The following is a 69949-nucleotide window of genomic DNA, read 5'->3' as shown; positions in this document are numbered from 1 at the left end:
CAGTGCCCCCTGGGCTCCCCCAGCCCCTTTCCTCACCCCCTCCCTGCATAACCCCGGGCAGTGCTCAGCAAGGCTCTTGTCCCAGTTATTAAGTTTACCTCGCTCATAACCCCCACAAGATTATAAAGATGCAAAAAAGGCCCTTTCTGTTCACCTCCCTCATCCCCTGCTTTGCACTTCCGATCAGATTCCAGCACAGCTGACTAATTTCCCTGTTTCCAGCCTTTTTTGCTGGGAGGAATTCTGTGGGATCAGCCAGCCCTGAATTCCACAGAGGTGGAGCCCCCCTAAACCCCACTTTTCTCCCCTATTTTGGAGCAGATCTCTGGGTTTAGGCTCTTTCCCAGCCTCTAACAACCTCCTCAAAGCAACAGGCTGATATAAATGAATCATAGCCAGACTTTCTTCTTTTTATGTCTCTACAGTTTGGCCTTGTTGTGGAAAAATCTATATTTTAACCCTAATTGTCTCCCGGTGGTAATGATTAAGGCATGGCTGGGTGATTTGCATTCCAAATGCCACAGGGCTCTTGGTCCAGCCTGGATGAATCCCAGGCTCAGTGTCCAAGCCCCATTAAAAAAAAAGGAAAAAAGCCCATTAATGTGCACTTGCTTTTGATTTATGGTCTGTGGGAGCTTCTTGCTCCTCCAGCAGCCACCAGTTCCTGCTCCCCACTTGAGCATCAAAGAGGAGAAAGGCAAAGATTCCCAGAGATTTTTTCCTACCATTGGGGCAAAATAAAACATCCTGGAGCTGCTTTTCCATCTCCTCCTCACAGATTTGCCCTGCACGAGGAGTTTGGGATAATTCCCCCATCCATACACACACACCTATGGTTAATAAAACTTCCCCCAAGAGGGGAAAAGCTAAAATAGAGTCAGCCTTTGGGGAATTGCAAAGTTATATTTGGAATTAAGCACAATAGACCTGGGATAATTACATAGGCAAAGTATCTATATATAAAAATATTTCCTATGAAATCTGCATATTAAAAGAATTCCCACGAGAAATCACACAAAGCAGCAGAAATTGGAGAGTGGAAACAAGTTTGTAAATAATGAATATGTATTAAAAAAAAGAAATATATTCAAGTTAGGAAGTAGAGGGGTTGCTAGGCTGGTAAATATCAGCCTATAAAGAGCAAATTGCAATGGAGCCAGAGTTTATTTAGTCTTATGTGAGGTTTTGTAAAGGCTCAGTCCAACCCACTCTGCAGCTCCATAAATGGAGTTTTCCATTATTGTTTTGCAGATTAAAACACACAGGCTGCAAGTTGAGGAAGGACATTAACCTTCTTTTTTATTACTTTTTATAAAGTGATATAACCGGCTTTATTATATTTTCAAATTTCAATGGAATGAGCACTTTTACTGGGATTTACACATCCCCCTGCAGCAGGGGGAGCTTGGCAGGGTTGTTAGAGGGGATGAGACCCCAGAACCCAAAAATAAAAGAGTTAGAGCAATTGCAGATCACATCTTTATTCATATTTGTCAAAAAAAAATCAGGAAAACAGCCCCACAAAATGTTGGAAAACCAGAGTGCACATACAGGAAAGCATGGCTGGAATAAATTAAAGAGCAATGCAAATCCTGCTAGGGATCAGCATTTGGAAAAGGAAACTAAAAATGATGTCTCTTGACATTAAGAGCTGAAAAAACATCTCCACTTCAAATTAATTTTGGATCCACTGCTTTCCCAAGAGGAATCTCAGAGTCCTGCTGGATCCCTGGCCAGGCTGCCACCTCCCACGGGGGAGCAAACCCAGCTTGCACCAAAACCATCCAGTCCCACCCCATTCCCAGGAAGAAATATCTCCATTACACAACTCCTCAAGCCTCGAGGGTTGCTGAAAACAAGGAGGGACAGAGAATGCACTCCCCTATTTTAAATTACATGAGTTTGGGGCTGGGTTATCCCCTCCTGCCTCCCCAACAACCCCACCTGAGCCAAAAAAACACTTCCCAAAAGCTTTTTCCTCGCCAAACGTGAGCCCAAGCCCCACAGATCTGAGCAGAATCACGGCAGCAGCAAGATCAGGGTCCCCTCAGGCCCAGCTGTACCTGGAGCATCCAGCCAAGCGTGCCTAATAAAGCCGAGGAGGAATTTCCTTCCCTGTTCCCATCAAAGCTGATTAGTGGGAGCCACTAACGAACTCTGCCAGCAGCTGGATGGCACCTCTGCTTTTTGCTGCAGTGGGAATGTTCGTGATTCAGGCCCCCACAGATCCTAGCTGGGGATAGGACAGTAAAAAAGCTGAGTTTCACCCCAAAAGCTGGAGGAGAGCGGGGTGCAGGATTTGGGGATTTGCCCCTCGCTGTTGGCTCACCACACCTCCCACGTTCCAAAATCTGCCCAAGCCCCCATCCATTTTGGTTCACCCCAAAACACAGAGCCCTAGAGGCCACAAAAAGGGGTTTTACAAAGGGACAGAGAAGCAGGAGGTGAAGAATACAAGTGTCAGTAACTGTGAGCAGACAGAGTCCTGAAACAGGCAGGGATGAGGGGGGAAGAAGGTTTTGTTGGGCCAGCAAATATTTGTTGATTGCATTTTAAATAAAATATTACAATTAACATAGAAATGAACTTCAGTTCTGTATACAAACTAATCATAGAATCAGACAATGGCCTGGATTGGAAGGCAATTTAAAGATCATTCTGTTCCACCCCCTGCCATGGGCAGGGACACCTTCTACCATCCCAGGCTGCTCCAAGCCCTGTACAACCAAGCTGGGCACTTCCAGGGATCCAGGGGCAGCCACAGCTTCCCTGGGCACCCTGTGCCACGGCCTCACCACCCTCACAGGGAAGAATTTCCTCCCAGTATCTGATCTAATCCTGCTCTCCGTCAGGATGAAGCCATTCCCCCTTTTCCTGTTGCTCCATGCTCTTGTAAATCATCTCTCCCCATCTTTCTCACTGGCTCCTTCAGCTACTGGGAGGCTGAAATTCGGTTACCCCTCAGCTCCCCTTCTCCAGGCTGAACGGTCCAAATCCTCTCAGCTTTTCCTCCCAGCAGAGCTGCTCCATCTCTGATGATGCTGGTGCCTGTCTCCAGCAGCTCCATGTCCCTCCTGAGCTGGCTGAACCTCTCTGCTCTCCCATGGAGAGGGGCCAGTTCTTCCTGCCTCACCAACAACAGGATCTGGGGGTTTTCCTCCTCCGTAGGAGCAGCGACACAAACGTGGGCACATCTGGAAGTGAACCATCCCTGGGAGAAGCAGGAGGCCGGGCCAAGGCGTGGGGAGCAGCCCGTCCTGCGGGCGCTGCCGTCGGCCAGCGCCAGGGCAGACCTGATATCCATAAATCAACATACTCCTCATTTCCAGGCACTGCAGCATGACAGCTGTTACATGAGCACATTGTTAGGAGCTGTCAGGCGCTGATACATAGTGCCTTTTACAACATATGTTGACTTTTATCTAATGTTGTTCCATAATTAGCCCCAGGGAGCGGGAATCTGGGCAGCCGGCTGGCTCTGTGATCTCGGCTAACCTTTGCTGCTGGGGGGAAAAGGGCACAGCTGGGAGGGCTGAGAGCTTCCTTGGAGGCAGGAGAAGGCAGGTGGAGTGTGGATGTGAGTGGTACCCGCAGTGCAGCACCTGGGGATGCTTCCATGCATGCAGGAGAAGGCAGGTGGAGTGTGGATGTGAGTGGTACCCACATTCCAGCACCTGGGGATGCTTCCAAGGATGCAGGAGAAGGCAGGTGGAGTGTGGATGTGAGTGGTGCCCACATTCCAGCACCTGGGGATGGAGTAGGTCTGGTTCCTTTCTGCAGTCCCTGAGTGCTTTGGAGCCATCTAAGAGATAAAATAAAGCCCCAAGGGATTTGGGAGCTTCCCTTCTGGATGGAGCCTTGAATTCCAAGCTCAAAGCAGGGTCATGGCCCTGGGGGTTCGGGATGAGGAGGGGACCAAGAGGTTCTTCTCTCATGCGTGGTTGGAGAGGGAAGACAGGGATGATTTACTGGCCAGGATGGGAGATAAATGAAGGAGCAGATGGTGGAGTTAATGAGTGGAAAGGGTAGATGGATGGACAAAGAGACAATGGAGACAATGTGATAATGGATGGTTGCATTTCTACCCAGATGAGGACGAATGTTCTGATGTGTCCTCACAGCCTGGCTCCTGTCTAGGAGCTGTGATGGTGCCCACAGAGGACAGTTTTTGGTCACTGTCCCTCTCACCACCCCATGGTCTGTGTCACCCATCAGGAGCACCTTTGTTGTCACCAAAAATGATTCCACTCACTCTGAAATATTCCCAGGCTCCTGCTCCACCAAAACAAGCACCAGAGTGCTCAGAACATGTTGGTGTCTATGGAACAGCTCCCAGCTTTGAGGAGAAGCCCCATGGGACCGATGGCTGGGGAGGGGACACTGTCCCACTGCAGCCCCCGGCTGCTACCTGGGCTGTTCTCCCTTCCTCGCTGCAGCTGCTGGAGCTTGAAAAAACAGGAGAGGAAAAATAAATCAATAAGACACCAAGATAAATATGCTTTCCATGTTGCAGCCGATTCCTCTGGACGTGCCTGCATAATTCATAAACTCACCCCTAATATGCAAATGGGGCAGCTCCTGCCAGGCTGGCCCAGAGGGACACGAATTTTCCCCCACTGGCAGACAAGCCCCCGTTGTGTGTGGTTTTGGGGTGCAGAGTTGTGTGTTCATGTTCAGCACCAGTGTGATCCATCCCTTCCTGCAGCTCACATCATTCTGGGCTGTGGGGTGGGAAAACATTCCCTTCCTTCTGTTTGCATTCAGCCTGTCCCTGATGGTGTCACCCCACGGGGTTCCTTGGGGGTTTGGGGCTTTCAAAGGTGCTTCACTCCCTGGCACAGTGCAGGGATAACACCCAGCACAGGGTTCATTCCCCCACAGGCTGCCCTGGCTGCAGAAATCTTCCTTTTGGGGTTTGGAACACTCACACACCCCAGCACAGAGTGATCCTGGGGCAGCCCCAGGTCTGGAAAAGGCTGGAGAATGAGGCACAGCTCAGCTGCAAGTGCCCATGAGAATTCTCTTGGGGAATAAATTCCTGCCCAGCCCTGGCCAAGCACAGACCCCTCCAGCTCTGCATCCACCCATTTCCAAACTTCCAAGGCAGCATTTCATCTCTCCTCACAAAAGCCTGAGAATGAACCCCAGACAGAACCCAAGAAACTTCTCCACAGTAAATGATAAAACCCCCTGCATGTGTCTAATGCTGAATCAGCCAGCTCACCCGTGGCTGGGCTTTCCTTGTAGGGGCAGAGCTGCACAGCCCCTCTCACTGCAGGGTTACTGTTGTTTTGCTGGATAAATCCTTTTTTTTTTTTCCATATTTTTATGCCCCCCTCACTCTGGATCACTGGGGGGATGATCCAGCTAAAGATTTCCCCAGGTACTGCATGTTCATGGAACCAAAAGGATTTGTGCCACCACACCAGGGATGAGATGTCCCCCTGTCCCCTGGAACCCATCTCCTGCCCACAGCCCCCCTGGATGGGTTTGATCTGAGGATCCAGGTCTTTAAAAAGGAAAATTTCACAGGCATTTCCTTCCCATCCCTCAGACAAACACAACACTGAAGGAAAGCACCCGGCTAAGACCTTGATACAGCAGAAGGGCAAGAAAACCTGCGTGCTTTTATGAGGGATTAGGGCAAACTTAGTTGTGTCTTAAGCTACTAAAGGCTTATAAAAGCCCTGAAGAATAGGCTGCACTCCTCAGAAAAACCTCCCAGGGCTCCACTAAAAAAGTCAATTTAAAGTTAGAGTGCAGCCTGCTTCAGTGCAGAGCCATGCTTTGCAAACAGGAAGCCTGGAGAGGGGAGTTTGGGGGAAAAAAATTGAATTTTTGGTCCCCTGCATGGATAGCACAGAGCTGAGGGGCAGCTGGGAATAAACACTGTTTGTCAGTATGGGTGAGAATGATGGGTGTTTCAGAACTCAGCACCAGCTTCTCAGCTAGAAAAGCAGTTTATTGGTGGTTTTAGCACTGCAGCAGCCTCAGGGACTTGTTTCAGGCAGCACCTGCAAGACCAGGGTCTGCCCTAGGGATGGGCAGTGTCCTGGCAGGGAATGCTGGGGGTGGAACCCACCTTGCTCAGCTCCCCGCTGAGCTTCTCCCTTTGCAGGGGCTGCCCACAGCCTTCTCCTGCTTTCCCCAGCTCTGTGCTCCTGCCTGCTCCATCCCGCCTGCTCAGCTCACCAGGAGTGGCTGCTTTTCCCAGATAAATGACTTAATTAGCTTCCTATTGACTCAAGGAGCACATTCCTCTGGCAGGGCTGGGAAAGGAGAGGCAGGGGAGCAGATCCTGCATCCCAGCAGCGCCACAGGCTGCCAGGGTGGAAAGCTCTTTGCCCCATGGAACCACAGCTGAGAAAGGCAGATCCAGCCCCGGGAGGGGTTTCTGGTCCCTGCATGAGCATCCGTGTGAGCATCCCTGGAGCAAATTCCATCCTGTATTCCCTGGGAGGAGAGGAACACACAAAGGGTGAGACTGTGGCAGGAGGAGAAATCCAATAAATAAATAATTTATTTATTTTTGGGGAGGGAGGAAATAAAATAAAATAAAATAAAATAAAATAAAATAAAATAAAATAAAATAAAATAAAATAAAATAAAATAAAATAAAATAATATTATTAATAATAATATTAATGCTAATGCTCATGCTCATGCTAATGCTAATAATAATAATAATAAAAATAATAATAATAATAGTAATAATGCTGGACAATAAGTCTGGAAATCCAAGCACGAACACCAAATGTGTCTGCAAGACACAGGGAAAAATTTTAATTTTGGAAACTGGCAAAAGATTTGAGATAGCTGGAGAACAATCAGCGCTTCCCTTCGTGCCTGGAGGGACTGACAAACTTTGCATAAACAATTTTCTTTCCCTCTGATGTGGAAAAGCTGCCATGGAGCAGTGGGAGAGGCTGATGCTGGTCCCCACTGACTTGGGGAAAGCCAAGCCCAGAAGGATTCCTTGAAAAATGACATTAATGGCCCAGAGCAGCAGGATGGGGGAATGCAGTGGGAGAGGAGGAAGCAGCAGCTCTGATTTCTGACCCAGGGATCCTGTGCTTCTCCCTAATCATGAACCTCAACCTGGCCACCCTGACCTAGCAGGAAAAGATATTTCCCTGCCAAGTTAATTGCCATCCACGGAAAACAGGGTGGGGGGATGGAAATAATCCCTTTTCCAGGCAACCCCCAGCCTGCACCATCCCGAGACATGCACCAGCACCAGAATATTAATGTGGTGAGGATGCTGCCCACCTCAGCCAGGCACCAGCTCCAGCACAGCACAGAGATACCAGGAGCTCAATTTGTGTTTGCCTGAGCCAAGGAGAAAATCTAATTAAACATGGCATGGGGGCTTGGAGGAGCTGGGGATGGGGCAGGAATATAAAGCACGGCCGCTTCCCGCAGATCAGAGGGCAATATTAATAAACCCACGGAGGGGGACTGCGGGATCAGCTGGTAATATTGATAAATGCAAAGCAAAGACAAAGCAGCCTGGGAATATTGGATGGTAAAGCTGATAAAAAGACAAGCAGGGATGCAGGCAGCCCTGTCGTCCTGCTGGAATGAGCAGTGCAGCTTGGCACCGAGCATCCCAACAGCCCCACAGCTGGGCATGGGGGAATTTGGGCCTCATGGGCCTCTACATCCATTCCTGTGACCCAAAATCTGCAGCCCCAGAGCAGCACAGCTGCCCTGCACACCCCAGAGCCAGGTCAGGGTGGGAAGAAGCTGCGGAGACACAGGCACAGCGTCTGGGATTCAGCCTGGGAGCACTGGGGATGGGGAGCAGGGACAGCAGTGGGACAGCACAGCGGGGTGAGCTGGGGGCACAGAGCCCTGCAGGAGCTCCCTGCTTGCTCCACCAGCCGCAGGATTGGTGTGGATGCAGCAGGGATGGGGCTGAAGAGGGGCAGAGGGCATGGCACAGCTCCCTGCAGCTCCCTGTTACCTGCAGCCTTCATCTGGAGCACGAGGTGAGAGTTTTTTTCCTTCCACCCTCGGCAGAGTGACCTTGAGTGTCCCCAAAGCCCCTGGTGTGGGACTGTGCTGAGCACCCAGCATTCCCCACCCCTGCCAGCAGCACATCGAGCCAGGGCATCAAAAAGAGCCACTGAGTGAGTTTTAAATAAAAGATCGCATCTTTCAGAGCTATTGGAGTGATGATTTAAACATGAAGTCAAAGGCAGTAATGGTGTTGTCAGAGCCGTGGTGGTAAATCCAATCAATAATTCACTGATAGCAGAAACTGTGCCTCCAGCCAGACCTACCTGTGGAGGGCACGGAGCCTCCCCCTGGAGCACCCCTGCCACCCCTGCCACCCCATGCCAGTGCCACCCGTCCTGGCAGCAGAGGTTTGGCCCCCAGTGGGGCTGGGAGAGAGCCAGCAGCCAGATTTAGGGTTCCATGGGAGGGGAATGCTGCCTAGCTCTGGGAGATGAAATAAATTTGTTACCTGGGGACAGGTGTTCAAAGTGCTGGGAGCTCGGGTCTGAGAAAAAGCTCAAGGCTTTTTCTCACCCCCTGCACCCTTGGAGAGAGTCCAAACTGCCCTCAGGAAATGTCAACTGTCCTTGAGAGGCTTAAAGGCACTGCCAGGGGTCTGTGCCCCAGGCCATCAGCACGGCTGAGCTGCCCACCTGCACTGGGGGGACTGGGGACACTGGGAGCCCACACCAGTGCCATCCTCCCCCAGCCCAGGAGCATCCCTGTGACCCACACAGCCTGGATGAGCTCCAGAATCATCATTAGGATTTTAGCTTTTATATTTTTCACATATTTGTAACACTGCAGTTCTTTAGTGCAGAACTCCAAACTCCACACACAGTGGGAGCTGCTGCTTCCCCATTTGGGGCAGACACAACAATTCCTCTCCAGGCCTGGCAATCAAGGACACCTCACTGCCTCAGGCCTGAGAGATGGAAACAAAAGGGAGTTGGGGGAGCAGACTTGGGGTCAATGACTTCATTGGCTGAAGCTGGAATTGGAAGTTTAACCCCCAAAATGCAAATGGTCCAAACTTATAAAAGTGTGAAAACCCCTGAGTCCATTTTTGGGTGTAGGCCCTGGGGGAGGATTTGTCTGCCCTAAATGTACCTGAAGGCCCTTCAATAAATAGAACTGATTTTTATTCTCTTCATTTTGCCTGGCCTCTGTTTTTAGGTAGCCCAAAAGGCATCAGTTCAACTGCACAATCCTCAGTCACAGCCCAGCCACCCTGAGTTTGCCCCTCACTCCCTCTGAAGCAGCATGGATCAGTTCTCCTGTAGATCCAGCTGGGAGGATTCCTCCTCCTTCCCCCAGGGTTTCACCAAGCCTGGAAGAGAGCTGGAGGGCAGCACCTGAACAGCTCCCCAGCATCTTCCCACCCATGCTGGGACCAGGGCAGGACGGTCCCTGATCCTGCACCAACAGAGCAGAGGTGTGCAGGGTCCAGGGCTGCCTCAGCCCCCAGTTTTGGGGAGCAGCTGGTGAGGGAACAGCCTTCCTCTGCATCCCTGCTCCCCCCTGGAGTGGGGTTTACCTGGGAAGCCCCAGAGCTGGCACCCCAAAGATGCTGCAGTGCCCTGAGCTGCATCCCTGCTCACCGGGGGGGTTCAGCTGGGTTTAACCCTGGAACCGACCCTAAGGATGCTGCACGGGCTGAGCCCTGTCCCCAGCGTGCTGAGGGGTGTGAGCAGCACGTGTTCCAGCCCCTAAAATCCGTGCCGGGAGGCTGGGAGTGCAGACCCAGCGCTGGGGGTAGCTCAAGGGCGAGCAGGAGGATGGACAGACAGACAGATAGACAGACAGACAGAAGCATCCCCTCCATCCCGGCCCTGTGGGGGACGCACGGAGCACAGCGATGCTGGAGGTGGTCCAGGCAGCCTCTTCTCCCTCCGAGCGCATCTCCAGCGCCGGGAGCTGCCGAGCCGGCACTGCCACCTCGTGGCACTGCCACCAGCCAGCCTGGGGACAGTGTGGCACTGCACAGTCCATCTCATGGCACTGCCACCAGCCAGCCTGGGGACAGCGTGGCACTGCAAATCCCATCTCATGGCACTGCCAGCCAGCCTGGGGACAGCGTGGCACTGCAAATCCCATCTCATGACACTGCCAGCCAGTCTGGGGACAGCGTGGCACTGCACAGTCCATCTCCTGGCACTGCCACCAGCCAGCCTGGGACAGCGTGGCACTGCACAGTCCATCTCCTGGCACTGCCACCAGTCAGCCTGGGGACAGTGTGGCACTGCACAGTCCATCTCATGGCACGGCCACCAGCCAGCCTGGGGACAGCGTGGCACTGCAAATCCCATCTCATGACCCTGCCAGCCAGTCTGGGGACAGCGTGGCACTGCAAATCCCATCTCATGACCCTGCCAGCCAGTCTGGGGACAGCGTGGCACTGCACAGTCCATCTCATGGCACGGCCCCCAGCCAGCCTGGGACAGCGTGGCACTGCACAGCCCTGGGCACACTCCATGGCTGCACATTTATTTCATTACCTTGGGGCCCCTGCGGGATGAATCAGTGCAAAAAGAGGGCAAAAACCTCCAAAGGCAGCAGGAAAGGGGAGGGGATGAGAAAAGGAATTGTTGGAGGGGACAGCGAGGGACAGGGCTCGCTGTCCATCATCACCCTGCCAGATGGGGTTGGGACTGTCCCCCCTGCTACTCCTTGCCCAAAATCAGGATCTGAGCATCAGTGTCCATCCCAGAATCCACCTCAGCCTGGACATACTGCAAATCCCAGGGGGACACAGCTTGGGATGCTTAGGGCAAAGGACAGCCCAGCATCCCCCCCAAACACCTCTGGGGCAGCCCACCCCCTCCCCACAGCCCCTCTGACCAAATCAATGGCAGCAACCGAGCCTTTTTATAGATATATTTTTTTTTAGCAAATGTTTATTTATATCAAAATACAAAACATTTCTGAAGCAGGGTAATGTTACATGAGGAGCAAGTTAATCGATTCCAAAACCCATCATTCTCCTACAGCATGGCTAGTTGTACGTAACATTGCAACACTGCCAGAATTTCTTATAGTGGGTACATTAAAATAAGAAAAATCAACTCAAGAAGTCAATCTATGAACATGCAATGTTACCGGCGATAAATTAAGTACTCAGCAGGCCTTAAAATTCCAACAGGCAGAGACCGAGGGGCCAGCTACTCCCAGTAAGGCAGGGCTTCAAACTCTCATTTCTTCCACTTTTTTGTTGGCTTTATGAGCATTTACTCATTAACTGACAACAGTCCAAGAGCCAAAAGGACCCAACTTTCTTGGCAGAGTGGGATTATTGCTTCGAGCTGTCAAAGCAGCCCCAGCTCCCAGGGGAAGGGCTGGGAGAGGGCTCGCAGGGCAGAGCCAGGGGTCTGCCTTGGCTGAGCTGGAAGATGTAGCATCCCCCGGAGGAGAGGGCTCGGGGGGTAAATCCCCTCGGAGCCGCCGCGGGGATGCCGGGAGCAGCGGGCAGCGCTCCCGGCGAGGTCTCGGATCCCTGCCCAGGGCAGGATAGCACCCAGTCGGAAGGAGAGTTTGGGGTGAGGGACCCCCACTTGTGCCCCTCATCGCACGCCTGGGGAGTGATGCTGAAATTTGGCTTTCCCTCCCCGCGGGCCGGGAATTCCGGGGAATGACCAATCCCATCCCGGGGAATTCCAGGGATGCCGATGCCGAGCGTGGCCATCGGTCCCTCCTGCTGGCATTTCCTGGCCTTGGCGGAGGCCGAGAGCAACAATACAGATACAGAGAGATTATAGAGAGAGCGGAATAAGTTTCGTATAAGGCTTTGGTACAGCACCATCATGTCAGATTTATTTGTAAATCGTTTACAGAAAAAAAAAGCTTACTGAAAAAATAGTGTTTTGTTTCTCTTCTCTTTTTTTTTTTATTTTTTTTAATTATTATTATTTTCTTCTGAGGAACATACCTGAAAGTTCAAAAATTAACCCTCTAGTTGCCGTCTGGGCTCCCATCAAATGCTCGTTTTGCTGTGTGCAGTTCCAAAATGATGCAACTTGATCCCAAATCCCACTAAATTGTGACGCAGCCCGCCCAGCTCACAGCAGCCACCAGTCACTAAAATCAACACCACAGAAACCCGGCAGCTGATCGCTACTCACTGTTTAGTAAAAACTAAAAAAGAATTAAAAAAAAAACCTAACAGAACTTCCAAAGAAAGAGAAAAAAAAAAAAAAAGTCACGACAACGAACGTTATGGAACCAGCGGCACTAAAGTTTCTTTTATTGTTATTGTTATTTAAAAAAGTCAGTTCCACTGGTTACCATTGAAACAGCACCAAAGAGCACCCTAACGTGTGTTATACATCGTAATACTCGACATTCAAGAGATGGAAACGAGGTTGGATGGTCTAGTCTTTATATCCAGAGGCAAGAAATTCTTCTTACAAAGAGGAAAAAATTGTTTTACGCAACCAGGGATGCGTTGGGTCCAGAAGAAAATCCTGCCTTAGGGGAAAACACTATGGGGTTAGGAGAGGATTAAATCAAGAGCTACCTATGGAGGTCTACGAGGGTTCAGAGAGTCTACAAACCTATTAAAAGGGGATTAAAAAGTCTGGGCTCCCCCGGAGAGCCAGGGATGCTCCCACTGGAGAGCTGAAGATGCTCCTGGAGGGATCCAGGGCTGCTCCCCGAGGAGCTGGAGTACAGGTGTGATCCCCTAATGCCCAAAGGATGAACCTTATGGCAACGTGGGCACTCCCAGGATTTCCAAAGGGCTTCCCCACACGGGGAATGCCAAGGGACCGGAGCCTGCACAGATGTGTGGAAGGTCCTGCACCCCCTGGGGCCACGGGAGCATCCCCTGCCTGCTCTGTGTCAGCCCCAGAGAGGAAAAAAAGGAAAGTTTGGCCTTAAAGTGCATCTGGGAGGGCAAGGAGTGAGTGCCAGCATCTCAGAGCCAGAACCTCCCGAGCAGAGACAGGCGCTTCCCAGAGCTCCCAGCCGAGCAGGGAGAGCCTGGGAGGGGGCAGAAGCAAAGCCCCCCTGGACAGCAAGCTCCGGGCAGGTGCACGCGGATGGAGGCAGCGGGGATGGTGTCCAAAAAAAACCAAACCAAAGAAACCACGGGAAGCAGGACGATGCTGTGGGAGCCACCGCCCCTGAGCGCAGGGAGGGGCAGCTCCTGATGTGTCTGTTTGGCATCCAGAGGGTTAACGGTACTGTGGGAAGTGTGCTTTGTAAACATTTCTAGCTTTCCTTTGCCTGTTTTTTTTCTGTAAGTGATTCCAGGGGAGATGGGGAAAGGAGAAAGCTGCCTGCCCCCCTGCCCACCCCCAGCAATACCCAAAGCCCCACCGGTGGGGGGAAAGGCAGCCCCCCAGCCCGGACACCGAGTGGTGAGAAATCTCATCCCTTCTCTTTCTCCTGACATCCTTTTTTTTTTTTTTTTTTTTTTTTTTCCCTTTTTTTTTTTTTTTTTTAACATATAAAAGACTCACTTATGTATTTACCGCTAATAAATGCAAGTTAGTCCCACCAAACATGCTTTGCTTCGATATCAAGAATTGGTGCTGAACAAATCTCGGCTGGATATTAGAAACATCCCCCACCCCAGCCCCCCCGACCCGACGAAGAAGAGAGAGAAATATCATGGAAAATACAGGTGACACCTACAGAGGACACGGGGCCGCTGCGAGGGGCCAGCTCCGGGGAGTGCTCAGCCATGGGGACATGGCATGACACGCTGAGGGACCTCTCCCTGCCTCTGGAGGGGTGTAAGCACTCCAGGGCTGTGCCACCATCCCCTCAGGGACATCTGAGCCCAAACAACAGCACCTGGGCCCCCCCAGAGCCCAGGATTGTGGGACACAGACGGAAGGGAGCGAAGCCCTGATCGCCACTGCCCAAAGACAATCCCCAAATCGTGCCCCAGCAAAGGCAGAGGGGTGGTTTGCAGCTCCCTGGCATTGCTCAGTCCCAAACTGGCTCGTCCCCCCACAGCCCAGGGGGAAGGGGGCAGGAATCCGGCGGGTCCATACTGCCCTGCAGGAAAAACCCCAAATATCCCCAGCACATCCCTCACCATGCCAGGGCTCGATGCCACTCACCCATTGGGACAGGGAGAGCCCCACATCCCATCCAGAGGGACAGGGAGAGCACCACATCCCAACCAGGGGGACAGGGAGAGCCCCTCATCCCATCCATAGGACAGGGAGAGCCCCTCATCCCATCCATAGGACAGGGAGAGCCCCTCATCCCATCCATAGGACAGGGAGAGCCCCTCATCCCATCCATAGGACAGGGAGAGCCCCTCATCCCAACCAGAGGGAGAGCCCCACATCCCATCCAGAGGGACAGGGAGAGCACCACATCCCAACCAGGGGGACAGGGAGAGCCCCTCATCCCATGCAGAGGGACAGGGAGAGCCCCTCATCCCATCCAGGGGGACAGGGAGAGCCCCAGATCCCATCCAGGGGGACAGGGAGAGCCCCTCATCCCATGCAGAGGGACAGGGAGAGTCCCTCATCCCATCCATAGGACAGGGAGAGCCCCTCATCCCAACCAGAGGGAGAGCCCCACATCCCATCCAGAGGGACAGGGAGAGCCCCACATCCCATCCAGAGGGACAGGAAGAGCCCCTCATCCCATGCAGAGGGACAGGGAGAGCCCCTCATCCCATCCAGGGGGACAGGGAGAGCCCCACATCCCATCCATCCAGGCAGAGAGAGCTTCACATCCCACCCACCCAGGCAGGCAGAGCCCCACATCCTGCCCCAGTGGCCCCAGCAGCCCCACAGCAGCAGCAAGCCCTGGGACTCTCCTGGAGAGGTCCTGACATTCCCTGTGGAGAAGGTTCCCCGCTCCAGCCGGGTGCAGGGACCTGGAGAGCGCCACTGTGGCCACCTGGGTGGCTCTGAGGGGCTCCACCAGCTGCAGGAGGGTTCCAGAAACCCTCGAGGTTTATGAGGGCAGAGAGGACAGGTGACCAGGGAGGCAGCAGCATGGGGACCTTGTCCCCAGAGCGTGTCCCCATCCTGTGCCACCCCCAGGCTGCAGCTGCCCAATGCTCCCCGAGCGCCCTCAGAGCTGAAATTTGTCTTTTTTCTCTGAGAAAAAAAAAGCCCAAGACAGCCCTCAGTGGAAACACCACCTCGCCACGGCCCTGGGCAAGCTGGCAGCGAGCCCAGGCTTCCCCATCCCAGGATTTTTTCCATTTTTAGTGTTTTTTCCCTATTGAAACAGCAAACAGTGGTGATGCTGGGGCCAGAGCGGGTGGATCCCCCGGAGCACTGCAAGCCCCCCAGCCTGGCCCAGCCCTCCTCTCCCTCGCCACCGTATTGCTCAAACAGCACTAGGCATGGATACAAAAATAAAACAGCTATGTGACTTAGATATATATAATTTTATATATATATATATATATTTGTATATATATTTTTTGTCTATTTATAGGTGGATGGAGAAGCAGAGAAGCTGAAGCGCAATATAATGTAAAAATACTCGCTCTGCTCCTGCTGTTGAGACTCTCCCCACCTCTGACAGCCTCTCTCATGCTGCACAGAAGTTTCTGACACCTATTACTAACGAATTATTTTAAATATTTATTCTCCCCCCCTTCTAAAATAGAGAGTAAATATATATTTGTTTAATTTTATATACAATGCGGTTTCGATACACCAATATCGTTTCTTTAGATAGAGATACTGGGGTTCATTGCTCAAGTCTCTTTTTTTTTGTGTGTTTTATTTTAATCTAAGTGCTGGGGGGGGAGTGGGTGGAAATCTGAGGAGCTTTCAGACCCAGGAAGATGGGCACCCTCTTTTGCAGCCCTGCAATCTCAGGAGAACAAGAATAAAAGCCCTCCTGGGAGAGAAAGTGTCACTTTGATGGTAAATATAAAATCTGGGCAAACTGTCCTCCATGAGGGATGCCAGCCCCTCCATCCTGCATTTCCCACCCCACTGCAACCAGAACAAAAATCCTTAGCTACTTCTACAGTGCATGCGTGCCTCAGCCAACACCCCCGAGCCTGGACCAGCCCCTCTGCCCCTCCTTTCTCTGCCCACCCCCTCCCCAGGTCCTTCCTCCATCCATGCACGTATCAAAAGTCGGCCAGACCCCCAGGACTGGGGATGCTCATCCTGCTGCCGAGGAAAAGAGCTCAGCCAGCTGTGCCAAAAACACCAAAAATTGGAGAAAACGGGCAAACACGGCTCCCTCTCATCCCAGTCACCCAGGCAGGGCAACAGGCTCCCATCTCCAGTCCCCTCCCACAACCACACTGGTCCTCCCTGCTTGGGGATGTGCCAACTGATGGAAATTGGGTGCAATATTAAGTTTCTTCTCTTGCTGGCACCAGTGTTGCCAAATCTGGTCGCTGCTTCCCAGCCCTCAGTTCCTGGATCAAGCGTTCCCTGACAGATCTCTAACAGGAACAACTGCACTTCCCACCTCTCCTTCCCACAAACACAGGCAGAGAGGAGTCAAGATACTCAGAAACAGAAAGAAAAACCCAACAAAATTAAGCTGAAGGGGCGAAATGGGAGTAAATACCCTGCTTTCTGCAAGGGCTACCCCGTGCCCAGACAGCACAGGGATGGCTCTGGGAGAGGAGTGAGAATCCAGCCTGAATCCAGCTGCCCCTGGGGTCAGTACCAGCTCTGGCATCACTGGTGACCAAATCCCCTCTCTGCCTCAGATCCTCAAAGTCCTGCTAATGAGGTTTGAAATAAAAAGACACTGTCAAGAACATCTTGTCCCTCCCAGGAGGCACTGCTAGGGCTGGCTGGCACAGCCAGTGCTGCATTCCTCAGCTCAGGGGACAAATTTAGCTGTATCCCTCTTTCATCCCTTCTGACTCACTCTTCTCTGGGAAGAACAGACGCAAAGCAAAATGCTTTCACACGAGTAACCAGAGAGCAGCATCTAGAGGGACTTGAGGGAAGGGTTTTTGAGTGGTGCAGCTTTTGCTTTAAGCGATGGCACCAGAGATGAGGCAACGTGACATCCCCCTCCCATGTCACGTCCCGTGTCACACCCCACGTGCCTCGGACACGCAGAGCACAGGACCTGTCCCCTCCTGCTCCTCCATCTCACGGCCCAGGGGTGAGTCACAGACAATGAACAAAGCAAAGCTAAAAACTGGGGATGAAATAATGAAACAGAGCGATCTGTTGTGTGCAGCAGGGCCACAGCGCAGCTCACGCCTCTCCATCCCCAAATTCCCCTCAGGCTGCAGCTGCTCCCAGCCCCTTCCCCGCTTAGCCCATCCTCATCCCCCGCTCCAGCACGGCTCTAAACTCTCCCCTAGACACACACATACCCCGACATGCAAATCTACTGAATTCTGCAAACCTATCTAGCTTTGTCCTATGCTTCTCTACCTATTTATATCTCATATGTACAGTGGGTTTTACTCCATTTCCTTGTGAAGATTTCCTTTCAAAAAAGCCCTGACTTCAGTCTGGGGCTGCAGCGAGCCCATGTGGGACGTGTGGAAATCCCTGAAGGTCCAGCCTCGTGGAAAAATACCTCCAGACAAGAGCTACAGCTGAAACCAACCCAAAACTCCGAGAACTCCCAAATCTACGTCACTGCCTAAAGCAGGAAGAGAAACCAAAATGCCAGGCGTATTTTGTCCTAATACAGACAGCAAGGTGGGAGCAGCAATGAGTCTGGAATGTGTGTCATGTCCGGATGCCACCAGACATGACTAAGCCCTTCCAGGACCGTGCCTGGGCTGCTGAGCCCAAATCCAGTGTCCTCAACACTCCCAGAGGCAGGTACAGCAAGCTGTTATTCCCTTTATATTCCTGTTACATTTATATCTCCAAACAGCATCACCTCCAGCCTCCCTCCAAAGCGGGTGGCACTGAGCCAGCTGACAAGGTGACAAACACCAGATGAACAGCCTGGAGTCCCCCAGTGCCCCAAAGCAGCCTCCAGGTCACAGGTGACCGACACAGGGGAGCAGGAAGGAGAATCCTCCCAGGAAAAGCAGCCCCTGCTGGCACAGACACCCTGGGGGCTCACAGAGACCTCCCAGCTCAGGGGGCAGACTGCAAACCATGCAGGTTCAGACTGGGAAGGGACCCTGGGACCTTGCAGCTCCCCCAGCCCACAAACTCATCACTCCCTGTGCCTGTGGGTGCTGTTAGTGGCAGGCACAGAAACGGGGCCCCACAAACGAGCCCTGAATGCTCCCTCTCCCCTCCTTACATTAACTTGCATTTTCCTTCACAGCAACGCTGCACAACAAAGTCACCTTAGAACACGTGGATGAAAGCTCAGCAAGTCCTGCTGGAAAAGCAGGCAAAGCACTTTCCCTGCCCTTTTCCCCTGTCTGTTCTTTGTTGGACTGCAAGGGACAGCACCCCAGGAGCATCCCTTTTCCACAGGATCCCAGTGGCATCCTGTACCCACCTCTCCATGTCACCTCCCCCAGCTCATGGTGCCCCAATCCTGCAACCCCCAAGGCAGCATGAAACCAGTGCTGGAGCATCCCCACCATGGCCACCTCACAGGGAGAAGCATCAGCAAGGACCCCCCAAAACTGGGCTGGCACCCTGCACTGACACCTCAGCAGAGCCCAGGGACATTATCCTTGTGATTCAGAGGAATTTTTTCACTGTGGGCCAGGATTTGCCAAGGGACCTAATGGAACATCATGTTCACAATGTGCAAGGAGGAATTGTACAGTTACTGGTACAGAAAGAGCCATCTACCTCAGACCAGCTTAGAAAATAAGAGAGTTTGGCCCAGGAAGATAAAAATCAAGATATATTTTGCAGCATGAAAGGAGAGGAAAAAAAAAAAAAAAAGAAATGAAGAAGCAGCAGCAGCAGCGACAGCAGCTGTGTTTGCAAACCACCAAAGCGACACGGAGTTCAAACGGGGGTGAAATGGGGGAAGTGTTTGGCATCGTCTGACACGGCTTCGATGTTTCCAGGTCCGCGGAAGGAGAGAGGAGCAACCCTGAAGGGCATGGAAACCAGAGGGCTGGGAGAAGCGAGGAGGTTGCCAAAGCAAGAGGCGAGCCAGTCAGCCAAAGCACGGCCCGAGTCTATCGGAAGGTAACTCGGTCTAGCAGGGAAAGGAGTTAAGGATGGTTTTAGGGAGGAGCTGCTTCCACGAGGCGCCCGGGCGGGATTTCCCACTCCAGCAGCGTGGCAGGTACACGGCTGAAAGAGAGAGGGCTGCAGCTCCAGCCTCTAAAGGTCGAAGACCATGAAAAGCCCAGTGGCTCAAAACACCTGCAAAAGGAAAACAAATCTCAAAAGACTGACCCAGCAAGCCAGCATGCTCCGTCAACCTGCCCTGCACTCCAAGTCCTCTAGAGCTCCTTAAGATGGGATGGGGCATAGTCCTGAGGTAGAAACCTCAAGAGCCTGAAGACAGCGCCTGGCCCATCCGAACGGGTGTCGTAAATCGTTTGGAAAGCACTCAAATGGAAAAGCAACCCTCTGTTCCAGAGGCTGAGGCAATGAGAGCAAAAGGAAGAGCAAGTTTGCCACAGCACGGGCAGCACAGAGCCTCCATGCCTCCCCCGGCCCCAAGGGTCACCTGTCCATCAGGAGCAGCCCGGCTGGAGTGACCGGCGAGCTGAAGTTGGCCAAGCCAGGCAGAGTTTTCCCCGCTGCCGAGCGGGAGAATGGCATTAAATCAATTCAGATCCGAGCAGGTTCTAGGGAAAAACCCTAAAAACACACCCAAAGAAAAGAAATTCGCAGTCATACTGTTAGCAAGGTTGAGTTCTCACTCTGAGAGTTGAGGTTCTTACGTCAGGTCACTCGTCATGTCAATAAAAAGCCCTGGTGCAGGCTGGAAAGAGAGGGGCATTTCTGCCAGACCCTCCCTCCTTCCCAAGACAAACCTGGTGATGGTTTGAGAAAGTTGTTAAAGCTCAGAAATATCTGGTTATCGATTTAGAGGATTCATTGTCCAGTGGTTCAAACCTTACTTAGGGCCTGGAGATTGGAAAAGACACGGTGCTCTGCTTTTGGTGGCCACAGGTTCCCGAGCATCCTGCTGGGAAAGGAAGCACAACCTCGAAAACCAGGTATATGGAGGCAGAGCAATCAACAGGCTCCGACCTAAAAGCGTGGCGTGGTCGGAGAGCCGGATCACAACCGAGAGCTCACGTCTTCCTCCAAACATCTCAGCCCTTGGAGGTTCAACCAGCAGCAAGAGCAAAAACCAAGGCAAAGCAGAATTAAAGGCGAGATTGCAGAGAATCTCTTGGCAATTCTACCTGGGAATAAACAAAAGTTTCATATGCAAATAGAGAGCCTGGGGCTAAAAACATGCCTGCAGGCTCTCCAGCTCTCCTGACACTTCTTCTACAGCCTGAATCCACTCAAAGCAAGAATATCCACATGAAACACTCGGTGTTTTATTCCCAGGCAGGCTGGAGGGTTTAGCACTTTACCGCAGAGGAAGAACTGTGCAAACCTGGATGCAGTGGTTGATTTTACCACTTCAAACAAAAAAAGGAAAAAGAACCAACTCTAAATATTTTAAAGGTAGGGATTGCTTGGTATTAGCACTAAGCATTTACATAGCACTTGCAGTCTGTAGGCCACCAAGTGCTTGTCCAAAGTGCTCAAATATGACTTATCCCCATTTTACAGATGGGAGAACTGAGGCACAGAGAGGTCAAGTGACTTGCCCAAGGCCACGCAGTCAGAGAGTGGAGGCAGAGCAGGAAAGTGAGCCCGGCTGTTCTCGGGTTACACCTTGCCTGCTAAAAACAAACCAAAAAAAAGGCCTATGCAATCCAGAAAACCACCAGCCACCAAACCTACCCTATTCTGAAGAGGAAATACATTCTGGTGAAGAGTTAGAACAGCATTACTGAGGGGAACAGGGGACAAAGGGAGGACACAACCCTGGCAGGTGTCACAGCCGACACATCCAGGCTGGAGCAGGAAGGATAAAAGGGAAAAAACGGTGAAACCAGCAGCAACACATTTTAAGCTGGCGCGAAACGCTGGGCTTAGCTTTGCACGGAGCCATCCACGTCCATCCGCAGAGCTGGGCACTTCCAGATGCTCTCCCTGGGGCTCAGCACCTGCAGACGGAGGCTTTGGGGACCAGGCAGCCGAACCCCGCTCGCTCGCACGCCCGCGTCTCCCCGCTTTGCGGTTATCGGCAGAGATTAAACATCACACAGTAAGAAATCACATCACCACGCGGCGCTGAAGAACATTTGCCTGAGATACACAGAGCGTCGGGCAGGATTAATCAAACCCACCCTCATCAAAGCTGGCACACGCCACACCTGGAGGGGGAAACACCCTCAGATCACATCAGCCCCGTGCCTGCGCGCTCGCACGGCATCAAGCACACGTTACCGAGGCTCAAGTGCATTTGCACACAGACAAATGGTGATTTCTCACATTGATTTGAAGGCTCAGGGTCTTTCTGGCTTTTCCCTTTCAGAGATAGGTAAGGAAAGATGTCACGGATGGTTTTGCTGCTGTTACCTTCACGTCAAAGGAGGCTGGGAAGGGGGAGGCAGGGAGATTTTCATGATTACAGCTTTCCTGGGATTATTTGGTCTTGTTTCTATCATAATCAGATTCATGGGATTACCAGTTCCCGCCTGGGTTGTTAGGTTCTTGTCACTTAATTACACCCTGTGTCATTCAACTTCTTCTGGCGATTGAGGGCCAGCTGCTCAATCCCACACTTTCCCCCTAAACACGCGCTGCCGACGCAGATGTCAAAAGCTCCATCCATGCCTTTGAAGCCTAGAGATCTTTTCCAAAACCGAGGGGCAACACCCCCCTTCCCACCCCACCCAAACTGTTTGGGGTGGGGGAGAAGTGGATTTGAGGAACACCCAGCCCAAAGCATTCTCCCCAAAGCATCCCCCGGGTCCCCCCAGCTCGTCCCCGCCGTGAGCCACCGAACCCCTCAGAGAGGTGACAGCTTAGGGGTGTCCCCCCCTCTTTCCCATCACCTCCGTCCCCCCGTGGTGTGACACCAGCTCCCTCCACCGCTCCTGTTCAACCTCCTGGGACCGGCGCTAGGCTAGAGCAGGGTGGCGTGTCCACTGGTGTCATCGTGGTCCACGCTGTTGAGAATGGCTGTCTGGTCTTCAGGGAGCTGCCGGTGGCAGAGGTCGTCCTTCAGCGCGGAGAGCCGGGCGAAGGGGTCCTGACGAGGGTGTCTCTTCTTCTTGCGGAGGCAGACAGCTTCGTCAGGTGACAGTACCTGAGAGCTGGGAGGGTGCTGAACCTGGGAGGCAGAGCCATCTGGGAAGGGGGGAGAGAAGGCAGATGGGACTGGAGCCAGCAGCAGGCAGAGCAGAGCGCTTTGCTTGCTGAAAAAGGGAGGTGACAGCAAGCCTGGCCCTGAACCCGCAGAGTGGCAAGAAGGGAAAACACTGGGCATCAGGGAAAATGAAATTGACACTGAAAATCCAAACAAATGACTAAATATGGGATATGAATGGAAAGGACTCGGTTTGGAGGAGCAAAAGAGGGACAACCTGCAGGCAAGCAGCCCGGGGAGACATCCCTTTGGGAGGCAGGGAACAAGGGCAGCATCCAGGAACGGGCTTGGAGAACCCCAGCGCTGGAACCGGCAGGGATCTGCCCAAGCTCTGCTCACAGCAGGACACAGGGAATGCCGTTGGGGACTGTGGGGTCCTCGCACTCACTGGGTTGTTTTCTGGATTTCGAGGAGCCCTTGGATGACTTTTTGGGCTTCTTTATCCGCTGGTATTTCAGAGCTTCGAGCCTCTCAGGTGCAGCAGCGTCCCCGGGCGGAGATGGACGTTTTCTAGGAAGGAAAAGCAGACACGCGCCATCAGCGGCTCCCGGCCACGCTCGGGCCTCTGGACGTCCCCGGTGGGGGATCGGCCGATCCCAGCTGGCTCTGCCGTGGAAAAGGAAGAGGTGAGAAACCCAGGGCCGAGGGAGCAGGGCCAGCCAGGTGTGCCAGAGCGCGGGATGGAGGAAGGGAGGCGTCCCCGCTGTGCCCCTACGTCTCCTCCAGGTTTTCGAGCGGCACCGCGACCCGGCCGGTGCCACGTCCAACGTGGGCATTCCCCAGCTCACCTGCCTGCCATGCCAACACTGCTAGACAAAACAGGACGGGGCAGATCCTATGTCCGATAAGGCATTTCTGGGAAGTGATAGGAAACCCCTTGGGATGGAGAGAGAAGAGAAAGAGATAGGCAGAAGCGGCACGGCAGCATCGAGACGGGCACCACGAGCCACCCGGGGCGGACAACACCTGTGCCACAAACAGCAGGGAGGCAGGATCCTGCTGGCCCTGCTCCCACAGCCAGATAAACCAGGGGCCACACGACAGACAGGGACACCGAGGGCACACACCGACAGAGCCGGGAGAGGTACCTCATTCCCAGGTCCCTGTGAGAAGCGACAACAGAAACAGCACAGGAGCGTCTGCTCCTGGAACAGCGAGAGGCTGGGAGCTGGAAATGGAAACACTGACAAGGTTTTATTGCAAGGACAAGGAGGACATTTGCAAAGGGGTGCTTCCTGCAGGAGAGCCAGCAGGTGCCAGGGATAGTTTATCAGCTGTAACCCCTGAGGAACTCTTCTACAGGAACCAGCTCAAGGTGCAGTATCCTCCCCTTTGCAAAGAGATTTTTTTGTTTTATTTCCTTCACTGTACCTGTTTTTCCCATCCAAGGCCTGGAAAGCATGACTGCTGTAGAGAGCAGAGGATTAGAGGAAAACCTTTTCCTTAGGAGAGCAGGCAGTCCAGCTCTTACCTATAACACATCACAGCATCCCCCCTTCTTGCTGCATTCCCATCTCTTTCCCCCTCTCCATTTTACTTCCACGACCCTCCAAGAGTCACAAACTCCTAATGCCACAGATGAAGTCTGAGGCCATCTGGGATAAACCCAAGTCACTTGCAGACAAGGTGTCCAGAGAAGACAGGAATCCTCCACAAAGCACCTTTCACTGTGATAAAGCCAACACTTTAAGCCAGGCTCCAGTGAGGAAAGGAGATTTAAACCAGCCTGCCGGCACCCTTCAGTGGAGGAGATGACTCTCTTCTGCTCTGACAACTTGGTCACCAGAGGTCAGCAACCAAACCTTGTCACAGGAGCCACACAGAGGACAGTGCTGATGGCAGCTCCTGCATCCATCTGTGAGCAGAGCAGGGGTCAGCAAACACCACAAGCCACGGGCAGCAGGAAGGCAGGAGGAGCCCCCTCAGCTGGCAGCAAAAGGCAACATCAGTGCCTTCAGACTCCTGCTTGGGGACAGAACCACTGAGGATGATGTCCCCCTGTCTGTCAGCAATGTGTGCCCCATCCAGCATTGCAAAAACAGCGTGGCTGCTGGCAGGAGCAGCAGGGAAGGGTGAGGACATGGGCTGCAGCACAGACCCTGCACTCCTGGGCTGTGGTACCAGAGTACACCCACCCACAGGGAGTCTGGAGCTCCCCATCTCCCCTGGGGTCCAGAGAGAGCCTGGCTGGCACTGAAGACACCCTGCATGCTTTCCCCCATGGGTCTCCACGTGTGCAGAGCACAGTGTGACAGAAGTGCTTCCCATCCGACATCCCAAGGGTCTCCAGAGCGTTGAAATTTCAGCTGGAGCACACAGGCAAGGAGCTCCCAGGAGATTTTTCCCCTTGGGGAGCAGAAGGGTTTTTGGGTTTTTTTGAAGATGAGTGTGATTGCGAAGCTTCTCAGTTCTGCTGGCAGCACTGGAGAGCACCCAGGGAAGTGCAGCGTGAGGTGAAGAAGCAGCTGAGGCGCAGCAGACGCAACAGAAACCCAAACACTGGGCACAGAAAAGCTCCTTTTCATGTTTTCCAACGCAACAGAGACGTCAGGGTGCGGAGAATTCCTGGAGAGCCTCTGTTCCAGCTCCCAGCAGAGCATCACATCAGCCAAAGATGAAGCAGCTCATAGACATGCTGGGAGTCCCGCTGGCTGGATCCAAGCTTCTCCTCATCCAGAAGACAACGTTTACATTTGCAGAGCTCAAACGCCTTCCCAAGTGCAATCAGCCTCTTGTGAGAGATGCTGCCAGCAGCAGCTCTATCCTCTGAGCTGAACCAACCGAGCCTCAACCATGCTGGCTGAAGGTAGGACCACAGTGACCCACAGGTCACAGCGTGGCATTCCCTGCAGCAATTCCTGCTTGAATGGCCAGTGACAGGCTTTTCCCACTTATAGCCAACATTCTGTGGGGTGCACATGAGTTGCATTCCTGCAGGTACTTGGCTAATGGTGACTTCAGCTGCTCCAGCTGCATCGCCCACAGAGTTCAGGTGTGCCAAGCCCTGGACAGCACCGAGCTCGGTGATCCTGCCACCATCCTGCCCACCGGCATCTGCCTTCTACCACCTCTTCCCACCACCCAGACAGCTTTTGCCACTATTATTAAAGCTCAGCCTGTAAAAGTCTCTCGCTCTTTCCACTCTTTTTTCTTTCTAAGAAGAAGCTGTTGTGGCATGCTGACAAAATTAAACAGATTTACATGAGGGATTATGAGGAAATTGCCTGAAGCTCATTTCCACTAGTTCTCTGTAATTGAACTCGTGTTTATACACACAAACATAAACAGTGAGTGCACTGAACCCATGTGTCACCATAAATACTGTCTGACCTCTGGCAAGGAAGAGATACAGAGGACAAAACGACGCTACTCAGCAGCCAAATTTTATCTGCTCTACCCACCCTTTATCTCTTCAAAGGGTGCCGATTCTTCCAAATTAATTTTCATTTTAAGCTCAGCCAAAAGCCTCTTCCTGCCCCCAGAGTTCACATATTGGGCAGCTGCCCACGCATGAAGGAGCTCTTGAATACCAACAGATGAGATGTTCAGGGAGGTGGGCGAACTTCTTCTGGAAACTTCAGCATAGAGCCAAGCAAAGGAGCTTTGAGAAGCCCACATGAACTCCTGGCAGCAACCTTCTGCGAGGCACCACCAACACCTGGAGCAGCAGTTTTCCTCGAGTCTTCAAAGGAAAACCCTTCTGCATGAGCACATGTCTGGAGTGCATGGACTGGGAGGTACTGGAGAGCCCACAAAGGTACTGAAGGACCTCCAAGAGTCTCAGGACAGGAAAAGGAAGTAGAGGAGAAGCATCCAGCCCAACACACATCACAGCTGCTCTTCTTCAAATGTCCTTCCATGTACAAAGCAGAGATATAAGGGAGAAGACCCCTGAAATCATCACTGACCTCTTTCCACTCAGAAGGGGAACCCATATAAAGGAAGGGTCCAGGAGATTCAAGGATACTATACGTACATTTATATATATTTAACCTCATGGAGGTCTCAACACACCCTCCCTGTCTCCTCCTCTCCTTGAGCCAAGACATTGACATCCAGGAATGGTTTGGGCTTGTTAGAGCATCCACTTGGATAAAGCAGAGTATCCACTTGAAAGGAGCCCACCGTGTCCTTCAACCCTTCATCCTCCTCACATGAAGAGCTCAGTTCTCCTACACGAGGCTCCTGCAAGTCAGAATTCCCACTCTGCTCCGAGGCTGCTGCCTCCATCCTGGAACACTTGGGGATCCTTCAGCACAAGAGGTGCCAGAGAAACACCACGGTGACAGCCCCAGGCCAGGGCTGCTGCTGCTGCCAAGGCACCGCCAGGAGGGAGGGAGGAAGGGGCTGGTCACAGCAGGGAGCACACCAGAGAAGGGGTGCCCTCCTACAGGTCTGCAGACACCACAACTCATCTACACAACGGACTTCACCACCATGCTGACGGAGAGGAGAGAAGGCGAGGGAAACGGGGCCGGGCTGGACAGGAAGAGGGGGATACAGTCATGGGGAAGGGGAGGGGAGAGAGGAAGATAAATGAAAAACAGGAGTGAGAAAATATATAAGGAAATTAAAGAGACTGAAAAGAAAAATAAAGTAACAATAATAATAATAATAATAATAATAATAATAATAATAATTAAGAAAGAAAAGAAAAACGCACTCAGACAAGCGGACTCACAACTTCTCCAAGCGGAAGGAGGCATGGAACACATGCAGAGGATCAGCACATGGACAGTCTTTAAAGGGGAACCTGTTTTCTTTCAAGCGGGGAGCCAGGGCTGCTGCTCCTCCCGCACGCCTGGCGCCGACGTCCCTTCGTCACTCAACGCTACGCCACTGCCAAGCCCCCCAGCTCCCAGCACTGGCAGTGCTGCCCTGGCAAGGGGGGCCTGGGGAGGCCACCCAGGGCAGGCAGCCATGCCAAGGGGCAGGGGAGCTTGGTGCCTTGTCTGTGGTTTTTGGGTTTCCCTCTGCAGGGAGACGACAGCCCCCTTTTCCCTGTTCCAAGATGCGTGCTGCATCCTAAGAGAAGGAGATGGGAGAACTCCTTGTGCTGGCTCAGTAACTGCATCATTAATCCCTGCCCATCCATAAAAACTACCTGAGCTTCACCTAGCAAAAGCCACCATGCTGCAGCAGGGAGCTCACATGCTGCCTCTCCTCCTCTCAGCTTCTAATGCTGCAATAGAGAAATCGGGTATAAAATCCCTCTGCTCTGCATGCACTGACAATTTTATGACCCCAAATCATCGAGAAATTACTCGGCTGGGCTCGCTATGGGATTCCTAGCTTATTGAAGTGAGATTTATTCTTCTGGTTTCCCCTTTTTGGAGTTACCCCTGTGACGGCAGCTCCCAGCAGCATCCTGGAGTAGGACACACAGCTGCTCCCACCCTGCTGGGAAGTGTCACCCTGCTCCTCAAAATCCATCAGCCCACAGCAGCCAGCGCTGGAGCCAGCCAGGATCTGGGCAAGAGCCACACCAAACTCAGACACGAGCCTGAACTCACCTCTGCTAAGCTAAAGCCACGACTGCATGTGTCCCTAATGCTGCCAGAGCAGGGAAGTGCCACAGAGCAAGAACAAACAGCCACATCCTCTCTGAGGGCTTCCCCATTTCCCAAAAAGCCTGGCACAGCCCAGATCTCACCAAGGCTTGGTGCCAGCTTTGCTCCTCACAAGATGCCCTGCTCTGGGATCAGCAAGGAAGAACAGAAGGAGAAGACAGCCAAGGGCTCAAGAGATTTGGAGACTCAAACAGGATGGGTTTTGTCGTGTCAAGAGGATGGCTCCTCCATGGAGCACACACATCCAACACCCCCTCCTTGCCAATCCTGCTCTCCCCACCCCAGGACAACCCTCCAGGTCAGCTGGAGGAATGCTCCTCTCCTGGAAACATCTCCCTGATTTCTCTAGGCATCCCACCTCTCTCTCACGAGGCTCTTTCCCAGCCCAACAGCCTCCTCAGGCTGTAGGAGAGAACCAGCCAGGACCTTGACTCTTCCCAACCAAGGCAGCAAAGCTTAACCTTTTGTAAGACCTGTCTTAAGGAAGTTTGGGTATGGCCACACCCTTAGAAACAGGCCCATCTACAATCCCATCTCTGCTTTCACAACCAGCCTGGCTGATGGCCAAACAGGTCAGTGCTGCCAATCCTCTGGGTCACAAATTACTATTATCCCACCTGGATTTGGCAGTTTTAGTGATATTCTTCTGCTATTAAGGTCTGAAAACCATCTCCAGATTACTCCATCCCAAGTTCCAGAAATGCCCATGGCTATCTAGGAGACCAGCCCCATGAAGGCAGCCCAGGAGGAATTTTCTTGGAACAGTCTTTCAAGATGTGCTTAGGGCAGTTTAATTACAGATGGGCCAGAAGAAGTCAAAGATTTCTCCAAGAAGAATTTCAGGGATGGAAGAATTTTACCATGACTACACCTGTGGTGGGAAGGAAAAAACCACCTTTCTGGCAGCCTGAGGCCATAGTTCTGCTGCTGCCAGGCACACAATCCATATTGGGAGAAAGACTTCTCCCATTTTCTGTGATTGAGGAGACTTGGGAAAAAGAAAACAAAATCCAGACACTGCTGGAAACAAAATTCTCCATGTGCTGGACTGCAGCTGGAGACTGAATTTTGGAGCACACTCTGAGCACGCTGTCTGCAGCTGGTGGCTCCAGAGATGGCTGTTTTTTCTGGCTTCAGGGGGTGGCTATGGGCTCCTCCTGGTTTGGATCATCTGGGACAACCCCACCTCAACACACACCTCCCTAACACCACACAACTCTCGTGCACCCTGCCAGGGCCAAAAGTGCCACGTGTGTCACCACCTGCCAAGCAAGGAAGGGTGGCCCAGGGAGACGGCAGCTCGGCTCATCCCAAACCCCAGCCTCAAAGGCAGGGGAGCAGCATGTGCTGCTGGGAGGGGAAACCCAAAAGCCACAGAGACTGTGCGTCCAGAGGTGTTTCCTAGTGTTTTCACATTCCTTATTCCCCTTTAAAGGAAGAGATGGTATTGGAAAAGCCCCTTCCGTGTCCCCTGTCATGCCCCGCTCCCGGCCACCCTCCACAGCGCCCACACCATCCTTTCGGACATGGATCACCCTTACCTATTGAGCTGAGGAGAAGCTTGTCTCGACAACACTGCCCAGATAGCTGAGATTAATCAAAAACAAAGCAGTTATCAACACCCGCAAGGAGCCGAGCTCCGCAACACATCAGCACGTCAACAACTCCAAAGGAAAAAGGAGGGAAAGAAACCAAACTGAAACACAAACGAAACGAGGCTGGAGAAGAAAGGGGGAAAGAAACAGAAGAGAAAGGAAAAGAAGAAACAAAAACGATAATCAACAAAGCGAATGGATACACTGCATAAAAGCACGGACAACAGTGCTGCTCTAACACGGCTCTGTCCTGGAGCTGGCTCTCCTTGGCAATGCCCTGCTAGACACGTGGACCTGCGACTACATCCCTGACTGCATCGCTCCGTAGCTGGGTTTTCCAGAGGCACACAGAAGTCATTTCAGGCTCATCCAGCTGCTCTCCCTCCCCATCCTCTCTCCCCTGAGCCCTCCTTCCTTCCGTTCAGTGCCGGAGGGATTTGCTAAGGCCATAACGCTTCCAGGTACCAGAGGGCGGGAGTGAAATGCGGAGGGCACTGCGGGGTGAAACGCTGCCTCCCCCCTCCCCAGAACACAGCCTCTTCTCCGAACGCCTCCGACCGCGCTGGCTCTGCGGGGCTGGGAGCCCCAGCCCCCGACTCCTCTCTGCCACAAGCCGGAGGAGGGGGCTCGACCCCACCAGACAAGAAGCCAGAATGAAGCAAGACGAAAGGATGGGACGAAAGCACGGCTACGGGGTCTAAGGTGCTGTGAAAGACGGAAGGAAAGAGGAGAAATAGAGAGAAAGAAAGAGAGAGAGAGAGAGAGAGAGAGAGAGAGAGAGAGAGAGAGACGCTTTTGCCTGGAGCAACCCTGGTACCTGGAAAACCAGCCGCTACTGTCTAGTGCAGCCACATCCCTCTTTAGGGCAGGATCTGAGCGTGCCGGCAGCCTCCCGATCTCCGCTGGGCTTAGTTTATTTTTATTTTTGCTCCTCTCCTGACAATGCTGCTGGTGTGGCTAAGTCCTTGATCTCTCCCTGCCCGCGTCCTGGGGCTGCAGCATCCCTTTTGCAGGTGGGGCGGTGACCGTGATAGCTGTTTCTGTCATGCATTAAAGCTCTCTAGACTCCGTGGGAAGGAAGAGGAGGAAGACAGAGGCGCGGCGGCGGCGGCCCTAACGTTCGAAGAAAGCCAAGAGCCAGCAGCTAGAAGAGGAAACAACCTCCAGTGACACCAGGACACTTACCTAAGCGAGCCAGGTCTTTGTACACCTGGTAGACGGCCCGTAGCCCGAGTCACGGCGCTCCCAGATTCCCAAGGGACCGGGAAGGTCGCCTGCCTAAAACCCAGCGCTCTCGGGCAGCGGCCATGCAACCCGTGCCCGTGGCACCAGCCTCTGCCTAGCAAAGCCCGCGGGACGCCGTCTCCAAAAGGGATGCTGCAGCGTGCCCAGAGAGACCCTACCAGTTGGGATGGTGATGGCAGGGAGGGAGTCAGAGGGAGTGGGTAAGGCAGGGTGGGGGAAGCCAGGAATGGGCCGGGGTGGGGAGTCACCACGGGGCTCACACACTTACCCTGTGGCGGCTACCGTGGTGGTGGATGTCGGCTCCGGTTGGAGAATCTCCTCGCCAGACCTCCTTGGAGAAGGGATGTCTCCGAAAACATCCATGGTGTCCACGGGCAGGGAGGAGCCCTGGGAGTTGGAGAAGCCGGTGCCCACGGGGGTGAAGGCGGTGGTCGGTCGGAAGCTGGGGCTGTCCCCGCGGCTGCTCGGCGCCGGAGATCCCGTGGAGGACGGCGTGGATTTGCGGGAGAAGCTGACAGCCGCAGGCGGCTGCAGCGTGATCTCCGACACCTCCGCCTGCTGGATGAGCCCCGGGCGGGGCCGGGCGCGGGCAGTCAGCTCCGGGGAGCTGTTGCGGGAGCTCAGGGGACTTTGGGTCAGAGGAGAAAGCCTTGAAGGTTGTAGCACCACCTGATGTAAACTGGGCTCAGCCCTCCTGGCCTGCCGAGGGCTGGGCCGAGGTCGGGGTTGGGGCTCGTACCACCTGGTGTCCAGGCTGAATGTGCTTGTGCCGCTGGGGCCGACGGGCTCGGACGGTTCGTGGTAAGGCAACACGGGTATGCCCATACCTTGGCTGGTATGTCTTAGCTGCCCTTGACATCCCATGGGTTGCATAGGTTTGTCCTGCCACTTGGTGGTAGTGGGCACGGAGGATTGACCCCTGCCCGGTGACTTGCCGGTCCAGCTCTTTGGTGCCTCCAGGGGCAGGATGCCCGAGTAGGATGCAGGGACCACCTGGAGGGAGGAGGGTGGTGGCCCCCGAGGAAGGCAGCCCGTGGGCTGGGAGCCCTCGGCCGCCTCGCAGGGCTGGAGCTGGTGGGGGAACGGCGCGGGGGCCAGCTCCAGGCTGCCGAAGGGGAACTCGGCCCTGCCCCAGGGCTCGGGGGACCGGCCCCCCGTGGGGGTCTGGGCCAGGGGCAGCGTGCTGTTGGAGGCATTCTCCCCGTTCTCCTCGGGGATGGTGGGGTGTCCGAAGGGCCCCTCGGGGGGCAGCGGTGGGGAGGACATGACTGAGCTCAGCGGGCTGACTTCTGGCATGTAGAAGGGCGGCGGGTCCACCTCCCCGGGGCTGCTGCTGCTGAGGTAACCGTAAAACTGGTGGTGGAAAGCCCGGGGGGCCGGCGGGCGGGCCTGGCCAGTGGCCTGCAGGGTGCCGGGACCCTCCAGCGCCCGGTGGAACCGGGGGCTGTATGCTGGTGGCTGAAGGTAGGACTCCTGGCTGGAGGAGAGAGGGGTGAGCTGGGCTTTCAGGGCGGTCACGGAGGCGGGGACGACGGGGTCGTCGTTCTCCTCGTCCGACTGCCTGAACTCGGGGTACATGTCCGTCTCCTCCACGAAGGGGAAGCCCTCGATCCGCCGTGTCTTCAGGGAGGGCTCCATCTCCGCCGGGTCCATGACGAAGCGTCCGTCCGGCCCGCGGCTGATGAGCTCGATCGGAGTGGTGGCCTCAGCTTCGGCCTCCGCCTTGGAGACGCTGTACTTCTTGCTGCTGATGGCTCGTTTGGTCTTCTTGTAAAGGGAGAGCTCCTTCTCCTTGGTGGGGCTCAGCATCCGCTTGGCCTGAGGGCCCTGGTCGTCAGAAGACTCCGAGGGGGGACGGAGCGTGCGGATGCTCTCGGGACTCACCTTGCCGGAAGACAACCTGGACCACAGGGGAGAAAAACCGAGAGAGGGGACGGTCACCCGGAGCGGAAAGGAGCCCTTCTCGCCCAGAACAACTCTGGATCCGGGAAACAAAGTGCTACCAGCTCGCAGAAGAGGAACCTCTGGGAGAAACTGGCAGGGGCTAACCAGGATGGCAGAGTCTTGCCAGCGGCAGTGCACAACATCCCTGCTCCTTTGGAGGGCACCTCGGAACACTTGGGGCTGAAAGCTCACACCAACACCTTGCAATAAGCTCCACCAACACCCCAACACCTCACAACAAGCTCCACCAAGACCTTGCAACAAGCTCCACAGCCCCACAGGGAAAAAAGACACAACGAGAGCTCACTTCCAACTCCTTCTAGGGTTTTTTATGTCCACCTGAGCTATACATGCCCAGGAAAGGCCCTGAGAAGAGGGACATTGGGCAAATGTTCCCTCCCACAGAACTCAGCATCTCACTTGGAGATGCTGATGGATCATTTCAGACCAATTCTTTCTCCCATTATCAACACTCTGACTTAAGGCTGAGTGCCTCAAAAAGGCAGAGAGTACCAGGATAGTTCTCTAATCCCTATCCAGAGAGCCTTGGACAAAGAGGATTGAGAGGCAAAGGACAGCAGATCCAACAGACAGTGCAGGTTATTTCAGAGCAGTGGACAAACTGAAAACAAGTAAGATTCAGATCCACCGGCACCAGGACATTTTCCAACATTTTTCGAGGAGCCAAAGAATGAGGTGTCCACATCCCAGACTCTTGCACTCCCACCGGGAAGATGCTCCTGGTGATTTGCAGGTACACATGCTGTTGATGGGCTCTGCAAGGAGCTGTGGCTTCTGCAGCACCACAATCCACCACCTTTGGGTACATGTGGAAAGAGGCTTCAGCAGGGCACTCTTCAGGAGAAAAGATGAATTTCCCAGGAAAAAAAGAGCCAACAGAGAATGACTCAAAAACTACACTGAGCTGGCAGGAAGGACTCCATATGCAGCAGGCTAGTTCTTGTCCTAAGGAGTCCCTTCCAGCTGGTGTGGAATTGAGTTCCATCAGCCAACTCAGCTTTGGAAAATGTTCACAGATCCAGCGGGGTCATCTCTTAGTTCAGTTTGCTGCATTTGTCCCTGCTGCTTCCTGCTCCAAAGCCCATTTGTTTCTTGTGAACTGCTGTGTTCCCAAAAGTTCAGGGAACACTCAAAAACAACTCATCAGGAGCAACCAAATAAGGATGGGATGTTTCCATTTGAGCTTTGCAATGACTGTAGGAGGGAGGCACCTTGAAGAGCCCACAGCCTGGTGCTGCAGCTAAGACAGATACTTACGGGGACTCCAAACTCTTCCTGCAGTGGGTTATCGAGAGAGGAGGGTCTGGAAGAGAATAAAAAGGGGAAAGAAGAGAGAACGCTGAGGAGGCGCAACACGACAGAGACAAGACAGACTCAACATCACGACAACAAAAGACACTCAACAAGAGGCCAAGGTTTCATTGCTCCAGTGCTTTAATGGTTGCTGACAACAAACAGCTCCCGTCACAGGGTCCTGCCCATCCTGCTGCCACAGCCCCGCAGGCTGGAGGAGACGGAGCCACTTCCCTGCCCTCTCCAGCTCCCCAGCCACCCTTTTCCCTACCAGCCACTCCTGCATGGAGGCTGCAGTCCCAGCTTTTGGGAAGCAGAGCAGCAGGGTCTCCTTTGGGGTCTTCTCTAGCCCAGCACTGCCATCTCCAGGCTGGGAGCAGCTGGAGAGCCCAGCTCCAGGGGGAACCTGGAGCAGGTGAGCAGTGCCCCCGTCTGCATCCCAGAGGACAGCCCAGCCTAAACCCCCGGCTCTAGGAGTTATCACCACGTGGGAGAGCTCCCTCGGAATTCCCAGGCTAGTTTCTCTGGCGCCTCTTCACCCACCCTGCCTCTCCCGCTCCCGACCACGGGCGCTGTCAGGCACAGCCGAGGGAGGAAGTCAGGGCTTCACCTGAGGACGCGCACGGACGAAGAAGAGACAGACAGGGAAGAAGGTTACGACCACAACACAACCAGGGGGCAGAAACGAGGGGGAGACAGGAAGGAGGGAGGAAGCACACCGGGAATGGACTCACCTTTCTTGCGCTTGAGCTTGCGTTTGCGTTGCTTGTTGACGAAGCAGGCGGCGAGTGTGCTGAAGAGGATGGCAGCAGCCAGGAAGCAGATGGTGGCAACGATGCCAGCCAGCACCGGGCGGGCTAGGCCCTCGTCCGTCAGGTCAGGCTGAGGAAAAACATCTGGGGAAAAAACACAGTTCAGTGTCACACCTGCTGCCTTCCCCAGGGAGCTGCCACAGTGTGGAGGCAGTGATAGTCTCCAGGAATGATAATCCCTGCTTCCAAGCCAGCCCACCCAGGGAGAGCAATCAGCACTGCTTCAGGGCTAAGGGATTTGGTGATCTCACACCAGATCACAGAATTGTAAAATAGTTTGGGTTGGAAAGGGCTGTTTAAGTCCAGCTCCGCTGCAATAAGCAGGGACATATTCAACTAGGTCAGATTGCCCAAACCAACCTGATAAACCTTTCTGTGTTAGCTGGTGGACATGCAGGGAAGAAGCCTCCACACCAAACAAATACACATTTATGTCTAAACACACACAACTGCAGCAAACCTGCAGTCACCTTCTGGCTGAATAACCTGCTGCAGCAGCACAAGGCATTTCAATCTCTTTGTCAGTGCTTCATTTCAGTGTTCCAATGAAAACTGGGCTCCAAACCCTTTGCTAAACAGGAGCACATGTGAAGCCTGAGCAGACCTCAGCTGAGGGCACGTGCAGATGTGCACCCTGCACACCTCGGTGCTCCTGCCATGTGCCATATCCAGCATCAGTGCATTTCCCCGTGCAGCCCGGGCTCTCAGCCTGGCAGAGCAGCTGCCTGGGGCCGGGCACCTGCCAAACCCCATCAGAAAACCTGGGCGTGAGGAGCAAGGGCAGCGAGCAGGGAGGCTGCAGCAAGCTCTCCTCAGCACACCGGCACCACTTGGGGGCAGAGAGAGACCGCGGCATCGCAGCACAGCCGAGCCGGCTTTTCCAGGAGAGCCAGAAAATCCGGGCTCGCGCATCCCCATCCCTTCCTTCCTGCTGCCCTCGCCTTCCCCAGCGCCATCACAACCCTCCTCCTCCTGCCCCTGGCTCGAGGAGCATCCTCCGAGCTGCATGTGCAGGGAACACGCACGGACTGCAGCACGTTGCAGTCTCCCTGCTTGCAAAGCTCTTTTTCCCTGTGGACTCTGCACTGCAGTGCTACGTTTCCCTCTCTCCACCTTTCATTCCCGCTCCCAGGCTGCGCCAGTGCCCGCTCGGAGCTTTGTTCTCCAGGCTCACCGCAGAGCCGGGGCGTGCTGGGCTCTGCGGGGCTCCGGGGATTTGTCCTCGCCTGCTCCCATCGGGAGGCAGCCTGGGGTCAGCGCCGTGTTCAGCACACCCGTGACAGCCCTGCACACCCTCAGCCCAGCTCACAGCCCCACATCCAGGGGGAGAAGAGGAGCCAGCCCTCACCTGTGCTGGACACGCCAGCGACGTTGCTGGGTTCGCTGATGAGATCCTGCATGACCGCCAGCACGCGGAACTCGTACCAGGTGTCCTGCAGCAGCAAACACACCTGTCAGGGCCCCCACACAGCCTCCAGCCTCACCAGAACCTCCAACATACCCAGGATAAACAAAACCCTCTAACAACACCTTTTTAATGTTAGCGAGTCAGGCTTTTATCCTTGCCCAGGGGGCATGTGGCCAATCAAAATTCTGGCCTCCACCCAGACACAAAACTTGTTCATCCATGTATACGTTTTCATCAAACAAAAATTATTGTTTGTTGGTTCTAAATTACACAATTCACTTTCATTAATTCGTATTCTATCCTCTATTGGTTATTGATTTCTCGCTTCTTATGCTAATTAGTGCATATTTTTAGTATCTTTTTCCTCCTGTAGGGACTTTCTAATGTATACTGAGACTTTGCTAGTCTCTTTAGCTTCTGGTTTCTGCAAAATGCCCTTGCAGTCCATAAATCCTACATTCCAACCTCAACAATACATCCTTCTCTCCCTTTGTTCATTGAAGCATATCAGAGTGACTGTATTAAGTCTCAGTCATTTTCTCAAGCTGTCTTCCTACAAAAGTAGCTTATAACAACTTTATAAAAATGCTGGCTAAGAGTAATTGAAGAGTAACACACTATTTATCATTTATATGTATATTGATTGTGATTACTTAACATCATTAACTAAAATTATTTAAATGTTCTATCTTCTCCAACACTTGCCCAGCTCCTTGATCCAGCCACTCCAAAACTTCCCTGGAGCTACAGCGGATGATGCAACATTATCACAGAACCACGAAGGCTGGAAAAGACCATTGAGTTTGGCTCGGTGTGGGCAGCCAGCCCCTGCTCACCTGGGACAAGTCCTTGGCAAAGAACTCGCTCTCGGAGCCCGGGATGCCATCATCCAGGATCTCCCACTTCTCCGCCACGCGGAATTCCATGATGTAGCGGTCGATGGGGAAGCTGTGGTTGGCGGGAGGGAGCCACGACAGGAGGACGCCTTGCTGTGTCCGGTTGGCTGTTAGGCACCTCGGTGGGGTAACCAACACCAGAGGCTCTGGAGTTGTTACAGGGAATGCTGGGGACAGAGCAGAAGGGACAGGGACACTCTCAGTTGGGGCAGGGCAAGCGCAGGAGATCCTCTTCCACCTGTGCCCCCAGCAGCAGCAGCAGCACCACTGTGGCTGTTCCCACATTCCAGGAGTTTAGAGCACGTCTTGGGAGTCTGGTTTCTTATCACAGAAATAGAAAAGTGGATTTTCAAAAGGCACTGGACTAATGAGGCCATGACTCCAGGCCTTCCTGCTTCCATCCACCTCCACCTGAGAGCCCAAAGGCTCTGAGCTGTAACAAGTGATCTCGTGCTCTATTAATACCTCCTGATCCCAGCTGAACTTAAGGAAGATCTGAAAGGTGACTGGCACAGTACAGCTCCCCCATGCTGTCTCTTAGAACAAGCTTTCCAGAGCCTCATGCATCCAGCAAAGTCTGCACGCTTCATCCAGGACCCTCTGCAAACTATCCCCTACATGGCTGGAAACTATTGCTGATGATGTTCATCTCCATCTCCACCCCCAGCAGACAGGACACATGGAGCAAGGCAAAGCCCTTTCTCCCCATAGAGCTCCCTGATCCCCTCCCTCTCCATCTCCACCCCCAGCAGACAGGACACATGAGCAGGGCAAAGCTCCTTCCCCGCACAGAGCTCCCAGATCCCCTCCAAGCCCTCTCCTGTTCCCAAGGAGGACCTACCTAGAGTGTTCACAGTGACCACCTCACTGAAGGAGCTGGTGCCCAGCTTGTTTTGAGCCAAGACACTGAACTGGTAGGCAGTCTCTGGTTCCAAGGTATCCACCAGTAGCCAACTGGAACCAGCTGGCACAGGGAGAGACAGCCAGTCATGGGGTCCAAACTGGGCTCTCTTCATCCTGCCAAGAGAAAAGGGACCATCCTCAGGGGAAGGTGTCTTTGACAGGGAGGACAAAGAGGCAGCATTAACTTCTTATGCAAAAATGGAGCTTTCCTGAGCGATGGTTTGGGTTGACAGCAGTGATGTGGATGGACATGGGGCAGCCACTGGCCACCCACGAGCTGGCAGAGGACACCATCCCCTGGTGTCCCACCAGCCCTCAGGGGCAGTGCCACAAGCTCTCCCCTCTGCCCTGAGCTGGGTCAGGGATAGCAGCAGTGCCAACAGCCCCGCTCTGACGTGATCTCCACCACATTCCCATGGGCAAAAGTGGGAGCTGGAGCATTTTGGTGAGTGCTGCAAAGGGAACAGCTGACGCAGGAGACAGGCCCTGTTCCCATTTATACCTCGACATCTCCTGAGCCAGAGCCAAGTTCTCCCTCAGCTGTAGCCCTGTACATGTCATCCCACAAGAGACATTTAACTAAACCCCCATCTCTGCCACATTTGCACAAGTCGGGGGCTGCCAGCACAGCCTGGGGCACCACTCGGGGTTTGGCAGAGCAGCAGAGGCACTGGCAGGGAGTGCAGGACAGAACCTTTCTGCTGGGGTCTAACCACAGCCCCAAGGTGAAAAACGCTCCCAGAGCCATCCCAGTGCCACCTAGGAGCATGCAGCCACCTCCACAAGCCATTAATCCCACCAGGATCCCACATCCCAAAGCAGCACCACTGCACGACTATCATACTGCAAGTACAGGTGCTCATGTTAGAAAGATGTTTTAGGGAGTCTGAGCCCTCAGCTGCAGGATTTGGTGGTGTCCATGGAGGATTTGGGAAGGCTTGGTGCAGATGGTCTGTCCTGTGCAGTTACCAGCACACAGCCAGGTGAAGCCACCCAGCAAGAAAAGATGGAGGGAAGAGAAATACTGCTGCTGTCCAGGGAGCAGAAAGTGAGGCAGAGAAACAGCAGCAAGCCATGGAAACAAGCAGGTCGGTGGAGAGCCATGCATGTGCTGTGTGCCTCTGCCAAACCCAGGGAAAGCCTCTGGATCACTGCAGCTCCAGCTGGGACTGCAGATGCCAGGATCCCCCACCACCGTGGCAGAGGCAGGAGGGCAGCAGGGCTGCCCCTCTCCTGGGCAGGTTTCCCTGCAGTGTTTAATCCCACTGCCCTCACATCCCTCCTTCCCAGCACTGCTGTGGGCAGGGACACACGAGAGAGGGGTTGAGGGTGGGGAAAGCAGGGGGTGAATGCAGCACAGAACTGGGAGAACCCCCTTGCTGAGGGAGGATGTGGTGCAGCTGGAATGCTGTGCTGGCCCTGGCCACCCCTGGGGAGCAGGGTTTGCATTTCCAGCCTCAACAACGGCAGAGGCAGGAGGAGAGCACAAATCCAGAGAAAATGGAGCTGTGTTTTGCTTTAGCATCCCACAGCCACAGCAGGGAGGAGAGCACATGGATGGCACTCTGCATGGCACTACGTGAGCCAGCTGTGTCCCAGATCCCTGGGCCCAGGGAACAGCACATCCCCCAGGGATCACACCCTAGGCTCAGGGCAAGACAGGTCACTGCCTCCCTACCCTAAGTCCCCACAGCTCCCTGTGAGCTCCTTAATGCAAGCTTGGTGCAAACACCCTTCCCTGCTGGCTGTGGAGTCTGGAAGAGCCACGAGGAGGCAGGAATCCGAGAGCAGGCTGCAGAGCAAGAGCAGCAGCAGCTGCTGATGCAGCCAGAGCAGAGAGGTTTAACCACTTCTTCCCAAGGACATTTTCATCAAAGCAAGGTCTGCACTGCTCAGCTTGCTCCCTCATTTTCCCCCTCTCTGTTCAATCCATTCCTTCTTTCCATCTCCAGACAGACAGCCCAGCCTCAGGCTGGAGCAGAGCAGAAATCATTACAGGCAGCATCTCCCTCTCTCCTCTCTATCAGCAGCCTCCATCAGGGCAAATTAAGGCAAGGAAAGAATGAGAGAGCAAGAGGAAAGGCTGAAGAATGCCAGCCTAAGCCTGGAAAGGGAACACATCACCCCCTCCACGTTTCCAAGGATGATTCTTTAGAAGAAGATGACAACAGCAGAGCCCAAAGTAAACCCCAGTCTTGCTGCAGCTACATTTCTCCCTCCCCTGCCCCAGGGGAAAGGCACAGGGCTGAGCCATCCTGCAAGGATGCACTTGGGTGCTGGGGAGCACAGGAGCTACGGGAGCAAAGCCCCAGTGCCAGGATCTCACAGTGGCTGGTCATGATCTCAGCTGGGATTTAACCACCTCCGGGAAGCCACAAAGCAAGGAGAGAACATTTCTGCTTAGTCACAGCTCTTCCAGGACACACTCTCTAAAGGTTGCATTTTCCATCCTCTCCCTGGCTGTTAAGCCTCATAAACAGTTTATCTTGAAATTAGATGCCAGAGGCACAGCTACACAAATGCAAAGCATCTCCCATGTACCACAAGCAGAGTAAAACCTGCTGGGGCAGACGGGGGCAGTGGCCAGCACAGAAGGGAGAGGAAATACGGGAACTACACGATCCCACCACCACCCATCCCTCCGAGGAGCCCCGAGGGAGCTCAGCCCTGTGAAGCCCAGGGGCACAGAGCTGGGGCACACCACCCTCCCCACCCTCCTCCCCCCGGCTGCTCGAAGCTCGGGTCGGCTAGGAAGGAAAAGAAGCAGAGAGCAAAGCATGCCAGGATGACTCACAGAGGGCCGTACCAAACTGAGAAAGTCTGCTCGTATCCACCGTCATAGCCGGGCTCCCAGGAGACGTTGGCTGAGGTCATGGCGGCCACGACGTGCACGCTGGTCGGGGCGTGAGGGCTTGTCCCTGCAGAGAGAGGGGACAGCTTAAAGGGGAGCAGCACCACAGCTGGAAGGGGTCTTCTCCCAAAACACAGTCCAAGGGGACTCCTCTTGCACCAAGCCAATGGGCAAGGCCATTTCTGGAAATGGCAGCAGGACAGGTGGCCAAAGTAACAGCACAGAGAAAGACAACTCCACCAGGAAATAATATTTAAAGGAGACACTGCTCTTAGAATCATAGGGTGGTTTGGGTTGGAAGGAACTTGAAGGGACAGCTACTCAAACTCTCCTGACATGGGCAGGGACACCTTCCAGCAAACCAGGTTGCTCCAAGCCCTGTCCAACATGACCTTGAACACTTCCAGAGATGGGGCAGCCACAGCTTCTGTGCCAGGGCCTCATCACCCTCAAAGGGAGGAATTTCTTCCCAACATCCCATCTAAACCTCCTGTCTCTCAGTTTAAAGCCACTCCCCCTTGTCCCGTCACCACAGTTCTCTTTTTGGGGAGCATCCCCACCTCCTGCCTTGCCTGGGGGGCTCTCCCCAGGCCCCTTCCCCCCCTGCCCATACCTACGACAGTCAGGTGGGTGCTGGCAGTAATGCTTGCGACGATGTTGGTGGCGACGCACTCCCACTCGCCGTGGTCGTCCTTGCCGAGGGAGCGGATCTGCAGGGTCCCGCCGGGCAGCGTGTTGTGCTTGCTCCTGCTGGGCTTCCCTACCTTGGGCGAGGAGCGGGGTGGGGGGCCAGGCAAAGAGAGAAAAAAGGCGACTCAGCAGCGGGTTGTGGGGCAGGGCGAGGCGGCGGCGGGGTCACTAAGCTACCTGCGCGGCCCAGGGGACACCGCCGGCCACCGGCAGGGGATCTGGTCTCTCCGTTCGTGGCAAGGCAGACGGTTCCCCCGTTTCCGAGAGGACCTGGGGGGCAACGCGAGAGGCATGCGTCAGGAGGCTGCTGCTCAGCACTCACACACAAGCGGGAAACCCCACGGCACTCGCACGGACACCGAGCCCCGCGGCAGGGCTCAACCTCCGGCATCCAAAGCTGAAACTGCTGCAAGAAGGGGCACTGGCCGTCCCAGCAAACCCCCTCCCGGGATGGGGAAGGCATAGGAGGGCCCAGGAGATGCCCAAACAGCCCCTCAGCCTCAGTTAGCAGCAGATGAGAGGCAGGACCCTTCACATCAGAGGTCTGGGCAGCAAGGGCCCCATGGGGATGTGGGAGGATGGCGTGCGTGGAGGTGCCTAGAATCTCTCAAGCGGAGCGGAAAGATGGATCTTGCAACAACTCATCCATGCCCAACAGCCAAAGTTGTGCAAATCCCACGTTGTCCTGAGTCCTCTTCAGCTGTTCTTCATGTGGGAGAGTCTGCTGATCAACACCAGGACCCACAGGTTGATGCAAAGAAGGAGGAGCAGAGCAGCCCACAGACACGTGGGGTTACCAGTGCAAGGCAAGGAGTTCTTCAAGAGGCTGGTCAGCACTGGTGGGCTGATGGGGAGGGAGGAAGTTGGCTTCTGCCACTGGCAAACTGAGCCCAGCCCAGCCAGCCCTGATTGGAGTTGGAGGAGATAAGCCCAGAGCCACAAAATGAGGAGGACCACCAGAAGGCACAAGTGGGATTGGAAAGAAACCTGGCTGAGACAGTGAGGACATGGAAAGAAAAATAAGATGGGAGAAAAAGACTAAACAGCCAACAAGCTTTAGGCAGGTCACTTGCAATGTGTACAAGTCATGGTCCTCCTCGTGCTGCTAAAAGGGACCCAGAGATCCAGCAGCTCAAGACAGAAGGATTGGGGATGCTCCCACTGGGTGACAGAGGGACCCAGATCACTCTCAAGAGCCCTAAAAAGGGCATGGAAGGCTTGGAGGGAAGCTCCTGACAGCACAACAAAGAGCCCAGGAGGTGTCCTGTACAGTGGCTTTCCTATGGGAGCAGTAAAGGTGGGAAACAAGGAGAAGGCTGCAGGAGGACTGGAAAGCCCTCGCTGCTCCCAGGCTGTGCCACCACACCCCACTCAGTGACAAAGGGACATCTTGAAATCTTTATATCCAGTTCGGGATCATAAAAACAGCTTCTTCCCAAGCTCTTTGAAGTCACGGGGCAGTACAGCAGCTGCTGACTGGTGCAGAGCCAAGAGACCCCTGGATGTGCTGCGGTGACACAGGAGGTGTGCGCTGCGAGAACGGCATTGCCACGACTGCCACGTCCTGCTGGTGACACCTGCAAGCCAGGCAAGGAGGAGGGTGTCCTGTGGGCAGTGCTGGCGAGGCAGAGGAGGGGCCGGGGCGGGGGCAGTGTTTCAGCTTTGCGGATGCTGCCGTGTCGGTTTCCCGGGATTACTCGGCGGCCACAAGCCGGGCTTCCCCCACCCACCTGCGGGACAGGACAGGACGGCAGTGGCTCAGCCCAAAGCGAAGCAGCTGTACCTGCAGTTTGTTCTTACCGGGACAGAGTGTGGCTTCTCTGTCTGCAATATTCACCAAAAGCCAAAGGCACTGCAGATTTGTCTGGCAGGCCGGGTACCTTTCTCCAGGCGATGATGGGAAAGGGGTCTCCGGCAGCAGCGCAAGGAATCAACAGCTCCCTCCCTGCCTCCTGTCTGTACTCCCAGCCTGGTAGCACCGTGAAATAGGGGGGGTCCTGCGCCAAACAAGGGAAAATAAGGAGTGTCAGCCTGCCCAAACTCCCATCACCAAAACTAAGCCTTTGCCAAACCAACCCAATCCCCATTCTGGATAAGCTTGAGGCGTAGCAAGGAAAATTGTGTGGAGAATGTGTGCTAAGGAGCCTCAATGGCACACCAAATTACACACTATAAGCTTGAGGCGTAGCAAGGAAAATTGTGTGGAACCTCAATGGCACACCAAATTACACACCTGGAGGGAGATTCTGTCCAAAGAGCCATTGCATTGGAGCACAGAGTCATGGAATCCCAGAACAGTTTGGGTTGGTAAGTATGTTAAAACTCATTCCATTTCACTCTCTGCCATGGGAAGGGACACCTTCCACTATCACAGATTGCTTCAACCTGGCCTTGGACACTTCCAGCCAAAGCTTCTCTGGGCATCCTGTGCCAGGGCCTCACCACCTTCACACAGAAGAGCTTTCTCCTAATATCTAACCTAAACTTTGCATCTGTCAGTTTGACCCCATTACTCCATGTTCCATCTCTACAGTTCCTGACAAAGAATCCCTCTCCAGCTTCCTTGCAGGTGCCCTCAGACACAGGAAGGCTGCTTTGACAACTCCACACAACTTCTCTTCTCCAGGCTGAGCAGCATCTTGCTTTTTACCTCCTCGAAACAGGAAGAAACCCACCCACATCACATCAGCCATCAACCTGATTTCCTCGCCCCGGCAGCCGCCCCGGCGGATGTGTGTGTCTGGTACACAAAGCGTTATCATCTGAACCCTGGCGAGACACCATGAATCACCACGGCTCCCTCCCAGGCACAGGACTCCGTGTTCAGGGAGGGAAGAGGCAGCAGCTCCCACCCCAGCTGCACTGGGAACTGCACTGGGAGCTCAGCGCGCCCCAGGCGCCGCACGCAGCCGGAGCACGTGGAGCTCAAATCATCCATTTATTAAAATCCTCCTGAACCCAAGCCCGGGCCAGCAGGGCTAAGTGTTTTGTTGGCAAAGGGGACATTCCAGGGAGATGTTTCCTCAAACTACCCCAGTCCAGTGTCAAAACCCGTGCTGCTGCTCCAGCAGGATATTTCCAGCTACACCAGACAAGGTGCCCTGGGGGCTTGCCTGTGCTGGTGGGAAGCACATCTCCAACCACAGCACAGACACACCCTCACCCTGGAGCCTCTGCTCTTCCCCACACAGCCCCAGGAGCTGCTCCTGGCACAGGAGGACAGGGCTCCCAGCAAACCCAAGGGATTTTGGCAGGAGATTTACCTTCAGTACCAGTCGGGCAGGGGGAGACTGGCCCATCGTACCCAGGGCGTTATAAGGCACACAGGTGTAAGTGCCGAGAGCATCTTCAGTGGCCTCCTCGATCCGGATCGACCCGTCCTCCAGCAGGTTCCAGCCAGAATACTGCAGCAGGGAGAACCAGGGAGATCACTTATCCAACACCCACCACAGCTCCTTGTTTCTCCTTCAGCCAAGCCCACACCCACGCCCAGGGTGCTGTCACATCTCTGGGAGATGCCCAATCCCACTCCCAACATCCAAAGCATCTCCTCAACAGCAGAGAGAGGAAACTTGGGCAACATCAGCCTGTCCAAGCATAGCCAGGCCTCTTCATGTAGCCCAAAAGATTTAAGATCAGAATCTAACACTAAATAAAACTTGTTCTGGAGTCAGCAAGACATCTCCACCTGGAGAGCTGAGGGCACCAAGGACCAGGAGGCCACAGCAGCAACAGCTTTAAATGGAATTAAAACTTCAAATCGTTAATATTTAAGCAAAAAATTTAAAATATTGAGCGCTTTCTTTAAATATTTAATGGCGAATATCCTTGCTCAGACTATCAAATCAAGATTAGGGGAAGATGTAGATTTGTTAAAAGGGTCTTTTAACCACCAGTTGCCATTGGAAAAATAAAGCAGGGCCATCAGGAGGTGACTTTAGGGGGAAGAAGGCATCAGATGTGGGAGACACAGAATGTCCACAGGCACTGTGGGCTCCATAGGAGAACTGGAATTAACTCTGCCCACAGCTGATAAGGAAAAGCAGCATCATCCCATCCACGAGATTCTTCTCTCCCGACAGAAAGGGACCCACAGGGTGCCTGGTGGTGCTCACTGCTGTTTGCTGAGGAGATGAGGGTCCGAACCCCTCTGTGCCCCCCTCTCCCCTCCCCGGGGGCTTTGTTACCTTCTCAATTCGCAGGGGACGCCCGTCCTTGTTCCACTTGACCAGCGTGACCGGGGGCTCTGCCTCCACCGGGCAGCGGATGTACCCGTGGATCCCGATGGGAACGTAGATGATGGGGGGCATGTTCACCACACGGGCAGGATCTGGGAGGGCAGCAGCACCATGTTAGCACGGGGAGAGAGCCCTTCTCTGCTCCCAGCCTGGCTTCAGAGGATCTGCCTCGTTTTTGTAATGAATTCCAAACCCAGCACCGCCCCGGCTCCCACAGGCTGTTAAGCCAGGCTTGCTACACACAAATCCTCTGGAATACCTGGCATTTCTGTGAGGCTTTGCTCATGTCCAGGATGCTCCTACCTGGGGCTCATTAAAGATTGCATTTAAGAAGAAATGGAAGATGTGCCTGCTCCCAATTCCACACCACCTTGCACCCTGCTGAAGCCTGAGCTGCTCCATTACAGCACAACCTGTGCCAGGTGTGATGAACACCCAGCACAGCCTGGTTTTACATACAAGCAATCAAAACTATTCCAACTGCCAAGCCTTAAAACACACCCAGATGGGAAAAGGGATCCATGTCCAGGCTGCCACGAGTCCTTTACCTTCAATACCTGCTTGTACTCGTGTCTCATTGAGGCTGGGTCATGTTGAATAGCAGCTACCTCACCCTTTCCAAGATGCAAAAACCTTAAAATACATATCTAACCCCCCCCTCCACACTGCACCACCCACGCAGAGAGGTGTCTCGCAATCCTCCAGTCTAGAATGTGTCATTAACAGCACTTCTAAGAGCTTTTTAATTAAGTGCGAGTGGGTTGAAGAGAATCTAGACTTTCTTTAATAAGAAGCTTTTTAAAAAAATGTTATTTTTAATAAGAAGAGTGAGTATTTCTACAATCTCGTCTAGACACCGGCACCACGAGGTTATGGGAAAATCCTGATGGGGCTTATGCTGCATTAAGGGATAAATGTGAGGGTTTTGGGGTGCACTGCTGATGCAAAGTGGGAGGGTAAACATTAAGGTGCTTAATAGGAAAGGATGGAAGATGTGGAAGATGGAAGATTATTGCTTTCTTGGGGCAAAACCAGCAGAGTTTGGGAGCTCTGCTCCCAGCACATCACCCCAACCACTCCCCAAAACCTGTGACCCCGGCAGTGGCACCATAACCCAGATTGCCCAGTGCCACATATGGAGCAGGCTTTACCCCCCTCTGCTTAACTCCACCTCTTAGGAAATGTAATCAAGGACTCCAGCAGTGCGGGAGAGGGTAATGGGATCGAGCCTTTCACTACTAGGTCACTGGCCAGGGGCCAGCCCAGCCCACTAATGACCCAGAGCTGTGTCCCCATCTGCTTTGGGAGGATGGACACTCCCTCCAGAGGCACCAGCCCTGGTGTGGACGAGGTTTGCTCAGGAGGAAAAGGGTTTGTGGCACCAAAATCCGAGCACCCTTCCTTGTGCCGAAGCCTGGCTGAGCAGCAGATTGTCCAAGCCTGCTCTCGCTGCCATTAGAGCTATTTTTAACAGCTATCAGCCCTGACAAGCAGCCCTGGATTAGCAGCAGGGCAGATTTAATGGCCTGAGGCCACAGGCTTTCCCAAGAGCCACCCAGCTGGGAACATCCAAGCCCCAAATCACGCCTGTGCCTGGGCACAGCACCACTCACACCATCCCCCTGCCCACTCTGCCCCTTCATCCATCCCCACAGGGACTTGCCAGCCCTTCTCTTGGGCTCCCCACTAACCAGAACCAGGTCTAAAGGCAGCAGCAGCTCTAAGGCAGCCTTGGAAAACCCACGCTGAGAGCCCACTTTGCTCAGGCCTGTCTTTCATTATGAAATAAAAACGCCGAAGCCTTTCCGAGCAGAGCAATATTGCAATTGGAGCGGCGGCAATTGAGGCCATTACTGTGGAATGCCACAGGATGCCGGTGGCACACTACCCATTACCGCCCGGGGATTCCTGGAGAACGAGGAGCGTGGGAAGCACAGCTCCTGCTGCAGCCCTTTCTCCTCGCCTTGTTTAGATCGCTTACCGCCTGAGAAATGTGACGCACCGAGCTCGCAGAACGGCCGCGCCACAGCAGCAAGCCCCCGAAATGAACACCAAAAAATACACCTCGGCACTGAGAGCCCTTACCTCACCCCAGCAGGGCAAGGACAGCGAGGGAGCAGCCAGGGGATGATGCTCGCCGAATTAAAAAACACTTGTAGCCAAGGTGGACGCCGGTCCCAGCTGAGCAGTGTCACTCAGGCTGCTCAGACCATTTGCTTTCTTGTCTCCCACGCCCACGTGGGATGCTCTTAAGCTTTTTTGCCGAGGATGATTCCATGTTCATCCAAAGGCTGCTGTCACATCAGCCTGATTCTCCCAGTGTCATACCAGGACAAGAGAGCCTCTGGGGCTGCCTGGGAGCCAGGTGTTATCAATGCCAGCCCCATCCCCGCACTCACACTGCACTGTCAGGTAGGCAGAGGCTGATGGCGAGCGGCCCAGGCTGTTGCTGGGGATACAGGTGTATTTTCCAGCATCCTCTGGTTTGACACGGAAAATAATCAGCGTCCCGTCGATCAGGATCCGCACCCTCAGCTTCAAGTCGCTGCAGGAGAAGAGGAGAGGAGGATCACAAAGAGAGCCAGGGGCAAAGCCCAGCACAATCCCAGCTCCCAACACAGCCCAGGAGCAGCAGGAGAACACCCTGCCCCACCAGTCATAAACTCACTTCTTGAAGTAGACGTTCTCCTCCTCCCAGTACCACAGGTAGGTGAGGTTCCCGGGATACGCCTCGGCCTGGCAGGTGAACAGCGCATCCTGGGAGATGTTGACTGTGATATTCTCCGGAGGGGAAACGATAAAGGGAGGTCCTGGAGGGGGGAAGAGGAAGGTGTCACTCCCACCACTACAGGCATGCCCACAAGGCTTGCTCAGGTTCAGCTCTATCACAGCGTTTTGGCTGGGAGCTGCTGGAGGGCTCTGGGGCAGGGCTGGCCCCGATCCTCTGGGAACCACAGTGACCCTGTTATTCCCAGCCCTCTCCCTAACCTCTGGAATGACTGAGAACCAGTGGCCCTGTTATTCCCAGCCCTTTCCCTAATCTCTGGGCTGACTGAGAACCACAGTGACCCTGTTATTCCCAGCCCTCTCCCTAATCTCGGGCTGACTGAGAACCAGTGGCCCTGTTATTCTCAACCCTCTCCCTAACCTGTACAGCTCTGAGGAGGGGATCCACGCCCATGGTGCTTCTCCCAGGGCACACAAGGACATGCCTCCCTTCATCCCCAGCACTTCTGGAGGATAGTATCATCCACAGGAAAAATCCAGGGGGAACAGACTGCCAGGAGCCAGCAGCTCACCACTGCCACAAAAGCAGTGCAGAAGACACCCCGTGCTCCTCTCCCTGCCGGTAGCTGTTGACCTAATTAAAGATTTATTTAATAAGAGAGGGAGCAAGGAGCAGGAGGCCTGTCATGCATCACCGCTGTCTGACGAGGCGCTTCATGACAGCCTCAATCTTTTCCCCGCTTCCCAAACAAAACCGAGCTGCCATCAGGGCCTGGCTGCTCATCAGCACGGCCACCACCGTGTCCCAATTAAGATCCTCCATCCTACAAACCGGATGCAGAGCCACAGGCCAGCCAGCACAGAGGCCTGGGGGGTCGCCCCAGGGTGACACCACAGCCCTGTGGCCCGTGGAATCCCCCATCCCAGACCTTCCCAAGGTCTCACCTTGGACGAGCAGGCGCGTGGTGTGCACAGCCTCGCCCTGGATGCTGTAGGCCCGGCAGGTGTAGGCACCTCTGTCCTCCCGGCTGACCGAGAGCACCGTGAGGCTCCCGTCGCTCACCTGGGAACAAGGGAAGACCCTGGAGCATGGGCAGGGACCCCCAGGGGGGTGGGAAAGGCCCTCCCTGCTTCCCACGGCAGAGAGCTGCCGGCGCTTTCAGGGCCGGATGAGAGACGGGTTTCCCCGCTCTGCAAGACGTGGGATATTAATAAACCAACACACGCGTTTCTGCTCGACGCCAAGGGGAAGGGAAAAAAAAAAATCATGAAATAAATAAATAACCATCCCAGCACATTCATCTCCCTGAAGTGACTGGCAGGCAGCAGCCTCCAAACCACTCCTGCCAAGCGCCCCGGCACCATTGGAGCTTCACAAGGAGCCTTGCTGGAGCATTCCCTGTCCCCCCAAGGGCCTGCTCCATCACTGGGGGATGAGGGGGACACCCCAGCTTGGCCACTGTCCTCCCTGTGGGGCCACCTCTCAGCTGGAAGAGGAGTGGACGGATTCCCTCTGGGGACACAGCAGAAGGATGGACAAGGGACTGTCACCTTTGGGGTAGCAGCACCCCCATGCACAGGGAGGCCTCCCAGCCAGGCCTCCCCCCCTACCTCATTCTGCCTCATCCTTCTATTTCAATTAGTAACAAATGATTCCTAATTACTCTCATTAGTGCCTGCGCTGATTCCAATGCCTGATTTACCAATTACAGCTCAGGGGGGAATCTCTGCCTGGGAGCCTCTGGGATGCAAAAAGGGTCCTGAAGGGGAGGGGAGGAGGGGAAATCCTCCCTGCTCAACCCTGCCCTGCCCCAGCCCTGCTGCATCCGTCCCTGCCAGGGGGACACTACCCTAGGCTGCAGCCCCCACCTCATCTCCAGGGTCTTGGCCCCTGGGCTGAGTCTGCAGGGAGCAGGTCAGGTGCAGGAGCAGGGCTGTCCCAAGCACTTGGAGGGTCTCCAACCTGCACCCAAGGGCTGGCAGCGTTACAGGCTGCTGCTCAGCAGGGCTGGGGTGGGGGAAAATGGGCATCTCACCAAGGAGAAGTGCTGAGAAAGCACGGCTGGCTCCAGGCACGGCGGAGCCGCCACCACCGTGGCTCTGTCAATACTGTCCCTGCCAGCTCCCAGCCCAGGAGTCCCCACGGCAGCCCTCCCCCACCTACCTGGTACTTGCCATTGGCACCCAAAAGGTCTCCCTCTCTGAGCCAGGTGACGATGGGCTTGGGGTTCCCGAACGCCATGCAGGTCAGGGTGACGCTGCTGCCCTCCTTCGCCTCTACGTACTGCGGCGGGGTCTCCGTGAACGTGGGGGGAGCTGGGGGCACAGCAGACCACCGGGTCACCCGTGGCCGCTCTGGGTCAGGGGGCACACGGGGACAGAGGGGAAGCTGCCGCCTGCACACTCTGCACATCCCCAAAGGCAAAGGGGGCTGCACGGACAGGGGTGTGCCTGGGGACACCGACCAAGAGGTGCCACGCTGCACCCCAGCCCTGTCCCCTCTCCTCCCCACCAGCTCCACGTCCTCCCCCCACCCCGCTGCACATTAACTCGCTATTGTCAAAACATGGGAAAACACCGCAGTGCAGATCGAAAGGCTCCTTCCTGATGAAAGAGGCTGGCAGGATTACAGCCCGCCCCTAATTACCCGCGGTTGTTAAAGCCCACTTTAGAGGAAGACAGGTTGGCAATTTAATCTGCTTGGGAGAGAAAAAAAAAAAAAGAAAAGGAATTATATTTTGTTTCTCCCCAAATGATTTTTATTTTCCCCCTAAGAAAATTAAGCGTTGTAATGCGTTGGGGGAAAGCCACAGCCCTCACCCTGAAAGCAATTCCTCGGGCTGGGAGGATTATGGTTGTTATATTGTTATTAAGCCCCTGCACACCCCGTGCTGCACAAAGCCCCAAAACTGGCCCATTTTGCCAAGGGGAGGGACAGGGCATCTGGGGCCATTTTCCAGCCCCTCCAGCTGGCAGTTTGCAGGATCTGTGCACGTGGCAGAGGTGAGCCAGGCACCACCATCCTACTCCTTCCTCCTCCTCTTGCCCTCCTTCCCAAGCCCTCGGAGCTCATTAGCAGGTTGGGGGAAAGCAGGAAGCAGCAGGCAGGGCAGCAGGCAGGGATGGGGCTGGTGGCCTGCACAGCCCCCTTGCAAAGCTCCGGCTCACTAATTGGGCTCAATTAGGTGGCTCTGCTCTGTGCCACAGCACAGCCATCCCCCCAAAGGTTAAATTAATTGCACAAGGTCAAGGCAAGACCAGCAAGGAGCTGCCAGTGGCCACATCTCTCCAGCCACCCCACTGCAGTAGGAGAAGCACAGCCCTGCTGCTGGGCTAAAAATAAAGATCTCTCTCCTGATGCAGAGAATGACAATTTGTTAATTAGTTTAATATACAGCCTTAATAAAATGAAAAAGTAATTTGAGTAAATCTGAATTTCAAGAAAACAAAGATTTGATTTTCTGATCTGTTTGTTGAGAGGAGATTCATTCCCAGCCCCAGTTCTTGATGTCTCTCCTTTAAACAAGCTCCACATAATTAAACTGAGGAATCCCTAATAAAACTTTGTCCCTTTTGAAGTCACACCCTGGCCGGATCAGCCAGCCTGGATGGCTTCAGGCTCGCGTGTCTGCCAGGCACAGACACCACTGAGGCCCAGCATGCCCCAGACATGCAGCACCCACCAGAAATCCCATTTTGGCACCGCAGGGATGCCGCAGCCCCCGCCCCGCTCACCATTGACCGTGAGGTGGACCCAGCTGCCGTTGTGGAAGGTGTCGTACTGCTGGTCCAGCATGAGCACTTTGCACTCGTACCAGCCCTGGTCCTCGGAGCGCACCTGCTCAATGCGCAGGGAGGCTTTGTCGTGCAGGCTGGCCCGGCCTGTGGGAGAGCACAGCGTTGGCACCATGTTCCCAGCACCAGAGCAGCCCCCGGAGCGTCACCGCAAGGGACACCCCATCCCAAACTGGAACAGCACCGCAAGGGACACCCCATCCCAAACTGGAGCAGCCCCCAGAGCATCACTGCAAGGGACACCCCATCCCAAACTGGAACAGCACCGCAAGGGACACCCCATCCCAAACTGGAACAGCCCCCAGAGCCTCACTGCAAGGGACACCCCATCCCAAACTGGAGCAGCCCCCGGAGCATCACTGCAAGGGACACCCCATCCCAAACTGGAGCAGCCCCCGGAGCCTCACTGCAAGGGACACCCCATCCCAAACTGGAGCATCACTGCAAGGGACACCCCATCCCAAACTGGAGCAGCACCCAGAGCATGGCCGCAGGGGACACTCCATCTCCACACCAGAGAAGCCCCCAAAGTATTGCTGCAGGTGACACCATCCCAAACTGATGCAGCTCCCAGAACATCACTGCAGGGAGCAAACCATCCCAAACTGGTGCAGCCCCTAGAGCATGGCTACAGGGGCCACCCCAACCCCACACCAGAGCAGCCCCCAAAGTGTCACTGCAGGAGACACCCCATCCCAAACTGGTGCAGCCCCTAGAGCATGGCTACAGGGGCCACCCCAACCCCACACCAGAGCAGCCCCTAAAGTGTCACTGCAGGAGACGCCCCATCCCAAACTGGAGCAGCCCCTGGAGAATCACTGTGGGGAACAAACCATCCTGATTGTCACTGCAGGAGACGCCCCATCCCAAACTGGAGCAGCCCCTGGAGAATCACTGCAGGGGACACTCCATCCCAAACTGGAGCAGCTCCCAGAGCATCACTGTGGGGAACAAACCATCCTGACACCAGAGCAACCCCCCAGAACATCACCCCAGGGGACACCCCATCCCTGTGGGTCGCTCTCCCAGTTTGGGGTTGGCTGAGCCCCATGGTGTGGTTGCAGCCGGTGGTGCCAGGCCGGTGGTGCCAGGCCGGTGACACACTCGCCCATCTGGGGACGGCAGAGCCAAGCTGCCAGGGCCAGGCAAGGTGCCTCGAGCAATGTCTGCCCACAGTGACACCGGCCTTCTGCTCCCAGCCGGGGGCTGGCGGCGGCACAGCCGGCACGCAGGTGTGCCCCAAAGCTTTCCCCCGCCTGGGAGACTCCCAGAAAGCAGGGCAGCCCTGAGCTGACCCTGTGCACAGCCCCAAAAACTGGGTCAGGAGCAGAGCAGCCTAAACCTCCACCCCGGTGCAGTGGCCACCGGGCTGTGGGATTGCTCATTGCTGAGCTGAGTTTGGCAGGGCTCAGCTGGTGCATCTTCCCTGCTGCAGCATTTCTTAGAGAGCAATTTGGGCAGAGTCCCATAAGGCCCAGGGAAGATTCCCAGGACAGCATTCCACAGGGAAAGAGATACCACAGTGTGTCTGTCCTGCTACACCAACCTTCTCAGGGCTGGCTTCCAGCTCACAGCTCCCACCAGAGGACACCGGCCACGTGTCACAGGCAGCACATTGGCAAGCAGCCACATGAGTTCTGCAGCTCCAACCTGTCACCTCCGCCTAGCACGTGGCCCTGGCTCCATCCCCACTGTCCCCCCAGCACCCCTCCCTGGGCTCACAGCTGCTCTGGGGCGCAGCAGCGGCAGCAGCAGCCACCGCCACCACGCGTCACCCTGGGTTTCTCTGCCTCGCTTGCTCCCGTCCCACGCAGCCCAGCTGGCTTCCTAACGCTGCTGCTTAATTAAAACCAACTGGGTGGAAAGCGAGCAACGAGAGGCAGAGCCCGCGTGGTTTCCGACGGAGGAGCGGATGGAGCGGAGCTGCGCGTCCCGAGCCACGCCGCAGCCGGGACTCGGCACCCTCCCCTCGTCCCCCGGGACTCACCGGCATACTCTGGGTCCACATGGGGAGGGTAAAACCCAAACTTGATGAAGATGGGGATGGGGACGCCGAACTTGAACCACTCCACGACATAGGGAGGGGGCTGTCCCGTGAGCGGGTGGATCACGTCGCATCCCAGGATCACGCTCTCGCCAGCGCGAGCGGTCACGAACTCGGGCTCCTCCCTCGAGCCAAGGGCACCTGCAGGGGGTGAAGGAAGAATCTGTGGCTGATCCCACTGCTGCTGCCCAGCATCGAACCAGGATGCCCAGGAGAGCAAGAGCAGTAGTAATGCCCATCCCTAACCGCCTGTCCCCAAGGGCAGCCCGTGATTCGCCCTTGCCCCAAAAACAACAGGGGGTCCTAAGCCCTTACACTCCAAGGCCACCCCGAGCTACCACAGGAGTCAGGACAGTGGCCATCAGCACCCCAATGCTCCAGGACAGCTTCCCAACCTCTGCACAGGGCAAGGGTGATGCCCAGTGACCGCCACAGGGGTTTTGGGGACCCCTGCTCTCAGCAGAGGGGCACAGAGCATGCCTAGCACTGCTCCCCACATAGCAGCACCATCTGGGCTACCCTGTATCCTTATGGCAGGGAAAAGGCTGCTTTTAGCTTGTGCCCCTGCATCCTCCAGCAGGCGGGACTGAGCATGCAGAGACCCCTGGCCACAGCTCTGCTGTGCCAGCCCTCGGACCCAGCTCTCCCACGGTGCCAGGATGGGCTGGGTCCCTGGAGCTGCCATGGTCCAACCAAGCCCACATGTCCTCGGGCATCCCCGGGAGCCCCAAGCCTGGAACCCGTCTGCGACCTGTGCGTCGGGTCTGTCACCCTGCTCCTCCCAGCTGCCTAATTACAGAGGACTTTGGTCTCAGCTCCCAGGCTGCTCCACCCCGGCTGTGCCGCCCTGCTCGCTGCAGCCTGGCGTCATCCCGCTCTGCCAGCAGCAGCAAAGCTGCATCCTCAGCACGGCGTTCAGACAGGGAAACCCAGAGCTGGGAGGAAGCCAAACAGGGGGTCCCCAAATCTAGGTTTAGACCCACATCGCCCTTCCCATCAAGGAAGGGCCCCCCGTTTTCCTGGCACACAGCCGCTGGCGGTTCTGGGGGGGATGCTCGGGGAGGGATGCTCGGGGAAGCACGTTCCCACTCCTCCGCGCTGCTCCTCGGGGCCGCCGGTGATTGGCGGCGAGTGACATCACCGCTTCCCCGCCGCGGGAGCCGAGCATCACCGAGCATCACCGGCTATTTTTGGCTCTGGCACAAGCGCGTACCGGCGAGAGGTCCGTGATGTGCCACCCCACGGGCCCACCAGCCCCGTGTCCCCGCGGGAAGGGCAGCGGGCAGAGCTGGCCGCGGCTCGCACACGGCACGCACCAGGCGTGTCCCTGCAGAGGGTCACAGCCCGAGGGTCACCCAAGCCCCCACGCCACCAGCAAACCGGGCACGGGTGGCTCTTTAACTGGGAGGGCTGGCTGGTGGCAGCGGGGTGGGTGACGCCGGGGCGCAGAGCTGCGAGCCATCTGCAAGGAGCAGATGCTGCATTGCACACCCACCGCAGGCAGCCGCTCTGGGGGTCCTGCAGAGCTGGGGGTCCTGCACGGCCAGGGATGCGCCCGGAGCCCAGCGGGGCGGGGGGGATCGCTGAGCACACACGTGCGGTGTGCACGCACACCCCCGCACACGCGTTGCACCGCCTCGACAACGCTCTTGCACCTTTCCATCCCTCGTTAGCGCTGCATCGCCGATGAGCTCCCGTTCGCACCCTGTCAGCAGGGACGGCACCAGCCCTCCCCTGCCACCCCGGCAGTGAGCTGTGAGAACCCGTCCTGACCCCTCCATGCGGGAGGGTGAGGGGGGCTGCGCCGCAGGGCTGGAGCCCCCCGTTCCCTGCCCATGGTCCCGCTGCGCTGATCGGGGACGGAGCCGTCACGTGCTGCTCAAGAGCATCCAAGGACGCGCTTCCCCGGCCGCCCTGCCCGAGCGAGCAGGTCCCCAGCACCTCGTCCCCTGCAAAGTGACACCCTCTACACTCTCTACATCTAGAAGATGGAAGTGGTAGCAGCAAAGCCCCTTTCCCAAGCCCCCCACCTGCCCCAGCGCTCCAGCTCCTGGGCTACCAAAACAGAATCTTGCTTTCCAACTGGCGCCTGGAATGCTAATGTTTGCCCAGCTGGAGCAAGCTCGCTGCCCAAGAGGCCACCCAGACACCCTGGGGATGGGCGCCAGGGAGTGACACTTCACCAGGATCCCCTGACTGGCTCCCTGGCAGAGCAGTGGGTGACGTCCCCGGGGAGGGGACGAGCCAGCCGCTCCGCCGGACCCACGCCTGGCCAGGGCTGCAGGAAAATAGGTCATCCCCGGCAGCTCGCAGCGCCGGTGTCTGATCGCAAGGCCGGTGGGGAATTGCACGCACGGCTGAGCATCACCTCCCCAGCGCACGGCCGACTGGCAGCCACGGCGGAGAACCGGCCCCCGGCTCTCCCCAGCTGCCACCCGCCCCGCTACCGGCCCCGTGCCCTCCTGCCCCCACTTCCAGAGCGCCAGGAAGGCAATGGGGAGATGTCTCACAAACCCTCTTTGGGTCTCCTCAACTTCCCACCCACCAACCCTGAGGGGTCCCAGCGCTGACCAGGTTTTCCTCCCAAGTCCAGACCATGAAGAAAGCGAGCAATGGAGACTGCAGCTCTCGATTCAAAGTGTTTTCTCACCCCCACATTTGTAGGGAAACGCTTGAAAACAACCCGCAGACGCCAGAAGAAACAGAGCACAAATAGACGGGGTATTTTTAAACCCACTTGATTTTCCCAGCCAAGTTCAGAGAGGTTTCAAGGCTGAATCTGCGGTTTGGAAACGGGGTCAACATCAGGGAACGGCAGCACCGAGGTGAACCCCAAATCCGCCTCGGTGCAGGAGCTCACGTGAAGCTGGGGGATGCCTCGTAAAGAAAAACAAGTAATCAACAGGCTTCGTCATCCAAGCAGATCCAGGAAAAATAAAAGCATGCCGCGTGCCAGGAGGCAAGAATACAAGATGCGGAGGTGGAGTTGAACAGCATCCCAAAGGGAGAGGAGGGAAGGCTGCCGCCACCGAGACGGTGCCACCGCGGGGCTCCCCAGGACGGCGGTGCCAAGGACGGGGAGACCCCCACATGGATCTGGGCATCCAGCTCCTCAGATCCCAAGGGCACAGGTGGAAGATGCCATAGGTTTTGGTGAAGCTGAAGGCTCCAGCATCTCTGCTGCGCTCGCTGAAGCAGGAGCCTTCCTGCAGGTGCCTTGTGAGAAGGACAAGGCCATGGCAGAGAGGAAATTCCAAAGGAATTAACACCTGGGAAAGCTTCCTCTCCTGGCACAGTGGACACCCCTGCCCTGGGGCAGAGAGGGCATCCTGTCCTGACCCACCATAGCCTTGCAGCCTGCTGACAGAGGCACCACTACCCATTTCCAGTGCTGCCCCACACCCCCGGCACTCATCCCCACCCCGTGCCCCCATGGGGACGGCTGAGGGAGCAGCACAGGCCCGGAGCCTGTGGACCTCTCCTCCCTGGTGAGCCGAGACGAGATGTGCTCTGACACATCCCGCTCCCATCGGTGGAGGCGGGATATGGCAGGGATCTCTGAGGACAAGGCCACCAGCGTGGCATATGGAGGCCAGCAGGGAAGGAGAGCAGGCAGCCATCGCCATGAAATGAACACGGGGGGAGACTGCAGTGCAGGGTGGGGGACAGGGACAACGTGCTGCAGGGACCCCGGCTGCCAGGGCAGGGTGTGGGGTGTTGGGAGTTTGCCTGTCCCCCACCTCTGTAGCCCCCTAAATATCTCAGTGGGGGCTGCACCCCCATTACAAACCCAGTCCCTTTGCCTATCCTGGGGTATCCAGAGCCCCCAAAAGCACCCGCCTGTCCCATGGTGGGAGAAGCCCTGGGGCTGGGAGCACAGCCCTCACCCCCTCCCCCAGCTGGAAAGCAGCATCTGGGCTTTCAGTGCGATTCCTGCGTTTTAAACCCGATTTTCCAGATGGATGGAGGGCGATGCGCAGGTCAAGTGACATGCCTCAAGGTCACACGGGGCCAGGGAGGAGAAGGATTAGCAGCTCTGAGGGGTGGCTTGGTGCCCCATCGCCAGTGAGATGGGGACTCAGAACGCCGTTCCTGGGCACAAGGGGTGTCCTGTGGGACCACCACCACCCGCCCCAGGCAGGCAGGCAGCTGTCCTGGCATCCCAAGGGGAATGCATGCATGGGATGCTGCACCACAGTGGGTTCTTGCTCCCTGGAATGGCACAGGTGGGTATGTGCCTGGCTGGGAGCACAGGTTGGTGCTCTGTGAGGCACGGAGATGAAGCAGGAAAGAAAATTACTTCCCTGAGGTCACCTTACTCCTGTCTGGGGGTCCCTTGTGCCCCCTCCCTCTAATCACCACCAACCCGGTGTTGAGCATCCGGTGTTGGCAGCTGCCTCGTGGGAAGCATCATCTCCCAGCAACGACCAGCAGCTACCTGTGCGCTCCCCATGAGCTCCCTCCATGCACCACAGGGACAATCAAGCAGCTGTGGTGGGAGCTGGAGCACCAAACCCATCCCAGAGGAGACTTCCAGCAGCTGGAGAGCGCTGCCAGGGTGCTGTGCCCCCAGTCCAGCCCCACATCACACCTGTACCCCCGTGCAGGCTGGCACCACCTTCCCTGTGGAGCAGCGGGTACCATCCCGATGCATTCACAGCCCTCCAGCAGGAAACTGGGATGCAGGCAGCGCTCCGAGCTGCCCGCCAGCAGCTCCTGAATCACGCTGTTCCTGGCTCAGGCAGCCCTCCCACCAACGCCAGCCTCTCCACGGAGGAAGCGAGTTGTTTTTCCAAAGGCCAGCTGGTCGCTCAGGGCTCCCAGCCTGGGAGATTCCTACCGCAGGGAAAGGGAGAGGGAAGGATTCCTCCGTCGGCACGGCATGGGGCTGGACCCACTGCTGGCCCACCTGCAGGGCTCCTCGTCCAGCGTGAAGGCACAACCTCCACGACGGAGGACCAGAGGTGAATGGGAGCTATGCCACCCTGCCACAGCTCTGGAGAGGAACTTGCAGGGCTCACCCATCACCAGCAAAGCTGCATCTTCCAAGTCAAAAGGCAACTGAGCCGGCAAAGCATCGCCGCAAAGACCCTCCGGCAAGCCAAGTCATCAACCGCGCCGCTCACGTCCCTCCCTGCCCCGTGTGCTCCCATCCAACAGGTCCAGAGGAGCAGAAAACCTCCAGGGAATGATGGAAACGGGAGCCCGGCCAACGCCCTTGGCTGTTCCCGGTGCCAAGCCATCCCCTTGCCAGAAGAGAGCGGGGCCAAAGCCACACGTGCCAAATCCAGCGGCTCCCGGTCCAGACTCCACCACGGCCAAAGAGGTAAAACCCAAGAGCTCTGCACCGCAAGCGGGCAGGGAAGGCAGGGCTGGCACTGCCACCCCGAGCCACTCCAACTGGCCAAGGTCAGCGCCAGGAGCATCGCCCGCTGCGGTGCCCAGGGAACCTCTCCAGCGGAGCCGAATCCTCCCTCTGCAAAGCCTCCTGCCGGATCCACGAGCGTCCCCACTCTGGTGCCACAGCGTCACGCTCGTGGGAGAGGGAGGAAAAGCCCCTCGGTGTGACGGCACTGCTGGGAATGCCAGGAGGCCGGATCCTTCCTCTGACACCCACTCCTGGCGCGGTCACGTCCCGGCTCTCCTCCCCCATGCCATAAGAGGGGATAACGCACCCTCCTTCCCTCTCTGAGCCGATTAACGCCTGGAAAGCCCTTGGAGAGCCAGGCAAGAAGGCTGCCCAGGGCCAGCACCGCTGCTCCTCAGCTCGGCAAGGAGGGAGTGGTGTGGGAGGAAGGCCACGGCAAGAGGAAAAGCCCCAGCGAGGGCACCAGCACACGGTGAGCCCCAGCTCTCCTCCCAAGCAGAGCAGGGTGACAACTCCCCACGAGGACGGGACAGTGCTGGGACCAAAGGGCTGCAGCAGCTGGGGCCAGTGCCGTGGGCTCCCTGCCCCTGCGGGGGCCGCGGCGGCCCGCAGCACCCCCTCCCCCGGCACCCACCCACGCATTACTCACGGCACGCTCATTCATCACGTACACGCTGCTCCACACGCACAGCACCCCCGTGCCGGGGCTCCCCGGCACCCACCCACCCCGGCACCGGTTCCGGAGCTCCATCCCAGCGGCTCCAGGGTATTTCCAAGTTCCCAGGCGCCGAACGCGCTGCTCTGCTCCTCTCCCCGGCGGAGCATCCCTGTACGAGCAGCTGCTGCAAACACTGCCTCACCACACTGCAGCACGCAGCTCAGGCAGGCAGCAGCCGGCCACGGCTCAGTGAGAGGGGCTACGTACCCCAAAATGGGGCAGCTCCATCGTGAACCCCCCGAAAGGACAGCCCCGTCCTGACACACACCCCCTGCCTCCAGGAGCCGCCTGCCAGGCGACGAGGACAAGGGACTGTGGCACGGCACAGATGTGACCCAGGGGGCTCGGGGAGTGCTGTGAACTGGGGGGGCTGCAGCACCCCGGAACGTGTCCCCTCCCAGCCCACCCGTGCCCCCCAAGACAGTGTCCCCCTACCACGGGGAAGGGACTGGTGGTGGCTCCCAGCCAGGCATCGCTGGCTGCCGGCAGCCACCGCATCCCCATGGGCAGGGTGGGTGAGACCCGGGGCACGGCTCCAGGGTCTCATCCCGGGTAAGGACCACCGGGACGCAGGGAAAGCCGTGTGCCCAGAGAGGAGCCAGCGGCAGAGATGGGGGACGGTGCTGCACCAGCGGCAGGGAGCTCCTCTCTACCTGCAGGGATGGCTCGGAGGGGTGGGAGGGGGCTGGCAGCTGAAGGGAAAGAAGCTAGAGCAGGAAAATCAGGGTTATTCCTTGCTGCCGTCTCCGTCCTGACCTTGGACAACCCTGTGCCTCAGTTTACCACAGCACAGCAGCCAGCCTGCAGTGGGGGGAGAAGGAGGGCAGCCTCTCCTGGGCGGGGGGGTGGGAGCAAAGTCACCCCCAAACCCGCAGCCGGGGCGCTGCAGGGGAAGGCGACGAATCCCTCCTGCATTTCTCCTTGCCCAGCCGGGCTACCCTTGCAGGGAAGGGCAAACGCTGCCCGCACCCCCCGGAGCTGCCGCAGGCGCTTTCCTCAGGATGAGAGAAGAAATCCGAATGCGGAGAAAAGCTTGCCCATCCCCGATCAACGGGGACACCCAGCCAGCCGCGCTCCCTCGCCGCCAGGACCCGCACCCGCTCGCCTTTTCCCAAAGGGAATTTCCAGCCCCTGGGCAGAGGCTCCGCCGCACCGGCAGCGCGGCTTCCCGAACTTCCCCAGCTGCAGCCGCTGCCCTCGGGGAGGTCACGGCCAGCCCCGCCGAGCGCCTGCGGAGGGAGGATGCGCCGGGCGCTCCCGGCTCCCCCCGGCAGCGGGGGATGAAGGAATCGCCAGCGCCCCGCCGCAGCGGGAAGCGCTCGGTCCCCGCACCGGCAGCGGGGAAGACGCGAACCCCGCAAACCGCCTTGGCAGCCGCAGTTCCCCCTCCTGCCTCCTCCCCAGCCCCTTCCCGGTACCCTCTCCCCGGGACGTGATGCCCCCTCGGTGCGCGCATCCTTCCCGGTCCATGCGCATCCCCCCCGCCGCATCCGGTACACCGGGAGAGGGGGGGGAACCCGCAAAGGCGGCCCCGCCACCGCCCCGCAGACCCCGGCGCGGCCCTCCCGGGCTCCTCCCGGCCGAGAACACCCCGCGGCCGCACTCACCTTGGACGGGCAGCCCGCGGGCGCCGAGCACACTTGCTACCAAAGCGGCCACATACCAAATCATAGTACTACCGGCCCCCGGTGCGCAGCATCTTCCGCCCGCCCCGCGCCGCACCTGCGCTCCGCCGCGCGGTGCAGCCTAGCCTGCGCCCTTTAGCGGCTCGGCACCGCCCCCGCCCGCCGCCCATTGGCCGCGCCCCGGCGGAGTGGGCGGTGATTGGCCGCCGCCGCGGCCCGGGCCGGTTCAAGGTGGGTTGGCGCGCACGGGGCCCCTGCGCCGCAGTATCATGCGCACTGCCGGGAGCGGCGCGGTCACCTCCGCCGGACGGTCACCTCCCCGCGCCCGCACGGGCCGCGGCCTGCGCCCCCGCCGGGCCGCCTCCCCGTGCCCACGTGTGCCGCCGAGCCGCCGCGGGGCCACCTACCCGTGTACAGATGTGCCGCCGAACCGGATCGGTGTCACCTGCCTGTCCGTCACCTCCCCGCGCCCGCACGGGCCGCGGCCTGCGCCCCCGCCGGGCCGCCTCCCCGTGCCCACGTGTGCCGCCGAGCCGCCGCGGGGCCACCTACCCGTGTACAGATGTGCCGCCGAACCGGATCGGTGTCACCTGACTGTCCCCAGATGTGCCCTGCACTGGTACAGTGTCACCTCCCTGTGTCTAGGTGTGCCCTGCACCAGTACAGTGTCACCTCCCTGTGTCTAGGTGTGCCCTGCACCGGTACAGTGTCACCTCCCCGTGTGCAGGTGTGCCCCTGAACCGGTACAGTGTCACCTCCCTGTGTCCAGATGTGCCCTGCACCGGATCAGAGTCACCTCCTTGTCTCTTGGTGTGCCCCTGAACCGGTGCAGGGTCACCTCCCCGTGTCTAGGTGTGCCCCTGAACCAGTAGAGTGTCACCTCCCTGTGTCCAGATGTGCCCTGCACCGGTACAGTGTCACCTCCCTGTCCCCAGATGTGCCATGCACCATCCCAGTGTCACCTCCCCGTGTCTAGGTGTGCCCCTGCACCGGTGCAGTGTCACCTCCCCGTGTCCAAATGCACCACCACACAATCTCAGTGCCACCTCCCTGTGTCCAGATGTGTCACCGAACCAGATCAGTGTCACCTCCCTGTCCCCAGATGTGCCGTGCACCAGTACAGTGTCCCCTCCCTATGTCTAGGTGCGCCCTGCACCGGTCCAGTGTCACCTCCCTCTGTCTAGGAGTGCCCCTGCACCGGCTCGGTGCCACCTCCCCGTGTCCAGATGTGTCACCGCACCTACTCAGTGTCACCCCCCCGACCCCAGATGCATCACTGCACCAGATCAGTGCCACCTCCTCATCCACAGGTGTGCCCCTACACCAACTCAGTGCCACCTCCTCACCCCCAAATGTGTCACTGCACTGAGTGTCACCTCCCTGTCCACAGATGTCACTGCACCCACTCAGTGCCACCTCCCTGTCCCCAGATGTGTCACCACACCAGACCAGTGTCACCTCCCCATCCCCAGATGGGCCCCTACACTGGTACCATGTCACCTGCCTGTGCCCAGATGTGCCCCTGCACTGGTTCAGTGCCACCTCCCCACCCCCAGATGTGCCCCTGCACCAACTCATTATCACTTCCCTATCCCCAGATGTCACTGCACCGACTCACTGCTCCCTCCTTGTCTCCAGAAGTGTCCCTGCAGTGGTGCAACGTCACCTTCCTGTCTCCAGATGTGTCCCCTACACCACCTCAGCATCCCTTTCAGCTCAGTGTCACTCTCTGTCCCCAGATACGTTCTCTGTGCCAGCTCAGCATTCCTTTCCTGTCCCCAGCTGTGCCCCTGCACGCCCTTAGTGTCACCTCCCTGTCTCTGGAGGTGCTCCCTACACCTCAGCAGCACTTCCCTGTCCCCAGACGTGCCCCCTCCCCTGGGGCAGTGTCACCTCCCTGGCTCCAGCTGCCACCTGCCCCTGCTGCCACACACCTCTTCTCTGGCACGCCAGTGACAGTTTGTGACTAGTCAGGGTCACCTCCCCACCACAGCTGAGCCACCTGCCCCCTGCACCAGCTCCACATCAGCTGTGCCATCTGTCCCTGCCACCACCTCAGGGTCACCTCCCTGCCAGCTGCGTGGGGCCACTGCAGCCTTGTGCCACACACCAGCTCAGGGTAACCCAGCTGCCACCATCTGTGCCCTGGCAGAGGCCAGGGCCATCGCCCCACCAGCCTGGGATAGATATGTCACCTGCCCCCTGCGCCAGCTTGCTGTCACCCCTGCCAGGGCCCTGCACTGCTCAGTCACCTCACTGCCACCACCACAGCTTGGTGTCACATTCACCTGGCACCGGCTCAGTGCCACTGTCACCTCTAGCACCAGCTGTGCCACCTCCTTCTGTCATTTCACCCCCTGTGCCACCATCCCTGCTCCTGCTCCAGGCCCTTTGCTCACTGTTACAGCCCAGTTGACAAGAGAGAATTTGGGTTCATTTCAAAGGAAAACGGGCAGAAAACAGGAAGTGCCCCTGTGCTCCCCCATCTGAGCCCACCCATCCTCCCTGCGAGGACCTGGCGATGCCAGATGGGCAAACAGCCGGGCTGGCTCCCCCAGGAGCGTGCCAGCCATGGAAAATGGGCCACTGAACTTCCCTAGATGACAGCCAGCCCGGGAGGGGACAGGCTCATACAGAGAGGGGGACACAGCGTTTTGCCCCCAGCACTCACTGTCTTCCCCTTGCCCATTGGAAGAGGTCTGAGCTGCTGCTCTTCCCACCTCTTCCCATGCACGTTCAGGAAAGAAGCAAAAAAAAAAAAAAAAAAATACAAACCCAACTCTTGCAGAGGATGTGGGAGTTGGAGAAACATCCCACAGCTTCTGCCTGGAATTACATTCCTGGAGGATCAGATGTTGGCACGGCCCTGGGCAGGAGGCAAGAGCATCCCCCAGCCCAGCCCAGCTCACGTGAGCTCCCGGGCACTTTGCTTCCCCAGCAAATTCCAAGACCTCATAAAAGCCTGACTCAGCTCCTAGTGCTGAGGCCTGAAGTGAAAGCTTGCAGATCTCCACAGGGGCTGGCACAGCCAGGGCTGACCCTTGTGCTGGGGCAGTTCTGCTCTCCAAGCTGCTCTCCTATTTCCTGAAAGTCTGGTTTGGAGCGGCCCTGGAGGGCAAAACCCCTCGTCCAGCACCCTTCCCACGCCGGTCCTGCCACCTTCAAAGCACCCAAAAATTCCCAGCCATCACTCACTGCCTGCAGAGCAGCCAACCCAAGGCTGGCACAGCTCCACGTGCCCTCGCTCAGCCAGACAGAGACAAAGCGTTCTGGTCTAGCTGGAGTCCGTGTCCCCAGTCAGATCATCTCCATGTCTTTACCTGGCTTTTGCCACTAGTTCAAAGAGGAAGAAAACATAATGAAGGGCATTGATGGCACCTATGTTAGCACAGCCCAGCCTGGGAGGCATCAGGAGCCCGTGGTGGATAGGGGCACCCAGCCCTGATCCCAGTGTGCGCATCCCCAAGCCGAGCCCAGCACGGGGGCCCCACCAACATCCCTCAAGAAACTGGAAATATGGGCTTGGTTTGGAGCATGGCTGTCAGTTCACACCCTTGTTTCTCCAGACTAATTTGCTGGTTTCATGAAATCCATTCCCCACTGTTTTCACACTTCTCTCCCTCTCTATTTATAGCTGGGTTTATTTACATGAGCAGGGCACTCCTTGTACTTGCACGTCAGTCTGTGGTGGCAGAGCCGGGAGCGGGTGAAGGAATCGGTGGCAAGGCAAGGAGCCCCCCAGTCCCTGGCCATGGCCACCTCCTGCCCAGCACGTGGGAGGCACCAGGCAGCCCTCCGTGCCAAGGGGATGAGCTGGAACCAAATCAACCACACAGCCCCCAGACCCACACAGATGTCGCGTCCCCATCCCTGCCTGGCACAGCGCTGCAGCTCCCATGGGATGCAGGTCACCCTGGAGCTGGCACCTTCCTGCCCCACATTCCCAGCTGGAGCTGCTCTTGCAGCAGCGTTTTGCTGAGCTGAGCTGTACCTGTGTGTTGTGCTACTGAGCCAGGGATGCCCTTGTCCTCCACACAGCCACGGCCAGCAGAGCCCATCGTGCCCAGCTGAGCCACTGACCACTGCCCAGTGATAATTCCACTGCTCTGCCTAACAAGAGGGATAAAAATGCCAAAATGTGGTTGTTCTTTAAAAGAAAACAGCTCTGACAGATGAGGCAGGAGTTCTCAGATTAGCAGCAGAGACCTGGGGGATTGCAGCTCTCCCCATCACACACGTTCATGTGGGGGAGATGCAGCCCTGGCTGAGCCCTGCTCCATCTCCCTGAGACTTGGCTCTCAGGATCAGGGAGAGAGGTTTGGATTGGAAAGTGGCACAAGAAAAGTGGGAATGAGCTACAACTCAGGCTGGAAACCCAGGGAATTCCAGCACTTGGAGCAGCAAGGATCTGGATCAGACTTCATATGGGGCAGCAGAAATACTCAACACTGGAGAGGGGCTGATCTGAAAATGGGACTTGCCAGGGTATGGATTGCTGCCTCTCTCCCTCTAGCTCCTCACTGCTGGTCACCAGTCCAGGAAAGCAGGAATCTGGACCCAGCTGCTTCCCACCTGGCCGAGGGATGCTCCAACCCACACGGGGCTGAGTCTCCCTGCACAAGTACATGATTATTCACAGCCTCCAGCATTTGCATGGTGGAGTCACGAGTCTCACAACACCTGATCTCCCGGGAGAGCTGCCTCCTGCACTTCGGAGGGAACGGCCCACATTCCGAAAGTGGGACTTGGTGTCTCACAGCATCCCACATGGCCCAGCTGTCACCTCCTCCCCTCTCTGTGCAGGGACCAGGAGAGCCCACCGCATCCCTGCCACCTCAGCGAGGAGGAGCAGCAGGGCAGGGGCCCGCGGGAGCGCTGGGAACTCGGGAGCTGAGCCTGGGAGGGCTGTGCCAGCCTGCTCCTCGGAGAGACCAAAACAAGCCCCCTCAAAGGACGAGCAGGCAGATGGGCTCGGCTCACACCCAGCTGGGGTTAGGCTCATTCCCTCCTCGGCCCCTCTCCCCTCGCTGGTGGCTCATCCCCGACGCGTGACTCCAGATGGCAAACAGGGAATATCCTGCCATGCCTTCCTGGCTGCACATCCAAGTCGTGGAATGATCCACCTGTGGTATTTCAGAAAAGACACACCAAACTTGTGCGAAGAGGGGTCAGTTGAGTCACGGTAACAACTTTCTCCCCCCGTTAGCAGGTCTCCAACAGAGCTAATTACTCATCAGCCCACTAATAGACTCACTCACACAGCACTCCGTGGATCAAGCAGCAGCGATTGTCTGTCTTGTCTCGTTAACCTCAAAGGAAGATCCGACTGTGGTAACGCGATACCCCATCCTTATCTCATCACCTGCTTCTCCAGCCTAAATATGCTTTCCACGGCGTGGAGCATCCCTGTCCCGCTGGCAGCCAGGGGAAGCCTTGTTGTGCTGCTCTGTGGGATCCTGGCTGGAGAAGATGCAGCCTGGGGGTCCCCAGACCCCCAGACACCGTGCCCTGGTGTTTGCTCCCCCAGCAAGGGGCAGCAGGACGCTGCTGAGCTCCCCGGGGACCCATCTCACCCCTCACACAGAGCAGGGTGCTGCTGTACCCCCCATCCCACTGCCCCGTGGGGGGACACACCCCTCCCGGGGCTGCTGGGGGTCGCCCCTCCACGCTGCAGGGATGACAGAACGTACCCTGCGGCAGCACCCCAGCACTGCCGCCCACCCCATTACTCACTGGGGCTCTCTGGCACCGGGAACACACCTCCCTGCGCGGGAGCACAGGCACAGCACGTGCTTCTGGGGGCTGCGGGACTTGTCATCGGCGCTGTCATCGCCATGAGTAACCACACTTTGCCTTGGCTTCCCCGAGAACATCCCCAAAAAGCCAGGAGCGTGCCGCTCTCCTTGCTGGGGGGGCGAGGCACAGAGCTGCTCAGCTCCCTGCACCGGGGGAAACTGAGGCACGGGGAGCGTGCTGAGCTCCCGGAGGGAGGGGGACAAGGCACCTCTCCTGGCAGGCTGGGGACGAGAGGTGACTCAGGGAAGGTCGGGAGGCCAGGCTGGCTCAGCGCTGTGGGCACACGCCGTGTCCCGCTGCTCCAACCTCTCGCCCTGGCATCCTTTCCAGCGCCTGCACATGCAGCGTGTCACCAGCTGTGACACTCTGCTGACGTCCCGGATCATGTGGCATCAACCTCGTCCGTAATTACCGGCGCAGGAGCTCTCCTCCTCTCTCTGATCTCTGCTGCCGTGCCGGGCTCCCCGATGCCCGCGGGCAGAGCCCACCCCAGGGGGGGTGGTCGTCACCCCAGGCTCCCCCAGGAGCCCTGCTGGTGCCAGGCAGGGTCCCCAGGATGTGGGACCGTCTGCAATCCAAACCTTGCCCCCCAAAATCCCACCACCAGGTGCTGGCCCTGCTGCAGGAGGGGACAATCCTGTCGGGGTCCCCTCCCCGGCCGGAGACCCCTCAGCACCCCAGGAAGGGCACAGGCAGGCAGGTGCCAGGGCAGGGAAGAGCCTTGCAGCCTCCCGAGGAGGGAGGGGGGCCGGGCTTAGAAAAGGCTTTTGCTGCCGGAGAGAAGGGATCTCTTGTGCAGAGCCAGGAGGCAGGGGAGCCTCAGAGCCGCCTTTGTTCCAGGGAGAAGATGATGGCTGCAGGGTCTGCAGCCTCGCACCTCCCTGCCCAGGCTGAACCCGTTCCTGTTTTTCTCCTCCCTCAAAGGGTGGGGGGCTCAGGGTGGCCCCTGAGGACCCAACAGGCAGAGACCACCCTTTGCTGGATGGCTTTTCCCATAGCCACACCAGGCACACCCCAAATGGGGGTACATCCTGCATGGGGGAAGCAGAGTCCAACCTCCCAGGGAACCCCGTGTGTGTCCGTGCAGCCCCAGCCCCCTCCTGCTGCTCCCTGCCCCGCAGCGGGTGGGCAAATCCCCAACTCCCTGGAACAGCAGCCTGGCAACCTGTAACAGGATTGCCCGAGGCCACAGCCCCCCAAGCTGTCTGCTCTGCTCGGGAGACCAGGCACAGTGAAAAGAGGCTCCGGCCCTCCCGTGTGTCCCCTCCAGGCACAGCCCAGGTGCCACCACCAAGGGCTGAAGGAGACACGGTGCCCAGGACAGGTGGCTTTGTGCCCCCAAGCTCAGGGCATCACCACAGCGTCCCCAAACCCTCCCTGGACCAGGAGAGACTTGGGGGTGAAGTGCAAGGAGCAGGTGACACTGCAGCCAGCCATGGGAGGAAATCCCCATGCAGAAATCACAGTGGCACCACCCTGCGGGTCCGGGGACCCCCAGGTCACCCTTTACTGCCACGGCACTCCCAGGGGACACAGGGAGAGGTTACAGCGCCCCAGGGCTCTCTTGGGGACGTGGGGGTCCTGCCCCACCGGGACACACAGCTCCCCAAAACATATCTTCCATGGAGAGGGGCACAAAGCTGCGAGAGGAGCTGGCCGGAGCCGAGCAGCCCGGCGAGCCAGCCCGGCCCGGGGCAGCGGCTGTCGGCAGCGCTTCCCGCAGCTGGGCTTGGCTCCCAGTCAGCTTCCCCCTCCCCAGGCTCCCTCCCTGCCAGGCAGCAATCAGCCCGGCATTCACAGGGCTGCGGGAAGATGACTCGGCAGCGAGTCAGACCACTTCGGGGACAAATGTGCAATCAGTCCCCAGGAACACGCCTGGCTCCCCTGGAAGGCCGGCAGAGCTCCAGGGAATGCCCTGAAGAGGCTGTGGGCAGGGGTAGCACTGCACCCTCCTTTGCTGGTGCTCCCCCATCCCAAAAAATCCCCCCCCCTCCAGGGTGCTCGCCCACTCCTGCAGCACCCTCCTGAGACAGCTCAGGCAGCAGGACCGTGAAAACTCTCCCCAGGGTGCTCGCCCACTCCTGCAGCACCCTCCTGACACAGCTCAGGCAGCAGGACCATGGAAACTCCCTCCCATTTTTCTGCCTTCACTGAAGATGGTCCTGGGAGCAG

At 56.6% G+C, this 69949-nt stretch overlaps 1 protein-coding gene across 10 annotated transcripts; it reads right to left on the bottom strand.

The window, feature by feature from the left end:
- Positions 1–14534: 14534 nt before the first annotated feature.
- IGSF9B (immunoglobulin superfamily member 9B) lies at positions 14535–62069 on the bottom strand. 10 transcript variants are annotated; one of them, XR_005628983.1, is made up of 22 exons: positions 61964–62069; positions 54214–54411; positions 52167–52313; positions 50596–50747; positions 49377–49494; positions 48373–48514; positions 48104–48249; positions 45654–45796; positions 44730–44870; positions 43347–43463; positions 41644–41736; positions 41390–41540; positions 40720–40843; positions 37864–38039; positions 36963–37189; positions 36067–36151; positions 34641–34802; positions 33871–33916; positions 30917–32548; positions 22627–22748; positions 19247–22219; positions 14535–19141 (listed from the first exon to the last, which is right to left on the bottom strand). XR_005628983.1 is itself a non-coding variant. In XM_039722077.1 (21 exons), exons 1-21 carry the CDS (start codon positions 62025–62027, stop codon positions 21996–21998), a joined length of 4410 nt encoding a protein of 1469 aa, XP_039578011.1. In that variant the 5' UTR covers positions 62028–62069; the 3' UTR covers positions 14536–21995. The 10 variants fall into 10 exon arrangements, 5 of the variants coding, with proteins under 5 accessions (XP_039578013.1, XP_039578014.1, XP_039578011.1 ...); XR_005628984.1 differs by having other exon boundaries at positions 14535–19213; positions 19524–22219; XR_005628985.1 differs by lacking the exon at positions 14535–19141 and adding an exon at positions 29350–29395 and having other exon boundaries at positions 22205–22219.
- Positions 62070–69949: the final 7880 nt, after the last annotated feature.

The sequence above is a fragment of the Passer montanus genome, unplaced genomic scaffold (assembly GCF_014805655.1).
Source record: "Passer montanus isolate IOZ18808 unplaced genomic scaffold, ASM1480565v1 scaffold47, whole genome shotgun sequence".
In the NCBI taxonomy this organism is placed as follows: Eukaryota; Metazoa; Chordata; class Aves; order Passeriformes; family Passeridae; genus Passer; species Passer montanus.
Note: the sequence above shows the minus strand (reverse complement) of the source record. Positions and strands in the feature narration are given on the sequence as shown.

Excerpts from the sequence above, each read along its gene's own strand:
- IGSF9B (XM_039722077.1), bottom strand. The coding sequence starts at position 62,027 with ATGATTTGGTATGTGGCCGCTTTGGTAGCAAGTGTGCTCGGCGCCCGC. Across the intron at positions 41,541-41,643 it reads GTGTCCCCTGGGCCGCGCAG|GTAGGGAAGCCCAGCAGGAG; the intron begins GTAGCTTAGTGA and ends TCCTCGCCCAAG. Across the intron at positions 22,749-30,916 it reads ACCACGGTAGCCGCCACAGG|AAAACGTCCATCTCCGCCCG; the intron begins GTAAGTGTGTGA and ends TTTCCTTCCTAG.